Genomic DNA, 72,089 nt, shown 5'->3' on the forward strand with positions numbered 1-72,089 from the left:
TACTGATTATCCAAGCGTGAAGACATACCGCATAAATATGGTACCAAATTATTTTGGAGAAGATGCTCTTTCCATCCGTATGTAAAGATTTTGCATTCACGACATGTTTTGTTCTTCAGAGATCGGGGATTCGTGAGGTGTCGATTTTTTTTACTTATACGGTATAGATATATAGATAGAGAGAGGGAGGGGTGGGGGGGGGGGGAGAGACCCGAGATGGAGGGGGGGGGAAGTGCATGGGGGTGATCAGAAAGGAAAAGAAGGGGGTAGGACGTAATGTCATAGTCGAAATGTAGAATATCCAATGGCAAGATTTATATGCCTATCGATCCAGAGTTCATATTGAACTGTATACCAAGTCTACTATGCCGGCTCTAAAATCCAAAATTATTATTATTTTTTTTTTTGAAGGACTAAACCTTCTTCAATTAGATTGAAATCAATAAATATTGCTATATACGTGAATGAAAGGAAAATAATCAATGAATCAAAATAAAAATAATAAACCCTGAATCTACCCTTACAATTGTAAGGGTGATGATATTCTCCCATTACAAATTACATGCAATCATGATGACCATTGATAATAGCATACAGTGTACCTGGTACAGGCCTACGATAAAATACACACTTAAAATGTTGGGCAACATACTGTCCACTGTGTTGTTGGGTAATGCACGTTGGTAAAATACATATACATATTTTGGACAATTGTTATCCAATTAAGCAAATTTATTGCCCAATTACTAGTTTTTATCACCCATGTTAACCAATACTTGTGTGGACAGTGTGCTGTCCAGGGTTGGTAAACAGTTGGGCATCTTTTGCCTAACTATTTTAAGAGTGTACATCGCCGCATCACTGCAGTGTAAAAACGGTGTTTAACATTATACATGCTGTTTACGATATATGAACCTTACAGTAGTTGTTTAAACAGTTTAATACAACCATGCTTAATTTATTGAGAATTAAATATTAAATAATAAACTTAGTTGTGTAAGATCCTAGACACTTATTTAAATTGTTTAAACAACTACCGTAAAGTTCATGTAATAAAAAGCATTGTACAAAAGTTTTTATCATCGTTTTTAATATGATAAGAGCCTACACTTTATATAAATATATCGATGTTATATCAGACCTCCAGTTGACATAATAGGATGAAATTTAGTAGTCTCTTCTTAAACTATCGCCGACAAATGATGGGTTGTGGAAAGTTGCATGGCCATTCTGTAAAAAGTGATGAAATACAATCATAAAGGTTTTTAGTCCAGTCATGACTGTGATCTGAAGAGGAAGAACAATAACCCAAAATAGAATTTTTGACAGATTCGACAGCTATATGGGTTGTAAAGGACCTTCCATCCCGAAATGATTAGATATAAAGATACAAGAATCTGCAACATTTTCTTCAAAGCGGCTAGGTCATTTAACCAAAATTAGAAGGGTGATTTAATCATTATCATTGCCAATATCATTCACAGTAGTGTTTCTGTCTGTTTTGTTATAATCATTATCATCACCATAGTTATTAGTTTCAACTTCATTATCACAATTATTATTTTTTCATTATCATTATCATTGTAAATTCTAATTGTGTTTTCTAGAGTTTTTTTTAATCACATTGACGCTTAAATTTAAATTGCATAATATTGCAATGCAATTTTAGGGCAATCATGAACTGCATTAAAATAAATATAACCGAAAGAATCACTAAAGAAATTATATATAACTAATTTTTCCATTCCAAAGCACAACCAAAAAGTCTTTGTCGAAAATTGGAGAATCAAAACACCAGATTAGTCCTTGATTCTGGACAAACGACAAACTTTAAAATTTTCGTGTTGCTGAAACCTAGGACGAAACATCTGTTCCGGTTTATCACTTTCGACAAAGACCTCCCAGCTCTTCTTTATCATTTGACTAACATTTTCAATACATTAACTGTGTTCTTAAATCCTTTCCAGTTGTAGTTGCGAAAACTTCCTCTTATATCCCATCCAAGAACCCACTTACTTGTGCAGGATGTTGACCATTACACGCCCTTAGTCTCGGCAGTCTGATCAGGGAAAGAGGTGACGATCGCTTCGGACTTGGGGATTTCTTTGGCAGGTGGTTTGGGTCATCTTGAGGGCGCTCTTCAAAACATGCGAGAACTGCAAATACCTGACAGGCAAGAGTGCAATATGGATCATAATCCAATTAAGAAATACACTATAAAGCACCTAGATGAAAAAAAATTTATTAATACAATATATATAAGTATTTACATATGAAAACAAAAGTACAACAGTTGGGGCCTGTTAGATCAAACAGATTTTGAGAAGAGATATTATCTAACATTAAGTATTTTTTAGGGATATTTTGTTACTATCCTCATAAAAGATAACATAGTATCACCAAAAACTGTTCAATATGTCACCGATATGAAGAAACCATAGGTAATAAATTTCTTGCAAAATCAATTCTCTTCCTTCGAATATTTCATATTAAAAAAAAATCGTTGTATGTAAAAAAAATGTAAAAAGAAAATAAGTGATGTAAAAAGAAAAAAGTGATCGTGTAAAATGAATGAATGTAAAAAGAAAAAAAAAGAAAAAAAGAAAACAGACGGATAGGTGTTATTATTCCATAAATATGAAATGGTCCTAATTACTTCAAAAGACATACTCAATATCGTAATGTCACCCCGACTCCAGACGAACAAAATCTAATATAGCATTTCCAATGAAAATCCATCTGTCGGTTTGAAGTAGATTTTGTTGGTGTCCCAACTGGAGTAGTATGGTCGAATTTCTATGTTGCTTACCAGATAGAGCGCCACCGCCATGCCCAACAGGAAACCAACGGCCACATCACTCCAGTGATGCCGGTACCTTGATGCCCTGGTGACACCCCAGAGAAACCCTCCGGACAGGAGACCTAGGCTAGCCAGTGGGATTGGCAGTCTGGTACAGGGAATACTGACTTGACTTGTCATGTAGGCCTGCATTACAACAGGTAATAACATAAAAATGTCAACAGCTGCATCTGGAACAACAATAACAACATCAACTTACTAAGCCAGTGGGATCATTTGAAATCTAAGGAAAAACAATAACATACGTGCACGTCTATGATTTTTAATGAATAACATAGGATTTGCATAGCGCACGTATCCACATTGCTAGGTGCTCAAGGCGCTCCTATATTACCCCGGCTAAGCTAGTCTACCGATTCTGGTGCGCACAGCTTTTGAGGAATAACTTCCTGCCGGTACCCATTTACCTCACCAAGATCGAGTGCAGCACAGTGTGGATGAATTTCTTGCTAAAGGAAAACACGCCATGGCTAGGATTCGAACTCACGACTCTCTGTTTGAAAGGCGAGAGTCAGAACCACTAGATCACGGCGCGCCCACATTTCGGTTAAAGACTACTTTCCATATTTTCTTAAAAAGAATGGAGGGTAAAACATCAGTGACAAACCATCATTTTTTCCCCTATAATCTTCTATGTAAAATAAGGTAATAATAATAGATAAAAATAGATATTTGTCATATAATTGGTTATTACAATTGTTCATTTATTGTTAACGATGGCGATTGTAATAAAAAAAACCTAATCAGATAAGTATTGATACGAATAAATCCCTCTGAGAGAGGCAAACATAAAACACTAAAGTTGTTCAAATAAATGTATTTTGTCATTATATCAAATGTAAATATGCATTTTCTGTAAAATATGGTTAAATATGCATTGCCTTTCATCTTGCTTCATTTTCAATGGAGGCGGCGTTCTCTTTTTAATAAGATCGCTAGAACATGGACCTTTTCCTACCGTAGTGAATACTGCAGCATAAGAGCCCAGAGACGCATGGAGAGATGGGAATGACAACCTGAGGAGAAAAACAGATGAGACGACGAATAACTTAATAACATCATAACGAGGACTGTTATCAAGGACTATATCCCTGCAGGTACAATTATCTTATGTTGGGGTATAGGGCTGACGAGTACTTTGTTTGCTGATGGATGGCCCGTCTTTCTTTTTTTAGTTTCATACTTCAAAGCAAGTATCGTACAAGCGATATCGAATTGATTATCATTTCCTCATCATCCCATAAGCTACGATATCAGTATACCTCTAATAATAATGCACATTTGCAAAGAATTGAAATTACAATTAAGGGGGAAAATAATTCTCTTTACTTTACTTTCTTCTTTATTTTAATGTGCATGGTGTGTCATTTATTCAGCAACACCAATAATACTAAAAACACACATTAGATTTTAAGAAAAGAGATACGAGATCTACTTCTCATTAAAAACACACATGAATATGACTTGAGGCGCCATGCATGACATGGCGCCTCAAGCAGTAGCGTACCTATGATTTTCCACAGGGGGGGGGGGGCAAAATCGTCCGCAAAAATTGACAAAAAAGGTATTCAACCACAAATAAAGGACTTCGTGCTTGAAACAAATTGACAAGCAAAAAAAAAGTTCCTCAACAGGATCTAAGGGACATTTCACAGCAGATAAAAAATAACAAGCAAAAAAAGGTCTTCAACCTCTTAGGTCCCTTGCATGGGTTGTGACTCGTCAGGGGGGAGGGGCAGTATGCCCCCTGCCCTCCGCCCGTAGGTACGCTAGTGGCCTAAAGTCATATTCAGCATCATCGACAAGACACAAAAACACAATTAAGAGTAACTATTAGATCTATAGAGCTTGATAGAGTACACTCGAACAGAGATGTCATTTCTATACCAAAGTTATAGCATTTATGTTCCCCAAAGAAGAAGAAGAATGAGGAGATCAGAAGAAGAATGAGAGGAAGAAGCAGAAGTTAGTAGAAGAAGATTATGAACACCTTCCCAACACACACCCTCACACACATACAGTACAACCCTCGTTACCGAGCTTGGTTCAAGAGATCATCATTCCGTTTTGTACACTCATAATCAGTGATGAACCTTCGACAGTCCAGTGCTGTATAGTTTGGTCTACAGATTGTCAAGAAGTACGGTGTTTGTATTCCAGTGACCCTTTGAGCTGCATCAGTAACGATCCATGTGGCGAAGGCCCCACAGGCGAAGACACCTAGAACATGTAGAATGATTCAGGGAGTTGGCCATTGAAAGGGGGCATAGAATACATTGAACTCTTTATTACAACCATGTTCCATCAAACAGTGCTTATGTTTTTTAAAGATATCCCATCTCTCTGCATTGTGTAAAAGACGCTGCAAACATCATCAAGCAATCTCTCTGATCTAAAGCATTATGGTTGTGTGTATGAACAATTAAAGTAACAGTTCAGTTCAGATCAGTTTGTACTTTCATTTTCAACAAAACACAATAAGAAATCAGATGACTAAATCTTTGGTCAAATTTAACCATTGAAATACGATGCCATCAGTATAATCTGATTTGTAGCAGGAAACAAGTTAATGAGGTGTTTTCAGTCCTTACCCGTAAATCTGAACATTCTTCTGATGACGGGGTAGAGCTTTAGCGAGCAACTCTTGACAACCTTCCTTCTACCAACTTTCATCTCCGGTGGAGTCTTCTTACACGAACAGAGGGCCAGCATACACTCACCGTAGAGGATCTGAGATTTTCATTGAAAGAGGTAACATGCATGGTGAAGAATGATGTCAAGGTTACCTGCTTCAGAATGTGAAGAACAAGCCTTACATCGCTAGCATAAAATATGACAAAGATGCTCTCCAGATTAGTGAAAACATCCACCCTTCATCGTGTGAAATGTAGGAAAGCGAACACTTTTGGGAACTCTAAAAGTGGGTAAATATTCGTATTCCCATTCCCTCTTTATTAATCATTTCACTATTTAAAGAGGAGCAGATTTCGCGTATTCTTTTTTAAGAATCAAATGTCCAATGGAAACAGTGTGGCTTGGTCTCTATGAGATAGCCCCAAGCTTTGGAAACAAATCTGCCAAATCTCCGCATCATTAATAGATTATGATCACATAGACTATCCACCAATCTACAAGATTCCACTAGAATGTAGGACCAATCATTTTAGTTTTCCATCAAAATAAAAATCTTGGATACCATCATCAATCAAAATGACTGTGTTGTGCGCCACACTGGAAACCCGAGACTAGACTGTCCAACGTCAAGGGCAAGGATTTAGCATCAAGGACACATAGTGTCCTCGCGCTCGGACTTCACGCCAAGGTCGACGTGGAGGAACAGTAAATAATGAGCTCACCATAATGGGCGGAGCAGCAAAACAGGTTACATACAGTACTTCCTCGGTGAAGACATCATCTTCCAAGTAGGGCATCATCAGGCTCCGATCGTGGCACCAGAAACCACGATGGAACGGACCAGGAAGGTTCTCTGTGAAGAGTAGGACGAACCAGAGGACGACCACGCCAGCCATGCAGAGGTAGTCGACGGCGAGGAAACAAGGGATGAGCATCGGGTTCCGGGTCACCATCCGTGGCTCGTCGTCCACTTCGTAAGGGTCCATGGTGTCGATGGGGGTAGCTGACTGCTCTTAGGTGAGATGTGTCTTTATTCACTGTAAATGAGGGTCAAGTCATGGTAATTGGTGTAGAGAAGGCATAATAATATTGATGTTATCGGGCTTTGCAAAAACTCTGGTGTTGATTTAACACCAGCCCGGAATCTATCATGCCCACACCAGAGAAGTGTTAAACGACACCAGGTTAGTTTTGGTCTTACACCAGATAGGTGTTTATACAACACCAATTAGTATTAAAACAGCTTCGGTTTGATTCCAAACTGGGGGCCGTTTCATAAAGCTGTTCGTAAGTTAAGAGCGACTTTAAGAACGACTGGTGATCCTTTCTTACGCGCTAAACCATCGCCAATGAATATACCATTTGCCACAAGAAAGGATCACCAGTCGTTCTTAAAGTCGCTCTTAACTTACGAACAGCTTTATGAAACACCCACCAGGTGTTGTTTCAATAATTCTCTGGTGTGGAATAGATTTCGCGATGGTGCTAAATCAACACCGGAGTTTTTGCAGTGTAAATATGCCAGCAGATAGTACCAACCTATGATATTCACAATTTTATAGGGACCGTTTCTTTAACACGTTTGATATAATATAGTTTGCATCTATTCTCACTTTACATCGTGAAGACACATCGAGAAAATGGAGTGAATATGAGTGAGGTAGACATATGTATGAATACTCATGTAAAATAAAAATAGAAAATATAAAAATGATTTCCATCGAACTTGCCGAATGCAAAATGAATTAAAGCAATTTTATATAAAATCTAAACCTATACTTCTCTCGAAAAAAATCAATATGCACACCCTTAATCTGAACTCAAGGAATGTGAATATTTAATGCCTTACATACTTACTTAATACCTTTAATGTCCTTTCTTTCTATATATTTTTTTCCATTCAGGATAAAACATTTCTGTCAACATGGTCAAGAAACCAGTTTTGCTCTCATGTGAGATTCTGTATTGACGCTCATGACCAAGACTTTTGCGTGATGTATATACATATTGACTTTCAGTGATGTGGATATATGTATGTCAGTGATTTGCACTTAATTTTGCTCAGATCAGAATCAGATGCAGGAGTAACCATGATAACAGGTGCTTGCAATATTTTTCTGTTTGACAAATCACTGACAGAAAGCTTTAAAAAAGCTAAAAGGAAATTAGCATAAGACGATACAGGCAATACCGACGTCATAACACTTCAATAGCACACGCGACTCGATCCCCGTTGTCATAGAGACTTGCTATTATCGACGGTTGGGGGTAATTTTAAAGAACTATTGTTATTTTGTAGTACTGCTTGAAGGGCTTGGACATCTTGGCAATATGTCTTTGCAAGTATACGAGTAATGTATCGGCTGCATAGCGTTTGTAAGAACGATTTAGTACTAAGAATAATTATATACTGTGCATCGGGTACGTGTAAAATTAGTATATTCCACAATTAGGATGCACCTTATGCCTGTGTGTTATCACAATGAGTTGGAAAACATGTAAATCCTGATTTCATCATTTTTTTCGAATGAATAAATTTTTCTTCCATAATAAAGATGATGAAAAAAAAACCCCAAAGCAAATAAGGTTTGCGTTTAAGAATAGGGAGTTACTGGAATTACCATTTTATATATTTTCATATGTAGGCTAACGGTTATAGACTGTATAGTATTATATTAATCCCCGACTGTTTAGAATACACATTAGAAACAAAATGACTGACGAATGTAGATCTATAAGCCCGTCCAACCCCCTTCTTTTCTCCTGCTCCATTATTTCTCTTACCATACATGCCAACTGCTACTAGCTTACATTTTTTAAAACCTTCCTTTGTGTGGTGGTGGTAGGGGCGGAGGGAAGGGGGTGGGGGTGCTGACTAATTTCTCCGAAGTTCTCCCAATACCGTTTATTTGGGGAAATCATATAACATTTATTAAAAATTATAACTTCAACTAAATGATGATTTCGTTGAATATCCGTTCCATTTTAACTAGCCAAAATAATTGAAAAATAAATTTATTTTTTCAAAGATGTCAATGTTTGAACTCGATTGCTTTGCTTGCTCACAAAATAAAGACGATATAGCACTGTATAAAACCCAAGCCCTTTCATTGTTTGACTTGGTTATGCCACTGCCCGCCATTGCCCACTGTATAAAATAGATCCATTCTGTTCATTTACATCTAGGTGATTTCTCCTTGATGAACATGGATAGGCCCATATTATATTTCCCCAGTGGACGCGAATTCCTTCTTTACTTCCTCGTTTTATAACGATCAATCTCTCGAACGACCGGGGAAAACACCTCGTTAAAAACACCCGCGCTTAATGAGAGTAATTCGACAAGTTGGCAATTTTTAATATGCCCCATTGCAACCACGATAAAGCCCTAAGGATTGAATAATCAGGATAATTACTCGTTCAAAATACGCTGACTGATTGCTAGGCACTATAAGATTAATATCAACCGGTAAATTGCCAATTCGTCTATTGCCAACTCGTCCACTCATCACATTGTCTATAGTCTAATGCCATTCCGTCCATCAACATGTCGTCTAACAACCATTTGGTCTAATAACCATTTGGTCCAATAGTCACTTTGTCTAATCACCAGTTCGTCTATTACCATTCCGTCTCATAACCAGTTGGTCCAATACTTATTTTCTTTTCATCCATTTCGCCCAATTAACGCTAAGGGAAATCAAACCAAACGGTATATGGACTAAATGGCTATTGGACCAACTGGTTATTAGACGAAATCATGAGTGGACAAAATGGCAATTAGACCATGTGGATAGTGGATGAATTGATGGTAGTGTTACGATACTGCAACAAATAACAATGAAAATTTAGTTTTAAGTTTGATTTTCCCTTTTTTATTACAGGAAATAGATCATGTACTTAAACAAAATAAAACAAAGCAATGATCTTACATCTATCTCTTGAAGTGCCAGATGTACAATTCAAAGTTAAATCCAAGTTGGCTGGCAAAAATTCATTAAATTGAAGTTCACAATGATGGCAATGATGAAATTGTTGTTGAAGCACGATGAATAACAAGAGTCACTGTAACGAGTTGAAATGTCCATGTTGATGATGACTAACAGTCAATTTTATCTATCCATGTGTTGAAAAGCTTCATTAAAACAGGTTGATGATCTCGATGAGAACTGAGAATTTCCTCTCTCAAAATAACTGCAAACAGTTCATTGATGGCGTGCAAATAATTCCACAGAAGATAAATGTTGTGTTCCAGGTGGAAATAAACTACTCTCTTGACATAAAGTCTGGTGTGAAACTCTGGGTTCGGATCTGATATGATGTGTTGATGTCCTTGAAGAAACTGCCAGCTTATATATAAATCATTCACTATTCTGGAGGCTTCTAGTATTGTCTAAAAAAAACATTCTGCCAATTTCTAAAGCAGTCCAATTTTAGAAGACTCTTGAATGACCTCAGTGAAATTAACAATGTAAACAAAATAGCTAATCCTATTGCCCTTTTCACTGCCATAGGAATCTCTTTTGTGTTGCAGTCTCTATTCAGAAATAACAAAATTCCTTAGCCTGATAAAGAACATGCCTAACAAAGCTTTAGAGAGACAGTCTGGAATATTCTTAATCATTATATGTCATGAATATCCTTAAAGAGAAAATTACTAAAAAAAATGAATGCAATTGCCCTTACGATTCTTATATATAACAGTAGACCAAATGATAGTAGACGTGAGGGTACTTAGACGAATTGGCATCAGACAAATTGGAAATAAACCTATATATTAACCGACCTTTCTTGTTTAACAACGCAGTTGAATAATGTTGCAGCAAACAATATTGAATGCTTTGACGTGCGATATTATTTTCCAATGTGCGTCAAATTAATTGCGAAGGAATGTGTTTGTTCGGGCAGCTATATCGTTGCAATTATCTTGATTAATTTCGTACAGCTCATTGCTATCACCCGTTCTGGAAAATCAATTTCTGATATTTTGAGAGATGGTGACATTTAGTAACATTTGGGGCAAACATTGGAATAGAAGGCAATGCTTTGTAATAATAAATCGTAGGTTATTTGATATGTAGGAACTCTCAATCATACTGCTAAACCCATGGGCACTAGAATGATCGTTAACAATTATTCCCACTTATATATATTGCTGACAAGAACAAGGAAAACATGCAATGCTTTAATTTAAGAAAAAAATAGGGAGACCAAGACGGGGGGGGGGGGCGGATAAAGAGTGCAAGAGAATAATGGAGAGAGAGGCGGGGGGGGGGGGTAGGAATAGTGAGGGGGAGACTATATCGATCTTTTATCAATAAACAACTTAATTGATACAAGCAGAGATACACAGAATAATCAAATAAGACTTTAATCAACATTAATTAAAACGAGCGAAAATTCAATTATGGGATAGATGATGAAGATGAAGTAAAGGCAGCCTCTTATTGACCGAGTGGTTACGACTATAAAATTATTAACTTGACCGTATATTAATTTATTGATATCAATATATGGTCAAGTTGGTCTTCACCGTACAGCCATGCGCCTGACAAACAATTTTCATAATGAAAATGAAATTCGATTTGCTGTTGACCCGTTGGCCTTAAAATACTTGTCACACACAGTCCAGCTGCAGGCGTACAGAATTTTAATTGACGAAGTATTTTTTTTTTCACATAGGCTTAAGCCTTTATCAAAATGGTCATTCTGGAATGACCAAAAAAAAAAGATGGTTATTCATTAAACATCAAGTGTGTTGTTTTTCCATCACGTGTTTCCGTGATAAATAAGCTTACGCACCTTCATAACAGGCACATTAGGTTCTTCTGAATATACCGTAAAAACTCTGTTTAAAATTGTATACAACTAAGGGCGTAGGCCGGGGAAGGGGGTGCACCTTTCCGCCCAGGCCGAGGAGCTCCGACACCTGCAAGCAAAACGAAAATTGTACCCTTTCTTCTGCTATCAACAGCTGATTTTCTAAACATTAGTTCCACCTTCCAAAGATGTGCACCCCATACCACTTTAGTTCCACCTCCTCAGGATTTGCACCTTCCCTTGCTCAAACCAGCCCAAGTCCTTGACAATGTTGTTTAGTATATGAACTTAACTGGTGTATAACAGTTGAAAAAATAAACCATGCATAATTCATAGAAGATAAAAATTAAGCTTAAAATTTTGCTGTTTTTAAAAAACTTGTTTGAATAATTGAACAACTGCGGTGAAGTTCATTATGAATTTTAGTAACCAAGAAGCCTAACATTATCTTAGTTTGATTACACAGAAAAAAAAATTACAAGACACTTTTCTCCCCTATATTACTAATTTTTACCTTAATACATGTAGATATAGTTAAAACTACACTTGTTGCTATTTATAACCAATGTTATAAATTATACAGCCTAAAATGTGTCGGTGATTTTCCACGTTTTTTTTTAAATGCGTTACTTCAGTTTGTTCATCCTTCATCGAAACCAAACCTTAAACAAATTGCTGAACATCACCATAAAGGAAATCGCAACCAACAGTTTATTCTTACAAATGGAATCACACATGAACACTTTAACATTCAAACCAGGGGGGCGTTTCATGAAAGGACTTGTCGGACGTTTTAACCGACAAGTCCCATTTTATCCGACAGTTACCATAGTAACAGTACCTCTCAGCCAATCAACATCAGAGAAAGATGTCAAATCTGACAACGGATGAAAATGTTGATGAAACACTCCCCAGGACATCTGCTTATGATGCAGTCATATTTCACCTATGACGGCGATTCGAAAACATCAGTTTTTATAATTTTGTACCAGCTTCCTGTATGTGGTTTGTATAAAATTCCTAAAATGGCTGTTCTCGATTGACCGTGGGGGATATGTGACTGCAGCATAACCCTTGTCTTCACTTGGACATCAGCGGTTAACTACCACCCCCCCCCTGAAAAGAAGAAGAAGGAGAAAGAAGAAGAAGGAGAAGAAGGAGAAGATGAAGAAGAATGGAGGAGAAGAAGAAGAAGAAGAAGGAGAAGAAGAAGATGAAGAAGAAGGAGGAGAAGAAGAAGAAGATGAAGAAGAAAATGAAGAAGAAGAGGAAGAATAAGAAGATGATGAAGAAGAAGAAGGATGAGGAGGAGAAGAAGATGAAGAAGAAGAAGAAGAAGAAGAAGATGAAGAAGAAGAAAATCACACTGTGGATACCTCTACAGTGTGAGAATTTAGTGTGTCTAAACAGTGGAATATTTGAAGTTGTGATTGACACTGTTTAAAATACTCCAATCTAACAGTTTAAAGATAATTTCACACCGTGGACACCTCTGTAAAGTGTGAGTGTTCACAATGAGTTTACAAAGCAGACTCTGTGAATACGGGATCCACACTATTAAAATACTAAAATCCAACAGTGTGAAGACAACTTCTCTCTGTGAATACATGTGGGACGCACTATGGGTCTTGGTGTTCTTTTCAACAAGGATTTTTGACACTCTCGACCCATGGCGAGATAAAAAATTATTGTAATTTAATTGCAAGCCTTGTGTGAAAGAAAAAAAGGCCTTTAATTTCAAGGAGGGGGGGGGGGGGTAAACCTCTGCTTTAATGGGATTTTTACATTACAAATTTTAATTGTGCCTCTCACGGGTCGGCTTTGCCCCCCCACGATCCGCTAGTGGCACAATGTGACTGATCGGAAACCTCCCCAGGGAGTAGATAACGCTGATACGTGTAATGTTTGCTGGAAATACTGATTACGTTATCGGAAGGCAAAACAATTTATGAATAGCTATCATGAATTGTATCTTAAGCGCCATATAACAAGGGGACTATCAAATTGTATGTGATATCTACGGTAGATGGTAACATAGCGCGAAATAAAGAAAAGAATAACAATTAGGTATCGAAATAAATTTGTGACTTTGCCGCTAAGCTACGTATTATAAATATAAATCACATTGAAACTTACCACACGCAATTGATGATTAGCTATTCAGGGCCAAATAATTTCAGCTATGTAGTGGAATGGAACATCATTCCGCCGAAATGGATTTCCCCTTGACTGCCGGGCAGGTAAGGCAAACGACAATGTTCGGTGCTGCAATCCGGAATCGTCTGCTGTGCCAATACAAAATGCAAACACATATATCCCTTCTTCTTAATATAGCTCGCCTTTTGAACTCCGCTGCAATATCGAGAATGGCGTTGGGTGCGCATGTTGTTTGTATATTGCGACATGCATTTTGTGCATTTTGCTTTCATTGCAGTATCGCGATCGCAAACAGGCTATCGTTGACTGCAGTACTGTCCAGTTGGCCAAACAAACACGTCCAAGTGCTTTGATTTTTTTTTTCATTTTTAATCAGGCGTGTCACATCATTTCAACAATGAATTCATTAATTTTTCGTTATTGTAATTCACAATGATGACACTGATGATAATGAGTAATTGATAATGATAGTTGTACAATTATTATCGTTTTAATTATCATTATCATTTATGTAATTAGCATTATCATCAATCTCATGCAGTGATGTGATTTTTTTAGAATTATAATTACTTCTTTTGATATCAATTAAGAGGGTTATGTGGTGTAGTAGTTAGATAATTGAACCCATAATCATGAGGTTGTGAGTTCGAATCCCTGCTCTGCCTTGTCTCCACATGGAGAAAAGGAACCGAGGGTAGTTTATGTCGTCAATAAGATCAGCCACGATACTTGATAAACTCGGACGTAAAATGTTTCCTATGTACTTGGTTATTTACCAACTTGGCGTTGTACAAGCACAAAGCTGCGCTGCCGAGTTCCTACGGGAGTAACCATAACAGAAACGGAAATGCTATTATTAAGAAAAAGTGGTACTAGTAATAGAGGTAATAGTGATAGAATTGATAGAACTGTATAGTCGTAGACTAGTAGAAGGAGAAATATAATTGTAGTAGTATAAGTTAAACAGTAGTAGTAGTATTCGTCGTCGTACTGTTATAGAAGTGGAAGTGGTAGACGTAATAGCACTTATAGTAGCAATTCCGATAATACATTGAATATAATTGATTAACGTTTATTCGTAAACAGATGAAATGCACACATAAAAGGCCTACATGGATACTGTATATTTAATTATTTATTATACTTATTCGTGATGTTTTTTCATGAGAGATGGCGCACTGTATTACAGACAGAAACATACACATGTACACTACATCTAAACATCAATAAGACCCTTCCCTACTTTCACGACTTTACAAATATGACTAGCGAAAGACGTTTTGGCTATATAAGCTTACGTTTTAAAAACAATACCTAATATAGGCCTAATTAAATTCAAATACGTACCTTTCCAGGGGTACACAGATGAAAACACACAATTTCAAACAATCTATTCGAAAATGAAGAGATTCTACTTTAGAAATGATAATATTTAATAAAATGGTAAGTATAAAATAACGGAAACATACCAGCGAAATACACAAAACCACTTTCGATATCTTAAACCATTTTGCTTGTAGTAATTGGCATCATTTTTAATTGAATTAATTTCACGCTAATAGGAGTATTTTCATTCGATGCAACAAACCACAACTGAAGAACACCACAGTCATTACATGTAACCATAAACATACAACACATTTGCGAAACAATACAAATATACCACGACACTCGGGGGTCTTGCTGAAACTATTTATATCGAAGATACAGCTAAAAGTACTCTCCTTCCAACATGTCCAAGGGCCATTAACTGCAGGGAGCAGAATCATGGTACTATTGATGCTCTTGAGTGGGAATGGTTTTTACCTTGTTCCGAGGATGATTCATTGTGTGAATGATAGATAGATTTGTAATCATCCACGTTTCCAGAATGGCACTACTGATGTTCTTGAGTTAGAATGGTTTTCAGCTTGTTGCGAGAATGGGCTATTGTATGGATGATAAAAGATGTTGACTCATGCTTGTTTCCTGTAGCGTAGGATCTTCAGGACAGTCTTCCGAATTAGAGGTTGCGTCATACGCAAGCGCTGACTATGAGGCTGACTATATACAAACCAACGGGAAATCTCCGAGAAGTTGAAGACACTGTTGATAAGGGTAAAATATGGCTAAACATGTTTCTGTTTGTGGTAGAACTCGGCAGGACAGCATTTTGCTGGTAAACGCCAAGCCGGTATATAACCAATTAGCTATGAAACATTTTACGTCTAGGTTAATCAGTCATAGTGGGTGACATTATAGACGACAAATATCACTCTCGGGTCTTTTTATCAAAGTGGAGACAATGGCAGAGTTGGATTCGAACTCTCAACCTTGCGATTATGAGTCCAATGCTCTAACCACTGGATCGCACCACCCACTTGGGAGAGTGGGTGTATCATGATGCTAACCATGTTAGGTAACCAGGGGGCGTTTCATGAAAGGACTTGTCGGACATTTTATCCGACAAGTACCAGTTTATACGACAGTTACCATAGGAACAGTGCTTCTCAGCCAATCAGAATCAAGGAAAGATGTCAGATCTGACAACTTGTCGGATGAAAATATTGATGAAATGCTCCTCAGGTCACAAGGAAAACGAGAACTATGAAGGTCATGGTTTGCATTGCATTTGAAACCCTTTGATTTCCAGTTGGCCGGGCCCTAATATAATTATGAAATATTGCATCTACGTGCACTCAATATGTCACTTCCGCTGGTTCGTGTTTGCCAGGTAGGCTTATTCTTGTCTTAACTGTCACTGACAGTTGTCAGAGAGATGTCCATGCCAACTTTTTACTTTTTTCTGGTTTTCTGAGAATCTCTTGAAATTTCAAATGAAATATTAGAAATATTAACAACGTTAACATAAAACTTGTAAGAACAGAATTTCCCTTTTTACATCGAGCTTTCTTAGCCTCATCGACGCCACCGCCACTCTCTAAATGAGGTGAAACTGCGTTTCTTTTCTTTATCTGAAGATACACACGGATATAGAATCTGGCTATATTGAGAAAAAGGCCCCGACAAATCTAAGGATTAAAACCAGAATGGTTAGTTTTATTAAAAGTATTATTCAGTCTTGAAAACCCAGATGCTGACTTTCTATAAGCTGGTTTTGCAAAGTCCGAACAGAAGTAATCGCCATCCAAAAACTAAAGGGCAGTATCCATGTTCCAATGGTAACAACGGTAGCCTTGCGGATATACTCTTCTTTTGGAAGTGCTTGATTGGATGTAGTATGGCAGCAATGTAACAGTCTATGCAAATTACGATCGTATCGAATACTGAAACGCTCAGGATAGAGTACTGAAATCTTAAAACCAAGATACTTGCCACCCTACCGAAGCGCCACCTGTCATAGAGGTGAACAGTTGAGATGAGTCCAACAAGGATGTCTGCAACGGTGATATTGAAGAGTTGTGATAAGTCCGCAGTTTCTTCTCAACGCACAGTGCTATCAGAATGAGTGTGTTGGTGATGACAGTTAAAATAGACAGAATTACCAAGATTAAGAATGTAACACAGAATGTGGGTTTCTGCATTTCTCGTATGATCCTCTCTTCTGACATATTGTCAAAAGCTTCAGAGGGACAATTTTTAAGGACTAATGTATTCTCACATTCCATAATGTAAATCAATCTGTAAAGACCTTTTTTCAAAAAAAAGAACAATCTAATAATTGAGCAAACGAGTTTATCCGAAAATGAATAATCCTTATAAAATTAACAGTAGGTATGATCAACTTGCATTTCATTAAGGAGGTTTATTATTCAACATGTAGTTCATGCATTTAACCAATTAATTCTCCCAACAGGGAAAATTCTATTCTTCGTCGTCACGATCGTTTTATGAATATCGAAAGGGTCAGTATTTTAACCTCATGATGAAGAGATAAGCTGTCAGGTATAATGTTTAATCAACTCTTAGATTATGGCAGTAATCACGGAAATGTTTTGAGGAATAGCTTTCAGCCCAATTTAAAAAAAGCCAGATTTCTTACCAACAAGCATCAAATGCCAACTTTTGTTCAACCTCATTTCCTATCAAGCAAATTTGTGTCTGGAAGTAATATTGGGTTTTATGTAGTTTACTTATAATTGTTTTTCATTTTGATATGTAAATGTATCATTTATATGTGTTACTGAAATACTTTTAAATATTTTGTATTGTCTCAATTGTACATGTTTTTAGATAATGTTCACGGATTTGCTGAAAAGCAATCGTTTATGATTGAATGATTAGATAAATACAATACAATAAAAAACGACAGCTATCAAAAATTGACAGATACGATTATCTGAAGGGTTCATGAATAGAAGATAACTAAGCCAAGGAATGGACACACCGTAACGTGTTACTTGATCACATGGGCGGTGAATGCATGAAAATACATCATATTTTTATCTAATTTTTTTTTTGAGCAAACATGCATTTTATGTGTTGACTTTGCTGGCTTTCCATAGTTGCGATTGATCGAATCAATCGCAAGATTAGCTCTTACGTATTTAGAGAGAAGAGGCGTAAAAAATTAAATGGGTTGTCACAATATTTCACATTTTTGATTAGGGGTACCAGTTATTTGCTCTGCACTACAAACATCAATTCAATTACAACACTGTAAAAACCGCGGTGTTAAAACAGACACCAATTGGTGTTGATAGAGGACCACACCCAGAGGTGGTAAAATTACACCCTAGAGATTAAACATAACACCAAAGAGTGTAAATGTAACAACAAAAGGGCGTTGTAATAACACCTATAGGTGTAAAACTAACACCACCAATTTAACACCGGTGTGAAATAACTAGTGTGGTCCTCTATGTACACCGGTTAACACCACAAATTTTGCTGTGAAGCAGAGTAGCTTATCAGAAAGAAATATGGCGGTGTCTAATAAAGAGTGTTCAGTCCGCTTTTTTCGAAAAGCCGTTTGCAAATATAAAGTTGCCATCAAGCTCTAAATCATCAACAAACGTATTTTCAACAAATCAGAATCAGATAATTGGATACATTCATTTTATTGTTATTTTTTATTTGAAGGCAACATCTGTATCGGACCTATAGGCGATTACAATATACTTAGTCATATACAGGTGGGCGTCATGAAGAAGGGAGATCTATTTGATTTAAAAACTGCATTATAGAGCTTAAATGAATAGCACAAAAACATGAAAATACAACGGAATTGAATTGAAAAGAACGTACCTAATGTCATGATCAAATTTTCTACGCACATACATAACTATACATAACCATTCTCTGTTTAAGAATACAAAGGAAAATGAAACCTTTATAAAAGATAACTTGTGCACATACAGCAAATCAAAGAAACAGATAGACGAAAGTTTGCCTTTTTTAAATGAATAATAAGACAGTTATGAGCATTTGAAATCATTATTCTAATGTTGATCCTCCCATTGGCAATACGAAAAAGATGTGTGATCACCAGCGTACCTAAGGGGGGCAGACTGCCCCCCCTGAGGAGTCACAACTCATGCAGGGGACGTGCCTCTCCCCCCTTTTGAGAAGCCAAATTAAAAAAAATATTGTGATATAAAAAAGCAATGAAAATAGAGGTTCGCCCCCTCTTTTGAACCCAAAGACCTTTTTTTGCTTGCCAGATTTTTTCACGGACGAAATATCCTCCAAAGAATTTGCCCCCTTTTGGAAAATCCTAGGTACGCCATTAATATATCACGTATACTATCTAAAGGAGTTCATGTAATACAAATTTCCAAGGAAAAATATTGTGGATAAAGAGTTGGTATCACCCTAAGACAGAACAAAAATGTACATTTTGGTGGTACTTTGTAGTCCATCAAATGGAAAGTTGTTCCCAATCATGGGACATCACAAATATTTTTCGCATTGCCTATGGGCGGATGTTCATAGCATTAGTGATCACGATATTCAAATGCTCATAACTTTCTCATTATTTGTTTGATTTTCCTCAAACTTGCTTTGATATTATTATTTTATTTTTCTGTTTCCACAAAAGCCAGCATGTTCCATATGTTTCTTTCCCCTTCAAGCAAACAATTTTTTATGGTCAGTGGAGACGGAATACTTAGACGAAGCACACAGTGCAAAAAAACATGTTTAAAATTTTATACAGCGCTGTTTACTGCGTGAATTTTACAGCTTAAAAGCCTAAACAGCGATGCTTGATTAATTGAAGAACAATTTTTTAAAAAAACTTGTTTTTCTCTTATGCAATTACTAAAAAGTTTGAAGTATATATATATACAGCATTGCATGAAACTTTGAACAAAGCTTTTACTATGCATGGGTCGTCAAGCCATTCTTCATAAAGAATGGCTAAGAATAAAAACTAAGGAATGAAGAGGGACAAATGTACCTGATGGTAACATCTCAAATCATTATCATAAGCATGATAAGTTACTAAGAACTCACAAATTTACATAATATTTTACCATCGACAATCATAGGCCCTATAAGGCCTACAGAGTTCTAAAGAGTTAATTTTTTATTTTCGATGTTATTTCCGACAGCAGATAAACATGATGATGATGATCCACAGCAGAAGGGAGGGAGTTTCAAAGGCGTGGTGCGATAGATGAAAATCCACGGTCTCAATTATTTGATTATCTACATGACACGATTACAACATTGTACTCAGTCATCAGACCATGGCATGCCCGCACACAATGTAGATCTGTTCTCCACTCCCGCGGGAACATTTAATCACTAGTATCCAAACTCAATTGCTAGCCTACATAGGCTATCGCATCTTACCAGGCACCCTTAGAACACCTGGGTGGAGAGTGGCAAATTAGGATTGAAACCTTGTCACAGGACGTTCCATGGTGGGATAACAAGAAGAAAGTCAGAACCACTACACCACAACACTTCTACATAAAAAGTTTGTGCAGAGCAATGATAATATTCCATGTCTATAATATAAGCAATTCAAATCTAAACAGTTATTTGCTTTACAAGTAAAGAGATCAGATCAGAAATGCATGATATAACCTTAATTCCCGGCCCAAACAAGGAATGTCAAGTTTATCAAATTTTCGCTGACCAAGGGCCTTGGAGAGCAGCACACCTGCCTCATTGTCCTAAGTCTGTTTGCTTTTTTTCATTTTTAAAAACTTTTTCTGCCAACTCCCACCTAACTTTGCCTCCAATTAATCTTAATTTAACCTATTTTTTAAAATTTACGCCCAAATTATAGGTCATAGATGGAAGATAATATTGCGCAAGTAGATTTTTGTTTTAATTTGAGTTCAGTTAGCTTTAAGACTTGCGTCATTTTCCCGGTCAAAGGAGGAACATGAGATTAAAAGTGGAACTTTAAAGGAAGGAGAAACACCACGAATGTAACATATTTTCACTATCTTTTATCATTTATCATCGCTTAGGACCGTTGCACGGTTTGTATGCCTTTGAACTGAGAGTGAAAGGGAGATTTAATGTGATATTTTACGCTCATCTTTTACAACGGAGTATCATTAAGACAGTCTGTCGAATCAGGGGCTGAGCCATTGCGTATGCGACTGGATTGGTCAGGCTGTTGCAGAAGGTTACCCAACGAAATAGCTCCGAGAAAGGAAATAACTCATTCATGATGTCGTAATAATCTTCAGATGCTGTATGTACCATGAGGTCGACAGCATTTGGTAACCATGTCACGACGAAAGCCAGAACTATCAACGTCAAGGTCCTCATTACTTTTTGGCCCTTCATCGAAGCTACATCGGTTTTTGTTGATTTCCCGATGATTCTTGGAGGAGATGAGGCATTTTCCATGCTTGGACGATAATTCCTCGATCTATCATTAGATAGGGAATATTCTGTGCTTTTATCTGCTACGTTGTCGGTAGGGATAGAACGCATACCTGAAATAGCTTGGCCTAATGATATTACTTTCCCTTCGGGGTTCTTGAAGACATCTTCGATATCTTTGTTCTTATCTTGTTCGCTACTCACATAAGCCAAATCGGCATTTTCCAGCTGTCTCACAAGTGCAACGCTATTAGGGCTTTCATTCGTCTTTAGACCGGTCGAGATGGGCCTTTTTCCAATCGACCTGACACGAAGGTAAATACGAGTGTAAAGGCCACATATCAAAAGAAACGGCCCAAGTGCTCTAATAAAGGATACCAATATGAGAGTTGGTTTTCTGAGCGAGTAGTTTGGTTTGAACAAGCCACTTGGTGTGAGATTATCATTAGGATCAACGAGATCCCATACAGAAAACACCAGAAACCACACGGCAAAGGATATCACCCAGGTACCTATATTCACCAAGGTAGCCTTGCGGATACTCTTCCGTTGGAAATGCTCGATGGGATAGAAGGTGGCTATATACCGATCCAGGCAAATAGCGATGACACCAAATACAGATACACTCAGTAAAGTATTCTGGAATCCTAAAATGAAGACAGTTCTAGTGTGCCCGAAGATCCATGTCCCGTAAAGAAAGGTCAGCGAACGGAGTGGCATTATGATCAGGCCTACAAGAAGGTCTGCGATGGCAATGTTCATGATATAGTAGTTGGTGTAATTTCTTAGTTTCCTCTGGACGTAGAAGCCCGCCAGAATAAGGGCATTCGTCAATACCGTAAGACCAGAGATAATAAGCATAATTAGGAATGTAACATCAAACTTTGGTTCGGGAGGGCCACTCTGTCGTGTCATATTGTCAGAGAAGAGGCAAATACTTTTCAGCATTCTATTACCATCTTGAAGATCGATCTTGTCATTTATCTCCATTGGTCGGAATCACAAGATATGCTGATGCTGTATTTAGAAAAAAAATAATGATAACCTCTCAAAGCGATTCAGAGATTGTGAAATCGGTCTTTAAATTATGCCCTTCAACGATGAAATGCGGTTATAAATAAAATGCTGGTATCTAAAGTACCGATATAGGACTTCACATTCGGTCGTCAATGGCTGTCGAGCTGAAATGACTATCAGTCAAAACAATAAAGGCTACCGATGCTATGAGAAAATCCCATTAAGAAATGAAAGAACTGTTAAAAGTCATGAATGATTATTCATTTTAAACTTAAATCTTATTTTTGTCGAAATTATAATTCTTGCCAGCCGAAAATCTTATCTCCGTGCACAGTATTTCATACACGTAGTTGAAATGGAACGAAACACAGTCAACGGTATAACAATGAAAATATAATATCACATTATAGCTGGTGCCATTACGATGATACAAAATAATGATTGAAAGGCAAACATCTCTATCCGCCCTTTCACATGATTATAAATCGTAATTTGAATGATAATTCCAGAGTGAAAAATAAGGCTAATGACAAATTTTTAGCACGTGTGAAACGAAACTAAACATGATTAAAATCGCGAACGCCAATCACAGTCACGAATTCAAATTCTATACTCTGGAGGTGAGTTTCAGTTCCATTCCATTCAAATCACAGTTTCGGGTAAGTTGTGAAAGGTCCGATGATTCTAAAGACGATTTACAATCATCATTACAATGATGATTCAAGATTCACATGTGAAAAGGCCCTATGACGCCACGAGCACGATACTTCATTGTTCGTCTTTTCATCTTTAATACTCCAGCAATCAATAGAAAATAATGATAAACGCCCGGGGAGGGGGGGGGGGCTAATTACAGGTCACAGCTTAAGTTTTTCACTGTCATGTTTAAATGTGACATTCTTAGGGGGTTTTCACACGTGAATCTTGAATCATTATTATAATTATGTATATTGTCATCGTGACTGTGATTAGCGTTCGTGATACTAATCATGTTCTAGTTGGGTTTCCCACGTGCTATAAAAATTCGTCATTAGCCTTATTTTTCACTGGAATCATCATTCAAATTACGATTATTTTACCGTGTGAAAGGGTGGTTAATATTTTGTCTAGTCTTCAGGATGTGAAATCCTAACATTATTCGTCCATTAAAAGTATAAGACATGTGTGACTATTCATTAAAACGAAAAGAATTATTGCTTATTCATACCTGTCAAAAGTTTCATTTATGAATATGTATCTCATTGAAATCGGGATTGCATGTAACGGCCACGTCATTAAACAATGACTGTCAAACAAAGTAGCGCGCATAATGTAGCGTGATAAGACCATATTTATAAATGGGCTATTACTTAGTGATTGACATGTTTGCTCCTCTTGTTCATCCAGATAGACGACGATAAACATTATACACGTCATTATTATAGACTCGATTTATCCCCTTGTCAGAGCATGTCCGTGTTCATAATCATGCTGCAGCAATTATTTAGTTCATTATTTAGTTTATTGTGTCTTTTCTCTCCCATGTGTACGACATGTTGGGCAGTGACTGGACAGAGTTATGGATTCTTAATTGCTTGCGAAAGGTGGGGTGGTGGTAGCAGATCGTTTTCACATTACTAGTTTGATCTGAATTTAATTTATATTAGTGTCTTAACATCATTATTTACAGTATTTAATTCTAATACTTAATAAGATATACCTGCAACCCTCCCCCTTTTTTTAAATACTTTTCTCGTGATACACTCTGGAGGAAGGGGTACCGGTTTGCCGCTTTGGATGCTTGTGGAGTGGTTGCCAAAGGTGCCGTCGCTGTTTAGGTTATTAAAATGTGTGATATTCTAACCTAAAATTTGGACATTAGAGTAATCATTTTTGATAATCATGAACAGGATGAGTATCTTACAAAACATATTATGGGATAGCGAAGTACGAGCTGAATTTTGTTAATTTTTTCGACCCAAATATGAACTTATTTAAGCATGAACAGGATCGTCACCTTATTAAACATTAGATGCGAGCGCGAAGAGCGAGATATTTTTTTTAAATATTCTGACCTATAAGCACTTTTGGCATGTTTGGTAATCCTAAACAGGATAATCCTCTAATTTGATGCGAGCAAGCATGAATTTGACGGCCCCGGTCAAACATCAAATCGGCGCCTCAAAGGTCGAGTCTAAATTTGTCGCCCCTCCCTAGGTTGAACATGAATTTGGCACCCCGGCCAGTACAAATATCAAATTAGGGCCCCAAAGGTCGAATATGAATTTGGCGCTCCTCCCAGCCTATGCTGAACATCAATTCGGCGCCCGTAGTTAAAATAGCAATTCCGTGCCCCTAGGTCGGACATCTATTCAGCGCTATGTCGAACATCAATTCGGCGCCCCCCTACATCGAACTTCAATTCAGTGCGCCCCTAGGTAGCACATCAATTCAGTGCCCCATATTGGTTGAACATCAATTCCGCACCCCTAGGTCGGACATCTTTATTCAGCGCCCACTACCCCAGTTGAACATAACATCTCGAACATCAATTCGGCATCCCCTTCGTCGAACATCAATTCAGCGCCCCCTATATCGAACTTCAATTCGGCGCCCCTAGGTAGAACATGAATTCAGCACCCCCTTTGTCAAACATCAATTCCGCGCCCCCAGGTCGGACACCTATTCGGCCACCTCCCTAGGTTGAACAGCTATTTGGCACCCCTGTGTCGAACATCGATTGGGCGCTCTCTAGGTTGAAGATCAATTCGGCGCCCCTATGTCGAACTCCAATTCCGCGCCTGAAGTCGGACATCATTCTATTCAGCGTCTCCTCCTACGGAACCTCAATTCTGCACCCTTATGCCGAACATCAATCCGGACTCCTTATATGTCGCACACATCAATTCGGCACCCCTGTGTCGAAAATCGATTCGGCGCCCCTAAATCTGAAATAAATTCGGCGCTCCCAATGTCGGACATCGAATCGGCCCCTTTCCCTCTTCTGTTTTTTCCTTCTCTCTTTCTTCCCCCTTTTTCTCTTGCTCTTTTTTTCTCCCCTCTTTTCCTTTCCTCTCTTTTCTTCCTCTTTTTGGCATCCTCTTTTTTGCCTGGGGGGGGGGGGGGGGCGAGGGTCCCCAGAATACGCGAATGCTTGCCCCCACCCCCTGGCCACCGACCCCTGTTACAATGCTTGGCAAGTATCAAGTATTGAGTAAACATGTCCTGCTAGCACGAAGCGCGAGCAAAATTTTTGATACGTTTTTATCTGATCAAAAGTATGGAAGCTTAAAAGTGCCACCGAGATGTTGAGATAATTATCTCGGGAAGTCGACATCGTGATAGCAAAAGATAAGATGACGAGATCCTGGATCTCATCATGTTGACATCTTTTAGAAGAGATGATGAGATGACAAGATCCTGGATCTCATCATGTCAACATCTTTTAGAAGAGATGTTGAGATGACGAGATCCTGGATCTCATCATGTCGACATCTTTTAGAAGAGATGATGAGATGACAAGATCCTGGATCTCATCATGTCAACATCTTTTAGAAGAGATGATGAGATGACAAGATCCCGGATCTCATCATGTCAACATCTTTTAGAAGAGATGTTGAGATGACAAGATCCCGGATCTCATCATGTTGACATCGTTTAGAAGAGATGATGAGATGACAAGATCCTGGATCTCATCATGTTGACATCTTGTAGAAGAGATGATGAGATGACAAGATCCCGGATCTCATCATGTTGACATCTTGTAGAAGAGATGATGAGATGATGAGATGATCTTGTCATCTCAACATCTCTTCTTAAGATGTTGACATGATGAGATCCAGGATCTTGTCATCTCATCATCTCTTCTTAAGATGTTGACATGATGAGATCCAGGATCTTGTCATCTCATCATCTCTTCTACAAGATGTCAACATGATGAGATCCAGGATCTTGTCATCTCATCATCTCTTCTACAAGATGTCAACATGATGAGATCCGGGATCTTGTCATCTCATCATCTCTTCCAAAAGATGTCAACATGATGAGATCCGGGATCTTGTCATCTCAACATCTCTTCTAAAAGATGTTGACATGATGAGATCCGGGATCTTGTCATCTCATCATCTCTTCTAAAAGATGTTGACATGATGAGATCCAGGATCTTGTCATCTCATCATCTCTTCTAAAAGATGTTGACATGATGAGATCCAGGATCTCGTCATCTTATCTTTTGCTATCAAGATGTCGACTTCCCGAGATAATTATCTCAACATCTCGGTGGCACTTTTAAGCTTCCATACAAAAGGGATTTGTTAGCCGGTGCTTGGAGTTAGCCATGAAGACGTTACATATTTCAACAGTCAAATAATGCGAGCGCGAGCTGACATTAATTTTTGACATTTCTGCCTGAAAAATGGAAATTCTATCCTATCTGAAAAAGGGTCAATTTAATTTCTGTATTTCAAGCACTTTGTATAGGAAAATTGTGAGGTGGATATGGATCACAGTTAAGAAAAGAGCTGATATATTCCATTATTATTACTTTGAGTATTGAAATAGGACCGGGACATTGTTAGAACATATATCATCACATACAAATGATGACTAACCCTATTTCTCTTCCTAGGCGCGAGATGAAACGTGTCGATAAAAAAATAAAAAAAGCGATTTGATTATTAAATTGATATCTTATTTATCAATCTAATAAGCCTAATGAGAGCGCGAAATCAATTAATATTTATATGGCCTGAAAACTGGACATTTAAAGCACCTTGTTATTATAAATGAGATGCATGAGTTAATATATTTTCAACTATCAATTTTTGATAAAATGTCATGAAATGGGGATTTTTAAGTAGTTTGTTATAGAATTAATATTGAGATAATAACTCACCAATCAAAATCTGAGCATGCAGCGCTAGCTAATACGTTTTGAAAATCTGACCCTGATATGGATGTTTTGAGAACTTTATGGAATACAGTAAAATAATATAGGTGCCTGACAAATCAAATTAAATTTGATTTGTCAGGTACCTATTATCTTACTGTATTCCATAAAGTTTTTTGCCAGCGCGCAGCACGAACAGAAAATGTTCATATTCAGACCATAAAATATGATTTTTACAGAGCACTTTTTGAAAATCAATTTGTAAATCAAACAAAATAATAATAAAGTTCGATTTCCGAGTTGAAATATGTTTTGTATATTGACTTTAATTTTTTGATCTTTTAATCTTTATATTGAGCAAGATATGTAAATCACCTAAAAGGCAATGCAAACGCGAAGCGCGATTGAAAGTCGTATATATATTGACTTGAAAGGTTAAAAAAAATCATTTTCGAAGTCTTTTCCTCATCTGATTTTATTCACTCGTCTTCCTCCTCTCATGTTTTTCTTTCTTTTTTCCCCCTCTCTTTCCCTCCTTTTTTTATTTCTTTCCCCCCTTTTCCGGGCTTTTTCCCTTTTTTGCTCCGCCATTCATAAGGGGGGCCCGGGAGGGGGGGGGGGCTGGATCAGCCCTATACCGTTCACAGACCATTTTGACACCCGTGAGTAGGATATAACACATTTTTCTAAAATTTTGTCATTAGTTGAAACGTTGCACTATGATGTGTACGTTGTCATTATATATACAGTGCGTATCAAAAAAAGTTTATACTTAGAAAAAATCCTGTGAAATTATATATTTGTAATATCCTGACGATTTTTCCACATTTTAGCATTGGTACAGATCCGTTTAAGCAAGTGACGATATAACTGTCGAAAAATATTTCCGCTTGAGTGAGCACCACTTACTTTTGAAAAGTTGGTGAAAAATGATTTGCGCAGAACTTTGAAATAGTTATGCGAATAAAAGTAGACCTTAATCATGAAGAACACGTGAAAAATTAGCTAGTAAAATTGATTTGAAGATATCTTTTACCTTTTTAAACTTGTTTCCTTGCCCAAAACAGTTCGAAGAGTGCATTGCGCCCCACCCCACTCCCCCACACACCGAGTCCATCGTGATGATATTTGCTTTACACTGAGCTGTGATTTACATGAAATGGCTTAGGCTTGATTTTCATTTTGTTAATCATTGCCAAGCTTGGGAAAAGTGTGGAGAAACAAGTATTAAATGAAAAATGAAATGTAAACCAACTTTAAATGATAAAAACTTAGTAAAAAATGCTGGAGATGTCTGATATAAAATTTTGTTCAGATTCAGTTATGTCCTCAGATCTAGCTGGCACAAAAGGGGTAAAGGTTGTGCTTACTAAGTGTTGAAATTTCAAATTTGGGCGGCAAAATTGTTACAAAATGCTTGAATGTATCCATTTTATTTCAATTGGCTAAAAGTGCTAGGGAAATTTATGAGAAATGCTTCGCAGGGTTAGTTTGATTTCGCCCTTTCCCCTTGACACAGCGTGAAAACAAGCATTTCTGCGCAAACAGATTTCTGCGAGCTTTACAAAAATGGACAGTGCTCACTCAAGTGTAACATTCTGTCAAAACTTTTACTTTCATTGGATAGATGAGACCCAAACCCATAATTATATGTGAAAAAAATACCCACATGTTGTATATTTTTTAATTCCCAGGGCTTTTTCAAAGTGTAAACTTTTTTTTGATACGCACTGTATATATATATATTGGCAAATGAAATGAGAGAGAAATATATGTTGTCAGATTTTGCACGTTTTCAGTGAAGTACTGCGTGCATGCGACCCGGGGCAAAGTGTAAATAATCGTTGAGATGTTTAATTGGTAATTTGTCAAATTTCTTTTGTCGTGGCAATGTTAAGCGCAGATCGAGCAGGCGTTTTTCATTATTTACCAGGAGTTCATAGGCCTATATGTTTCATCATGGACCAAACTAGCAAGTATAGGTCCATGTTGGTTTCATTCACCTTTCCTGTATGCCTCGTCTAACCAACCAGAGGACATCACCTACAATTCAAACAGCAGCATTGTAGAATCCTCTTCTACCAAAACAGCTTTTCCCCAAGTATACTATCTGCTTGTGGAATGTCCTGCCTACAACAGTGGTTTTGGCTCCTTCAACTGAGTCTTTTTAGGAGCCACCTGGAACCATGCACTCCCCTCCGTTAGCCAGTCTCCAGTTGAGATGCATCTTTTTACCGTGCAGTATAGTTTAGTTTTGTTCAACTGCACCAAATGTCATGTATTTTCCTGATTGCGGCCTTTTTTCGACTAAAGATAGGACTGTACTTAACCGAAGAAGAAGAAGAAGAAAAAGAAGAAGAAGAAGAAGGAGAAGGAGAAGTAGAAAGAGAAGAGAAGAAGAAGGAGAAGGAGAAGGAGAAGTAGAAAGAGAAGAGAAGAAGAAGGAGAAGGAGAAGAAGAAGAAGAAGAAGGAGAAGGAGATCAAGAAGAAGAAGGAGAATTAAGGAGAAGGAGAAGGAGAAGACGAAGAAGAAGAAGAAGGAGAAGAAGAAGAAGAAGAAAAAGAAGAAGACGAAGGAAAAGCCAATAAAAGGGGATTGTGTTCGTGTGCCACAGTTTCCGATTTTATTGGTTAAGAGTTAGCTGTTTCATTGGTGTTTTTGTTATATTTATATGATTATGTTTTTACTAAATCCGGGATCAAATGGATTTAAATGTTGTAAGAGAGAGAAATTAATGCAAATTGTGGATTTGAAGTGCATTCCATATGCATGTACTGTGCGTTGCCGATACCATATGAAGAATTAAGAGGATGCGAGAGGAAGACCTGTGTATATGTGGCATACGGTAGTATGGTAATATGGGAACCGTATGTTTTGTATCCTTGTTTCTTACTATTTTACTTGTTTTATAATATTTTTAAGATAGATAGAGAGAGAGGAAGAGTAGGAAAGTTATTGCTGTTGAAAGGTGATTGTTTATGTTCTGTTAGACTGGCACGCTGTTGTGACTTTAGTTATCTCGACTAACGAATTTGCAAAGTGGTCCCATATGTTCATATTTGTGTACTGTTAGCATATTGTAGATTCTACACGGGTGTAATCGCACTCCGTTGACGGCCAAATTTCCCATTTTAGTAAAATAATTTTAGCTCAGTTTTGACCAAGATTTATTCTTCATTATGTAATATGGAGGCCTCTCGGGTCGGGTGGTCCAGTGCCTAGAGCGTTGGACACATAATCGCAAGGTTGTGACTGTGAGTTTGAATCCCAACTCTGCCATTGTCTCCACGATAACAAGGCCCAAGACTGGCGAGAGTGATAGTCTTGAAGACTCCATGATGATGTCTTTCAAAAAAAATTTACATATACTTCTTCATCATGGAGTCTTGAATCCCCGTCCATATAGCCATAAGAGAACCAAGTAAACAAAGATGGATTCCCAGGCATAGGAAATCCATCTTTTTTATTATTATACGTAATTGGTTGTGATTTTGTTTATCTCTAGTTTCCTACACCTAATGTGTAGGAAGGTTTAAAAAAAAGGCAAATAAAAAGTTGAAAAATAAAGGTTTTTTACCAGACCGATGTCGCGTAGACCCCTCGATCCACATGTAAACAACGCAAATACAATGACGACCCTTGAACCACTTACGTATGACGCACATCCGGTTAGCGATGTTGTTTTGAAGAACAAATTATAGATAAAATTATTTCACAAATAAAATATAATTCTTGATAATAAATAATTGGCAGTATCATGTCGATTATTTATAATTACGAAAGAAATTTTAATATTTGTGAAATATGTTAATCTATAAATTGTTCTTCAAGACGGCATTGCATATCGAAAGTATGTAATAGTAATACATAAGCGGTTCAATGGTCGTCGCCATTGTATTTGCGTTGTTTACATGTGGATCGAGGGGTCTACGCGACATTGGTCTGGGAAGAAACCTTTATTTTTCAACTTTTTATTTGCCTGTTTTTTAAACCTTCCTACGCATTAGGTGTAGGAAGGTGTAGAGATAAATAAAATCACGACCAATTACATGATTTTTAGTAAAAAAGATGGATTTCCTAGGGGAATCCATCTTTGTTTATCTGGTTCTCTTATGGCTATATGGACAGGGATTCAAGACTCCATGATGAATGTCAAATTTTGTTAAAAAGATATCATCATGGAGTCCTCAAGACTACGAGAGTGATATCTATAACGTCAGCCACTATGACTGATTAACCTAGACGTAAAATGTTTCCAAGGTAATTGGTTATATACCAGCTTGGCGTTTACCAGCAAAATGTTGTCCAGCCGAGTTCCTACGGGAGTTACCATAAACAGAAACAGAACAGATATGGAGGCCTCTAATCATTTCCAACAATCGATCATCTAAATTTCAGCCATGTTTTTGTACAAAAATGTTCAAAATCAAATGAAATTCTGATTTTGATTTTTTTGTTTTGCACAAGTAACAGACTAGGTCTACTCTAGACCATAGTCAGCCTAGCCAGGAGGCTTCTAGTGATTAACAGTCATTCTCTAACATGTGTTTACTCTCCTTATTCTTCACAGTTGAGCAAGGGATTGTGCCTATATCATGTTATATCATAACCATGTTCAAAGAATGAGAGTATCATGTGTGCACAGGAAGGGCAGAATTCAAATTTTTGCCATGCAAAATTCTACTTTCCCTGTGAAATTTCTAAACGTGAAGTTAGCAATCAGCATTCAGGCAAATATATGCATATATTTTGGTGGAAGAGCTCCATTATTAGCATGTTATAAAAAAAAAGTATTTGTGCCCACATTTGCATTTGTATTTCCCTTGCATTGATTAGTTAAGGTATTGTGACAGTTGGTAAATAGAATAGTATGCTTGTTATGATATTTGGATCAAATTTGGTCTTTTAACATGATGTGATCTTACCATGAGAGTTCAACCTAGATGATACTCATGAGTCATTGGTCTTTTATTGATACTATTGATATGTTGTGATCTTGTGGATGATATCAATAATATTTATGCAATTGTGCCAGAACCTGCTCTTGTTATTACTTAAAGAAAAATAATTAATTCTCCTTAACTTTTTATATATGTTCTTTTTGCAGAGTTTACTTTTCATCTAGTACCAACGAATTGGTTGGCCTGTTTTATCCGCCATGCCTGGTGACAGTAAGGCCCAGCTGCCAAGTAGCTTGACTGAGCAGATTGATGCTTTTATTGCTGATCTAAAGCAGGGGTAAGATGATCCACCTGTAAAGGGGAGGCTCGTTATAAAAAACTGAAATTAATAAAAGTTTGGTTAAAATCTATAAAGAAACAATTATATTTTGGAAGTTTCTTTTTAATCAGGGACATCATCTGAAAACTGCTCCCTCATACTGTGTTTTGTGAATTCCGTAAATTTCCTTTCATTGTGGGCTGACAATGAATGTATAGATTTTCATACGAGCATGGTGAAAGTACATTGAAATCTTTGTTTTTTTTTTAATTAAAGGCAGTTTAGAGGAAGGAGCAGCTTGCTTGTGGTGATGCAAAATTCAAAGTGTCAACAAAATCATAGCTATGAGATTTTTTGATGTCCAGAATACTATTAAACTTTCATTGATTTCTTTTCTATTGTACTGTTTTTATTAAAACTATCTTTACATTGTGGTTATATCGAATGTGATACTCCATTGAGCAATGGTCAGAACTCGAGCATCATATTAAGTAATAATGACTACTGGTACATGTAAGGTTTTTTCAGGAATAGACAAGAACAGAGTAAATAGTGGCAAAATAAGTCAAGACAAGTAAAATAACCCAATGAAATGTGGAGGCTAATTCTATATTATCTCTATCTCAATACCCTGTTTTTGGACACTTGGATGATTTCAATATATTGTTTTCTAGTTTAATGTTGGATTCATTCTCTACTGGACGTATGAAGGAGTGCGAAACAGTTTATTTTACTCCGTTTTGTGTACAATAGGATGCCTGCACTATTTAGCTCAAAGCTAACCATTTGTTTAATGTCTTATCCTGGATCTACATGTATGTAGGAGTGTGAAGGGGTCCTATGATGTAGCCCATAGCACCCTCTCCCTGATCAGGAAGATCATATCCGGTAGCCGATGGGCGCACGCCGGGGAGCTGATGGGGCTGATCAGGCAGGAGGGTAAGAGGATAACCAGTGCTCAACCTGCTGAGTCCTCCGTGGGTAACATGGTGAGAAGGGTACTCAAGATCATCAGGGAGGAGTATGCAAGGTGAGTCTGGGGGTAATGATCTAGGGGCCTGTAGCACAATGGTTAGTGATTAATTGTGTACTTGATTTTTAAGATTGATTGTACATTGTAGTCAATGCAATCAATTGTATAAAAATGTTGTATGATCATTGCTACGCTTTGTGTTACAGGCCCTAGGATAGAACTTTAATGATTTAATATATCTGGTAGCCGATTGGCACATACCTGGTAGCTCTCCATAGGTACCATGATTTTAGGAGCATTGTAGGGAAAAACATGAGGGTGACCGGCGATTTCGCTCTCACAACCGAATTTGCCCTGAAATTTGCAAAATGGATTGTTTGGGCAAGCTTCTCTTCTTAAATTGCCCCAAGATCTGCCGAAAACAATATCCAAGAACATTTAGAAAATCCATATTCTACATTCAGCAGAATAATGAGATGTGCATGTGCAACATAATTATTCATTGAGAAAACAAAGCCCTTGAAAGAAAGAGCCCCCAAAATTCAGGGGTGGTATTCTGGAACACTGTCATAACTTTTGTAATAGATTTTGTCATTTCTCTCAGAGATGTGACACCGCTATGATTGTCACAAATTGGTATTCTGAACATTGTCTTTTCCCTGTCATATCTCTATAAGTTCCCGCCCATCTTTTCAGAAGCAAACCAATCAAAATCATCATTAGTTCCCAGTGGGAGCCATTCTAGTCAATAGGAAGGGCGTATCCCTAATACAATTGCTGGCATCGCACAACTACGCGAATATCGATGCGCTTAATTACAAAGAGAGACAGGGAGCTGTGAAGGATTTCAGAGAAGTAGAAAAAGAAGGAAAACAGAGAAAAAAAGGAGGAATTAATATGTAGGGCCTAAACTAATTGTAGCATGAAAATATAATATTGAAAATTGTCATGGATGATGAGTGAAACTAATACCACAATCTAATCTAAATAATATCATTATATGCTTTGTTATTCAGTCGGCAGGGTATCGAGATATTTGGTACTAAAAGATATGACAAAATTTATGGCTGCTACCCCCCTGTCATAACTTTTGTCATATCTTTTGCTTGTATGAAATGATTACACGCATTTAAAGCTGCATATTTTTGGTGCGCCCCCCCCAAAAAAAAAATAATGACAAGTTTTGTGACAAAAGTTATGACATCCACCAGAATACCAATTTTGTCATATCTCTGAGAAAAGATAAAATATGGAGAAAAGACAATGTTCAGAATACCACCCAAGGTGTCCCTCAATGTGCCCCCCAAAGTAGGGCCTAAAAGATAAAAATGATTTCCTACCCTTTTTTAGGAGGGATCAATATGGAACAGTATACAAGTTGGGAAGAAATTTAATTATTCGAATATACTGTTACTGCAGACAAGATTTCCATCGTAACCAATCACTCACTAGTGATGCTGCAAAACCAGAGCAAAACTCATGTAGTGTGGGTACTGAAATAAGAATTAAAGAATAAAAATTCATGCTAATACATAACTTCATTAAAGAATTACATTTTAATAACTGATTTGTATGTGATCACTTAAAAGCAGTTGGTTAACATGGCATCAAGTGTAAAGTCACTGTCTGTATTTAATAGAAGGTAAATATAAACTAATGATCAATATACCTGTACAAAAGATAACATAGACTAATAGAAAAATATCAACGTTAGCATAATCTTTGTGTTATTTAAGTAATTATTCTCTGTTAGTCAATTAACTGACAAATTGAACTTAATACTATGAGAAATACCTGTCTCAATTGGCTATCCATAGTGAAACCTCAACTTTAGACCACAGTTTAAATTAAACCCAAGTTCAGAATTAAGACCAAGACTATTGTTTTGTTTGTATTTTCTGACAGTATCATCAAAGGCCAGGGTGTAGATTCTTCTAGTGATCCTCAAGAGTCTCTTCATGTAAGTACGATAAGAAAACTAAAAACAGGAACCCTTTTTAAAAAACTGATATCCATTATAAGCAATACAGTCATCAATATCGAAAAGCTGGATAGAGCTTCAATTCACTCTTATGAGGCCAATTTAATGTACCGTAAGGGCACTAGTATTCAACCCGGCATAATTCAAAGATTTTGAAATATTTCCAAAAATATTTAGAAATATGGAAACTATCTTAATTTCATACCTTTGTTATTTCCAGGGTAATCTGTTGTCGGTATTTTCTTTATCAATCTGTCGACTGTATGCGCGTAGGATCGAATTATGCGCCGATGGCCTTTTGCACTGAATTGCACTAGTATTCAACCTAGTGAGGATAGATAGCAAATCTCAAAAGGGTTTATATTGGTAAATTAGATCTAGATCTTTGTAAGTCTCTGGCTTTGATTAATTCCCTGTTTGGTCTCATCTCAAATGGTCTAGTCCATAGTCGGATGGGACAAGGGCAGATTGAGAGACAGGACCATCTTTCATCGCTAGGTTGAATACTAGTGCAGACGGGTTGAATACTAGTGCAAAAAACCGTCGCCGTATAATTCGATCGCCCGCGCACACAGTCGACTGGTTGAAGAAAAAAATAACGGAAAAAGAATAACCAGCATTTGCTCTTAGAAATAAGACAGGTCTGAAATTCAGGTAAATTCTATGTTTCTATATATTTGAGGAAACTCTCCAAACGGGTTGAATACTAGTGCCCTTACGGTACTCCTAGGTCGGGTGTGTACAAAATTCCACTGTTTTTTTCTCTTGCTTGTGCGTATTGTTTCTAAAGCCCGGCTCACATTATGCGATTCGTTGCGATACGATTTTCATAGAAATCATAATTGGACATGAACATTCAAACCAATAAAATCTTACCGATCCGAGGTCAGAATACTGAAATCAAAATTCAATGTACTGTAGTTCAAACCTCAATGTAGGAATAAAAGCAAATTCAATTCTAAATTGTAATGACATCATCATTGGCTGCGACTTGATAATGTATAATTTAATTTTAGCTGAAATGTCTTGTCTTCCTATTTATTTTCCTTAAGCGCTTAGAGACATTCTTTGTGATAAGCGCTATATAAATGATCTTAATTATCATTATTATTATTGAAGTCGATTTGGACTGTATTCCAACAACGGGGCCTTGCCGCAAAGCAAAATTATGATTTCATCCCGGGGGGGCCACTTACATTGACGAGTGGATACCATGCGCGACCAAAAAAACACGTAAAAAGGATGTCCTTTTCACGATAGGGCACGTTACGTACGTAACGTGATAAGGGTGTCAAAAACACAAAAATAATGAAAAAAGGGTATCTATTTCGCTAGGAAAATTACGTGTTTAGGGTTGAATTTGCAGGGATGGTAAAACAAAATTAAAATGTTTTATAAAGGATGTCCTTTTGCCCCAATTACGTGTTTAGAGTCTTATTTGTGCGAGGTGTAGAAGGTGAGGTCGTACCAAGGAGATATCACCTCTTGGTCGTACTAAACCAAATAAGGTAAAGCCAACGACCGAAGGACCCGTAACAATAAAACATTCCTGTACTTGTTTAGGGGTTCATTTCAGGGAATATTTGCCAAGAGTATCGTTTTGTTTCCAATACTTGTTAAGGGTAGTGTTTCACACGCCAATACTTGTTAAGGGGTGCATTTTCAGAATATGGAAATTACGTGTTTAGGGTGCTTTTCGAGACCCCATGGTCGCGCATGGTATCCACTCGTGAATGGAAGTGGCCCCCCGGGGATTTCATTATTTTGAACATTGTGCCAAACTTTAAATAAAGTACTTTTTCTCTTTGGAACTTTCATATTCCATAAAAAATGTGATTTAGTAAAAATTGCACATTGTGAGATGGGCTTTACGTGTTGGTATGGTCCCATATACTATTAGTAGTGTGATGGGGTACTTTCCCTGTAGCTTCAAGGTTGCATGTGTGGCGGCCAATATAAACAAATTCCATCCAGCTTTTTTTTAATCAATGATTACTGTCTGGTGCGTCTGTTCAATCAACGGGTTCTGGGTTCAAATCCTGGCCATGGGATTTGCTTTGGGAGGCAGTCATAAAGCAGCCTTACATGTTGTTAAAGCAATCCTTTTAGTAATGACAAACAAGTTTATCCGCATCTCTTTTGAAGTTAAACATTCTGTTCTTCTAAATCTGTCATAGATAGATTGCTGTGCTCGTCAAAATTTAAGTATTCATGTTCGTAATTAAAAAAAGTTCTATTTCTCCCCTCTTTTTTTTTTACAGAAAAAGCTTCTTGCTGAAGGTCAAGTAGAGGATTTCAGCAAACCTTGTACAAATTTAAAGGTAAGTATACTTTGTAAGAAGTTTGGAAGCTGAGTAAAGAAGAGTGATTGCTGTCTAACAACATTGCAATGCTTCTGATGCTTTATTAGTAAAAAAATAATTTAAAATTACAATTATATATGAGAGGTAGTGACCCTTCTGAATGAGGGGGGCGGGGCTAAGAAGACCCACACCTAGGCCCCATCTTACAAAGATGGGGTGATTGATCCAATCAATCGTAACTCTATGGAAATCCATCAGTGTTATAATTTTTTCGACAGGAAATTTGCAAAATGTCCTTTGTAAACCAAGGAGAATGCACCAAATTGTCAAGAAATCAACAAATTCATGGATATACGTTCATGTCTAGACAATATTTTTAACAAACATGCATTTTATATGTTGACTTTGCTGGCTTTCCATAGTTGCGATTGATCGGATCAATTGCAATTCTTTGTAAGATGGGGCCCTGATGTACTTTGCTGTGCAATCTGCAATCGCAACTATAAAAATCATGTGCAACTTGATTTTCAACCAATCAACAGTGCGCATTTGGGACTTGCGATTGATTTTTTGGCTTGCATTTAAACGCAAACTCTTTCTGCCCCAGGGGCCCGTTGCAGAAAGAGTTTGCGTTTAAACGCAAGCCAAAAAATCAGTCGCAAGTCCCAAATGCGCACTGTTGATTGGTTGAAAATCAAGTTGCACATGAATTTTAGAGTTGCGATTGATTGCAACTCTAAAAATCATGTGCCCCATTGTCTTTTTCTATCATTACGAGAAGTATCTGGAAGGAATATTTATTCCTTGAAATGCTTGTGAAACTGGGTGGTGTCTGCTCTCAAGCCATGTTGATTATGACAATTACATGTAACACCTGAGCACTTTCCAGAGTGGATGAGCACCTAAAAAGTTGCATTAGTGTGACAGTCAATTACTTTAGAATAATGTATTTTTACAGAACAGAGTTTTACATTCTGTCTCTTCCTTTCTCTTCATCTTCCTTGTTTTTTTGTCTTTCTCCATTATGCTCCATTCTCTCTCTCTGTTTCCGACTGTCTCCCTTTCATTTTCTCTCTCTCTCTTTTTGCTCCCTTGTCTCCCTCATTGCCCCTCTCTACCTCTCCTTCACTCTTTCGCAATTCTTGAAACCAATATAGGGTCGAGTAATAGAGAGTATTAATGAGTTGTTATCAGAACTAGAGGGAAGTGCAGAAGCTATTGCTAGTCAATCATTGGAACATATCCATTCTAATGAGGTCATCATGACACTGGGAAAATCAAGAACATTAGAGGCATTCCTTCTTGTAAGTATATTCACATTTTGATTTCCAGACATACGTTGACAGATTAATAATAACGATATACATGTAATAATGTCTTTCCTTTTTAGAGTGTGTAATACAAAATGTTTCAAAGTGCTTTACAAATGTGAAACAACATAATTTCAGATTTCCTTTTAAAGTAGATGTGAAGTATACATCATGAATTTTTTTGTTGTTCTCATATTTAATAGATAGAGAAAAGGCATATTTGACCTTAGTATTGACTTAGTCCCTAAGTCCCAAATAACTCTCCATTTACATATACCTTCACCCCTGTGAGCCATTTTCTGCAGGAATTGGTTGTCCTCTCCTACATCTTGTTTGTCAATCTTTTCATGCTAGGTATCAGATTGTTCATGTTTTGTAAATTCTGAGGATGTTATTGGTATTTAGGAATACTGGAAATTGTATTTTGTCCTTTGTGATATTTTTTGAAGAAAACTTTTAAGAAATCATGATTGATTTATGTGCTTATTAAGTGTAATTCATTATTTATCTTTTATTTGTTTCTGACAGAATGCAGCTAGAAAAAGGAAATTCCATGTAATAGTTGCAGAGTGTTCTCCTTTGTATAAGGTAAGACTTGGCATTCCCCCTATTTGTGATATTGCATGGAGTGATTTACTTTTTATGATTTGAGTTAATTAGTTGATAATGTTAAATGATATAGCTTGTTGTATTCAGTGATCATAGTCTCTTTACGCATGGTTGTTTTACTTCAATGAAAACCATAACCAAGAATTACCAGTTTTCCTTTTTTTTTTGTAAAAAATCTGTTTCATCCTGTTTCTTCAAAACGATAATGGATGTCACACATGCATAGAATGTGTTGATTGCAAGTAAATGAAATAGAATTGGGAGTTTGAATGATTAATCCTTTATCACTTTCATGCTATTTGTATTAATCTAAAAGATGACAAGATATTTATGAATGTATAGCAACTTTGGTTTTCCCCGAAATACAGATTTTTTTTTCTACCAATAATGAGATCAGTTTGAAAGTTCATTCTTGAAAGAAGGGGCAATTTTATTAATGAATAATGTAGTTGTATATTTAAGTTTTGTGAATGCCTCATCATTGTAAGATTTCAGAATTTTAGAGAAGTTATATTCCCCACTTTTTCTGCTTTTCTAATCTTCATTTTCTTCGCTCATTTTCAAAAATTTTATTCAAACTTTTTCTTTGATTCAAGAATTTAACAAACTGCGCACGTTACATCAGTACATGGTTATCCAGATGTTTAACTAATTTTTTTTTTTTTTTTTAATTTTCCATTTATTATAGGGACACGAGTTAGCCACTACACTAGCCAAGCACGAAATCGAGACGACGGTCATCACTGACTCGGCCGTCTTTGCTATGATGTCGCGGGTGAACAAGGTCATCATTGGAACACACACAGTCATGGCAAATGGAGGGTATGCTAGTTGATTTTAATCATCTGGAAATAATAATAATAGTAATAATGATAAGTATTTCTTATGTGCACTTTCTAATGAAAGGTGCTACATATTAAATAAACAAAAACATTGTAAATATTCACAATTAAAATCATCAAACATAACATTCATGTGAGGAAAAGATTTGGACTTCACTAATGTGGTTGTGAAAATAAGTAATATTTGACACTTGATTGGAATGTCTTAAGTGTTCATTGGAATGTTGATTTGGCATGTCTTAAGAGTGTTCATATTACTTGGCTGTCTATTCCTCATATCTATATGTATGTGTATATTTGGATTAAAAAAAAGTTTTCTAGGGAAGATTGGGTACTTAATTGCTTGTTAAATAATGTTTTGAGGATGAGCATTGAAAGAAAGTTTAATATTGCGTAGAAAATCAGTTTGCTTAATAAGGGATCAGAGAGGCATGATCTGACACTGTAAGCCTTGTATGCATTCAGATCTTTCTGGATGAATAATGAATAATGTGCATTAACTTTGGGTGGGCAGTAACCATGTTCAACGGAGCCAGGAATGGGTTAAGAGTAGCTAAAACTAGAATTGTGTTTCTTTTTCAAAGGGAAGATACAAAAAAAAAAAAACATGTATGCCTGGCTTTTATTTGAAAATAAGACTAGAGTGGAAATGGTGAATGTATTTTTTTTATCATTGGATGGATCAACTATACAAAAATGTAATGATTGCCAGTCCATCCGCAAGTAAAAATTCTCTACTATGCTTTCTCAGCGTGGTATATTTGATTAATATATTGAAGGTCTGCGTTAATACTTGTCATTTCCTATGATATATTATCATTTCAGATTGAAGGCTATTGGAGGCACTCATGCCTTAGCATTAGCAGCTAAGCATCATTCAGTACCGGTAAGTTTTGAAAGATTTTAATACTTTTCTCATTTGCAGTATCACTCTGAGTAAAGTTCTGAAAAGATAAGGAAAAGAAGCTAAATCTTCTCTGTGCACTTGGTTTAGAAAATAATGACAGTTATCAAGAAACTTTCTCCATACTATGGAAAATAACAGAGATAGTAATTTTTCATTTGATGTTATTGCTCACTCTGTTTAGATTCATTGATACACTACTTGCATATTTTTCCCTCGATTTTGTTTAATTTTTCCTTGGTTTTCATTTTGTTTCCTTTCCATTTCTATGCCTATCACAAATTACAAACAAGCTCTCAGCAGTTATAATTAGTGACATACATGTACATTTGAAGCAAAATGGAAAATCACTCCGTCAATTTGTTGTGTATAAGTAAAAATGTGTGACACCCTGCGTTGAAGTAAGAGTTGTGCATGTATTCTAATGTACTACATGTATTTTATTTGTTTTATCAGTTGATAGTATGCACACCGATGTTCAAGCTGTCACCAGAATACCTCTGTAGTATTGATCAGGTAAGTCGCAATCTCTTTTGTTATTCCTGCCTTTCATAATTTTTTTTTTTATCATGTGTTTTATTGAACCAACATAATAAAAAACATCTAAAAAATCAATGATTCTAACAATAATGATCAATTTCCAAATGCTCTTTTGGCAAAACTATTGGAAATAAAAACCTTTCTACTTTTTTTTCAGGATGCATTCAATAAGTTCGAGTCACCACAAGAGATCTTAGATTATTCCGATGGGGAGTTACTCTCCAAGGTTCATATCTACAATCCTGTTTTTGACTATGTACCTCCAGAGCTAGTCACACTCTTCATATCAAACATGTAAGTAGATTCCATAATATTCTGATGAGGATATTGGGAATTTTCTTCCAATGAAACATTAAACTATTCATCACTTTCTTGCATTTTTATTCTGTATATCTACTCAAGAAAAAAAATTGTTCTAAAGTCCTTCCCCTGTACAATATATAAAAGGTGGATTACAAAATCCAAATCTGATTTTTGCACGTGCATGCAATCAGCAATCCATACATATATGTGTTCTAATGTAGAGTGAATATTGATCCTGATATTGCATGTGCAAGAATGCAAATACTCAGTGGAAGGAGAGGGGAAGAGAGGGTAAATTCCCCTGTCAAGAAATTAAATAGAGCAAAATAACACAGTTGTACTTGACCTTGTCTGGGTGTGGGATTGATAGGAATATTTAATAAAAATTGCAATGAAAAGAAAAAGGAAGGTGCCTTTACAAATGCTATTTTATTATAATGGTTGATGTACTTTGAATATCCTTTGCCTTTTGTATCAATTTCTTCTTTTTTTTTTAATTTGTGTTTTCAGTGGGGGCAATGCCCCATCATACGTCTACAGACTTCTGAGCGAGCTATACCACCCTGATGATCAAGACCTATGACCTCTGACCTTTAGAGCATCTCAAAAATGAGAACTGTACAAATTGGGACAATTTTGTGATCAGCATTTCAACCCAAACTATTGAGAATGCGATTCAGTGTTGCTCTCTACCTGCATAAACATCATGTCACCATAGTTACAACCAGAGATGACTACTTCTCACTGGTTCAAAACCAAGAGCAAGTTGTCATCCGATGACGTGGTGGTCAAATCCGACAGCTTGTCCGATGAAATATGGCTGACATTTCAAGTATTGTTACTGTAGATGTGATGTGGCCCAGTAAACTCTCGGGACTATGAACCACAAGGTCCGGGATTTGAATCCCACCATGGCACTCGCATCACTTGGCAAGGCATTTATCTACATTTGCTACTCTCCACCCTGGTGTAGTAACTGGGAACCTGGTAGGAAGGAATTCCTTGAATGCTCACCTGATCATGATATCCTTGCTGAAGCCAGGGTAATAGTATGCATTGCTTTAGCACTATATTAATGTTTCATATTATTATTATCTTTAAAATGTGTAGTAAGTGGTCACCATATTTGTAGTTGCAGCCAATCAATTACGACTCTTTAGACATGTTTTTTTACAGGAGTGTTTCTTTAATTCTCTTTCTTTCTCTGACTCAGTGAAAACTGTGATAGATAAAAAATACATAAATGGAAATCATTTATATCCAGAAGCTTGACTGAACTGTTCAAATTTAGATCATGTCATCAATTACAGCTTCCTCACGTCCATTTTATCATGAATATATTATAAAATCTTCATAATTGTTAAAAATTTGGGTGTGACTCATCAGCATTTCAACACAGTTGTCCCTTTATCTGCCTTTATATATACCCTTCAAATTACCTTCTTCTTTGTATTTTGTGAATTAACGTGAACACTTCTGAAATAGCTAAATGTTTAGAGATTGACTCACTTAAATACTTGTCTCATACAGGTGAATACCATATTCAATATTAAGTCCATCCATGTATCAAAGAAACAATGTATAATGAATTTGACCTTCGTAATGACTTCAATAAACAACATAAATTCTTGTAGATGGGTCATGTACATGTAATATTACTCGTACAGTATGTATTAGTGCAGTCTACTGATAATAGTTTAACATGTAAATATTGTAGCACACACTTTTCTCACAAATTAGTCAAATTTGAGTGTAAACACTGACCTTGCCTCTTTTTGGTAATAAAGGTTGACTGCAACAAAAGGAATACTAATATTTTGTTCCATTTTCTTAAGGGGAAGAAAATATGTTGCGTTGAGCTAGAGCAAGAGTGCAGTCATATTTTATAATTTTGTAGTGGTAACAGTTCCTCTGCAATTTCAGTCAGGTGAGGGAAAGAGGCTGCTACTTCAGGTACAGGAATATGCTCCCTGTTGGTAGGGATAATGTCTCGGGTATACGCTGCAGGAAGATTGATTACCTTGATGCTGTTGTGGGCATGAACTGTTAGTCCTTGAATCTTCTCGCTAGGTATCCTTTCATCTTTCTTAGACTTGGTAGGAAGGAGAAGATTTTACTTTTGAACCATGTAGGATCATGGCTTCCTTTTTAGATTCCAGCAAGATTGTTGTTGCCAGACTGTGTGTCTAACAGTGCATATATCAGTCTCTCATCAACGATGTCCTCCTGAGATATCCAGACTGGAAGGACTGATGAAAACCTTACAGCCTGCATGTATTTAGTCATATGACTAACTGTTGTATGAGAACTTGATGTTCTGAGTTGCTCTATTGGCCCAAAGCTGTCAATGGCTGGCTGGGCCTCCATCTGCTCGCTGGTTCTCTCTTGGTTACTTCTATTCCAGTATTCATGATGAGCTGTGGGATGTTGTTTTTTGCGGACACTACCTGCGTGTCTCCTCTTGATACATTCCCTTGAAGTGTGCCCTCGTTTGAGACAGTCATAACACAGTCCATTTTCTCGAACATAGCTCTTCCTTTCAAAGCCATCGATGGGGACTTCTGTCAAATTCCTAGCTTGTGGTGTTCCTTACGAAGCGAACAGACATGCTCCTGCTTCCTTCCCTTTCTTGGAAACTGGGCATTGATCTCTTGAGGCGTACATGGATGTTGCACCCAACGCTGCTTCTTCTCTACCCTCAGCTCCTTTACATTATTCAGTGAGGTAAGAGGGTCACATGCGATGTTGGCTTCTTCCTCGATAAAATTGCTAAATTCTTGACATGAACGGAAGGCATTTCTATGAGTTTCTTTCCCTGTAGCAACTCATTTACTCCAGCTTATGACCATGTGGTCTGGAAGTTTGGCCATGATCTTTCTATGTTCCCTCTCATTACCCAATTGTGCCAGATTTCATATTGTTAGCATTGCTGTACAGGACAGTTTTAGGTAATCAGATGGCATTCGTAGGCCTTGGCTATCTCTTTTGTTGATTCTTGGCCAGGATCCCAACTTGTCTCTGTAGACGTTGGACCAGATGACGGGATCACTGTACCTACTTTGTAAGGCCTGCTTAGCTGTAGCATAGGATTAGGTATCGTCTAATAATAAATAGCCTTGAACCAGTTGTAAGGGTTGGCCCTTCAAGTACTTCAGAAGATAGATAGAACTTATCTTCTTTATATTCCTTCTTTCTATCAGCAGGTCGTAGCTTCTTTTTTCCATGTGTTGATATTGCAGAGAACTTCCAAACACAGGTGGTTCTGGAGGGAGCAGGTTATTAGACTTATCCAGTCCATTATGGTTGCTGCTAATTGATCCCCAGTTCCAAAAACTTGATCTCTTGGAGCACTATGCGAGGATCATCTTGGTTCTGAGCATTACCCCACCATTTGCATTCAATCTCCTTTTATGAAGAACGTTTGGAGGAATGTCTGGATGTTGTTGACTTTATGGAGCCTATTTGAAGAACCTTCATTCGGTCATGAGCTTCCTTCATGAGCTCGATGTGTTACTCCTCTCTTCGATTTTAGTGATGCTGTCATCATCCAGATTTAATGCGTCTTTGGTCTCGCTAAGACTCCTGCAGCATCGATGCATTATCTATAGCTATACTTCCTCTCTCTTTTGTTTGATTATTGACTAATTATGATATGTACTTTGTCAATACGGGCATTTATAAGTTTGTTGGCAGCCTGCTGCCAACTCCTTCGAGACCTTGTAAAGTTTATGATGATGAAATTACACATGACTGCACTATGACATGAAAAAAATGACAGATGATATACACAACATAAACAATGAGCGAAACTGCCATTCCAACTGCTGGTACTGCAGGCCCCTTTCTGAATTGTCATCTGACATCTTGTCATCTTTGAAGAATAACATCCAGAAGGTTTCACTGTAGCTGCAGCCAATCAATTAAGACTCTTTAGACATCTTTTGTTACGGGAGTGTTTCTTTATTTGTCTTTATTCCTTTTCTTTGGGAAATCAGGCATTTTACCTGTCATGAAAACTCAAGATGTCTTGCTGAAGATGGCGTTCTAACCTTTTTGTTATTAACTCGGCCACAAAAGGTTACATAGAAGTCACACTGTTACAGTATTCAACTGGGTGGAGGGCACTCCTAGTATCTAATAAGATGTCGAAATAATTATACACAATACAGAGATGCAAAAAAAATGCAAATGTATATATACATGCCAATGTATTTATATTAACCTGGTGCCATTCTTGGCACAGAAATGTACAAGAGTGAAAGTAGTTCGTCATCTGTAAGATATAATTTTTTTGCAAATCTTCCCTCTAATCACCGATTTTGGAGAACGATATCTCTTGTATTTCAATTATCTGTGTAATTAGCTATTTTTATTTGATCATGTAAGTCAATTTTTTTCCTGTAAATTGTTTTCTTTTTGGAATACTCATCTTGGGCAAGTATGAATGCTTTATGAACCATTTTCTCATTTAGTCGTAGAGGTTTGCTCTCTTGTGTATTTGTCTGGCTGACCTTTCAAAGAGGAAACTGAAAGATCACATTGTAATATGATATACTAAATGTCCTCATTCGAGTAAGATTATATATGTGATTGCATTGTATTTATTGAGCATTCCTTTAGATATTTCACTTTGTTCCAGACTAGGCCTTTTAAGTAATAGGAAGTCAATTTGCTCATGATATCACTTAGCTCAATAATTTTAATCAAACGTTAGACTGGAAAACCCTCTTCCTCAACAGATTTCAGGTAATGCAATGGGTTTTAGTATATGAATTATGATTCATGTTTGGCATTTGCTCTCTCTTGGAGGCTTGGTTACAAACCAAACATAACTTCAGGGGAGTGTTTCATCAACATTTTTGTCTGACAAGTTGTCAGATCTGACAACTTTGCTTGATTCTGATTGGCTGAGAGACACTGTTACTATGGTAATTGTCGGATAAAACAGGACTTGTCGGATAAAACATCTGACAAGTCCTTTCATGAAACGCTCCCCAGAGCTACATGTGATGCAAGGATTGTGATCTTTTAGTTTTAACCTTTATTTGAAATAACATTTTCTTTATTGAATGTATGCACTGTTCAAGAATAATATGACAGTGGAAAGTGGAAACAAATCAGTTACTATTTGCACATTTGAAGAGAAAGTCATTGATATTAAATTGGTAATGATAAAAGGAGGAAAACAACAGGAACATATTGATGACGCTTTGATAACATTCTATCGAATAAGAGTTGTGAATTTGTATAGGTTATGCTGTCATCTAATATCATTTCAATAAATTTCCAATACTTAATGTCCCGTGATATTAAACCTCGATAGAGACTTCATTATAAAGGCCTTTCCTTCGGTAGGATCTTCTTCTCCAGAGGAAAACCAATTGGCTTTCATTGATACTAATGTACCTGGACATCAGGGTGATCTTGTTTAACATATCCTTACTTTTTTCTCGTCGGTGAATATATATCACATTGAAAGTCGTTTTGTGAATTGAATTTGCTATTAGGAGTGGAAACAGCAAAGGCAAAAATTGATTTTGCAATATAAAAGGAAACTTGTGTTTCATTGGATACTGATTACATTTATTATCTTTTATCACTCACACTCATACTGAGATGTTGACCCACCCCATATACACCACAATTGCCAATTACCACAATCACTACCAAAATATTAGGGTACTGTGAACATATCTGGGAAATTCTGTAAAAAAATAGTGAGTAATAAAAAATTCAGAAAAGTTTGAGAGAACTAAAAGAAAGGGCTGAGAGAGGGAGGAGAGAGGGAAAGAAAAAGAGAAAGGAGAGAAAAAGCGAGAGGGGGGTGGGGGTGGAGAGTGTGAGGGAGAGAGATGAGACAGAGAGGAGTATCTCAATATGAAGTGAAAGGTCTTAGTAAATGTAAAAAAATATCATCTACATGTATAAATACACCTTTTGGTTTCTGAAATAAAATCTACACATATTATTTACCTCCATATTAAAATAAGGCTTACATTGGATAATGGTAATCGAAAGAGAAGTACTTCAAGTTTGTTCATTCTTGGTTTAGTGCTGCAGAAAGGAGATGGTGGAATTAAATGACCTCCTTATTTTGTATGCATGCCCCCCCCCCCCTCATCATTGAGAAGGTCTACAAAATATGTAAATCAATGTGTATGAGGGCTATTCTCATGAAATGAACCTGCGAAAATAATCAAACACAGTACATATTTTTGGTTCATCACTAATCACGAGGTTTTTTTCAATACCCAAATACTTTATTACTCCTTTGCCTCATTTTTATTCCAACGACTATTCATTTTCAATAGATCTGAGCCCATCTTCCAAGAGTTACGATTGATCCAATCAACCCGAACTATGGAAAGCCAGCAATACCAACATCTAAACTACATGTTTGTTCAAAATGTTTTCTAGATATAGTGTGTATTCATAGATTCATAGCTTTCTTGAAGATTTAGTGTGCTTCTCTTTGTTTACAAAGATGCAAATTTCATGAAGAAAAATTATGACATTGATGGATTTCCACGAGGTTGATTGGATCACTTGTAACTGTTTGTAAGACGGGGCCCTGGACAGCGCGCAGGTACGATTGATTCTATTTCATTCATTTATTCAATTACAATTATACATGTAATTCAGTCCAGATATGACTGTTCAGAGGATTCTTGATGGTAAACACAGGGGAAATATTATTTTAGTTAACGCCCTACTGGTTATGGAGGGATGCTTCCCTTGAAACCTTGAGTATGAATTAAAGTGAATTATGTTTCCTTTAATGTTCGTTTAACAATATGATCCGATTGTCCTAGTTCTATGTATACGATAAGGCCTATGATTCATGCAAGCAACCTATTTCCCCTTAAATATTCTAAAGGGGGTAATATTAGACCTTTCGGGAGACTGGGGCGGAGTTGTCTGACGCGACCAATAAAAAGACGTTCATCATCATGACGTGAAATTAGGTCATCCCAGGCACCTCGTCCCGCCGAGAATTCGTCTTCCCAAGACCAGGTCCTGCTTCGTATCTGTCTCGGGACAGTCCATCTATTTCACCTGTTCGTCATTTTAAGTGTCCTTGGGTTGTTGAAGTTAATGTTCCACATGCTTTTCCTGTGAATCACGGTGATGAGGACGGTGTGTGTCCAAATAATAGTTATTAGTGTAAGGGATATGGGTGGGGTAACCAGCGGATCGAATTATTAGGCGGTCGAATCGTCAAGGGGGCTGTATATTAGACAGCAAAGTCCAATTTGAGAAAACATCGAATTGCATCAAATTTAATTGGATCAAGTACCATCATTGAAACCCTGAGGACACACATCAACTGGCTTTTATTATTTTCCCATTTAACTGATAATGCTGTCCTCTTGCTAATAAGACCCATGGCATTAAAATTTTGTTTAAGAAAACTATTATTATTGAAAGCAGGTTTTGTGTCTCCATTACCTCATCTTGTCTCTGTAAATCAAATGAATTATTTTCGATTAGTCACTTGAAATCGAGGGGGCAGGAGATAGCGTATTTGGTACATTTACTACAAAGACGTCGCAAGAGAGCGACTATTTTTTTAAAATCTTTGTTTTTTAAATGAAATATATAATTTCGTGATAGATTTTGACATAACACAAGAAAATTTTGTCATAGTTTATCCCCTTTCCTTCATTTCATTTTTTCAGTTTTTCTTGATCTTGGAACTTCTGTTTTATTTATTTATTATTATTATTTATTTGACCAATATAAAAAATACATACACATTACATAAGAAAATTTACAGTACATTAACATGCAAAGAAATGCGGGAACGGCATGTGGGTCAGGGAGCACAAAAGCGAAATTCATCACTGTTGCCCGAAGGCATGAGCCCCCACACATGCCGCTCCCAAGACATAAATAAAGATATATAAATACTATTACACAAAATATTGAAAATTTTGAAAATTCGATAGATCTTGTTTTTGGATCTTATACTCTTTTCGTTAGTTATTATACAAAAAGGGAATACTGAAAAGGGTGCCAAAATAATTAATTAGATAGTCTTGAGATGCATTAAAAAAATACCACTGCAAAATTGGAAAAATATAACATAGTAAAAAATAACACCTCGGTGCTGAACAGTAATGAAAGGGGTATTTTTAAATAAACTTGCAATAGAAATTGGAAATTCAAATATATATGATTATCAGATCTGGTGTAACTGGAGTTCTGAAAAAATAAGGGGGGGGGGGGTAAAAGTCCAAAGTAAAATGTAATTAATATCGAAAACTTTTTCAGGATATAATCACTTGATTTATCATAACGATACATGTACAGTGAAAAAACATGATAACATGATAAAACTCATCAGGATAGGAAATTGGGATAAGAAAGCATTGGATTAACGAATCGAGAAGATAAAGAGAAAGGATAAGAATATCACTGTACTAGCCTTAAAATAATTAAGGTAATTTACAAGATAAAATCTAGAGAAAAACATGCATTAAGTGCATAATGTATAATTGCATAATTTTGATAGGAGAGAAAGAGATAATTTATACAAAGTAAAATGGAGAAAAGAGAGAGATAGGAACTCGGCAGGACAGCATTTTGCTGGTAAACGCCAAGCTGGCATATAACCAATTACCTAGGATACACAGGTTAATCAGCCACAGTGGCTGACCTTCTAGACGACAGATATTACTCTCGGGCCTTTTTATCAAATTGGAGACAATGGCAGAGTGGGGATTCGAACTCACAACCTTGCGATTATGAGTCCAATGCTCTAACCACTGGACCACAAGACTCATCTATCTATCATGAGCCAGCTATTTTTCTTTTGGGGGGGATGGGAAGGGCCAAACTCCCCTTCTCCATCCATACGCCAGTGGCCGCTTGAGAAGAATGACATCCACAGGTGGGTCAAGCCATGCTTCGGATTACTCAACATATCTTTGCGGAACTCGTCCCCTCCTTCTGTCCTGTCATATCATGGTTGACATGCCAAGTCTCTTTGACCACTGCCCAACCATTATCAATATCACATCAAATTGTGATTTCGTCCTGGAAAGAGGAACGTCTTAATTTCCGGTTAGTCCTACCAGTCACTTCCCCGCCTTTGGCATTGCGCATGTCCAGAAAAATACTTTACCTTCACTTTCGAATGATATCGTCTGCTGAATGTATACAACTATCAATATTCAAGGATTTCCTTGCTAATTTCCATGCATACACATAAGGTGTGTCTATTATGGTCGTCTCATTATCAGCCTCATTAATGTCACTTTTACTTTCCTCACGCCCTAAGGAGGTCCTATGTCAATGAATATTGGTTGTGATCCGGAAGGAATCACTCTGATCAATTACTAAAGAGTTTAACCAGCCCTTTGACTGTTTGAGAAAGTAGGTCCATGGAGAAACGCAATGTCCTATAGTTAAAAAACAAAACAAAAAGGCAACAGAACGGGAAATGACAGCTTAAAATGGAGTATTAAGTGATCAGATAACATGACTATCGAACGCATAGATAGATAACCATTTAACATGATTAAGTTTTAAAGATAAGTTTACCTCGTAATTTCTTTCAACAAATATAAAAGATTCATTCATCTTTCTCCTGACAATAAAATATCACTGCATCGCGTGGGTGCTCTTGATAAAAATTATATGGTCTCTAAATCAATGATTTTTTAACATATATTAAATTCGGCATTCTTTATGACTATCTATTTTTTTTTGTCTCGCCTGCGTAGCGGAGCGAGACATAGGTATTACTTTTTCCGGCGTCGTCGGCGGCTTCGTCGTCGTTGTCAACAATTGTGTTGTACACCCAATAACTTTCTATAGCTTCGAGGTGGGATCACCAAATTCATACCAGAGGTCCATCTCCTGAAGGCACAGGTCAAGTTCGAATATGAGTCGAATTGGAATAAGGTCAAAGGTCAATGAACTTTCCATGACTGGCACTGTGCTATGTTGTACACCCAATAACTTTCTATATCTTCGAGGTGGGATCACCAAATTCATACCAGAGGTCCATCTCCTGAAGGCACAGGTCAAGTTCGGATATGAGTCGAATTTGAATAAGGTCAAAGGTCAATGAACTTTCCATGACTGGCACTGTGCTGTGTTGTACACACAATAACTTTCTATAGCTTCGAGGTGAGATCGCCATATTCATAACAGAGGTCCATCCTTTGAAGGTGCAGGTCAAGTTCAAATGTGAGCCGAATTTGAATAAGGTCAAAGGTCAATGAACTTTCCATGACTGGCACTGTGCTGTACACACAACAACTTTCTATATCTTCGAGGTAGGATTGCCAAATTCATACAAGAGGTCCATCTTTTGAAGGTGCAGGTCAAGTTCGAATGTGAGTTGAATTTGATTAAGATCAAAGGTCAATGAACTTTCCATGACTGGCACTGTGCTGTTTTGTACACATAATAACTTTTTATATCTTCGAGGTAGGATTGCCAAATTCATACAAGAGGTCCATCTCTTGAAGGTGCAGGTCAAGTTCGAATGTGAGTTGAATTTGATTAAGGTCAAAGGTCAGTGAACTTTCCATGACTGGCACTGTGCTGTGTTGTACACCCAATAACTTTCTATAGCTTCGAGGTGGGATCACCAAATTCATACCAGAGGTCCATCTCCTGAAGGCACAGGTCAAGTTCGAATATGAGTCGAATTTGAATAAGGTCCAAGGTCAATGAACTTTCCATGACTGGCACTGTGCTGTGTTGTACACACAATAACTTTCTGTAGCTTGTAGTACTTCACTCTTGCATCATTTACTTATATGCACACAGATAAATTTAGAAAACCCTACTGCTAAAGTGAAGGCAAGATGGCTAAAAATCACACACAATAAGTTTTTATATTTATCTTTCATGAACAACCTTTCCTCCATTTTTTCAAACAATAAGTTTGCCATAACACCTTAATAATTTAATTTTACAATTTTACTCACATTATTATAAATTCATTTCCTTACTTGCATGGAAATAATTATAGCTTCATAGTATTAACAGCATTCTTAGTTTTATCTGATTTTCTAGGGATAAAGTAGGCCTATACCATTAATGCATATGTAAACTGTCAGAACCACAATTCACCCCCTAAACTGCTGACAGCCTCAGAAGTCATATAGCATAGTTCTGACATGCAGTCTCTTCATGACTGCAATATGCAGGCGAGACAACGCTTGGCGTTTGCCTTGTTTATTTCTCCGCCCGTATGTTGTCACAAGATGACTGATTAATCGTTCTATTAAAAATTTGATTGCTCGAAATCAAAGTTACGATACTATCTGTGACGTTGAAAATTTTGAAAATTCTATAGAGCTTGTTTTTGGATCTTATACTCTTTTCGTTAGTTAGTAGACCGGCCAAACGTCAAAAAGTGCTCTAGATAAGGATTCTACGGCAAAATTTGTTAATGCTTGACATCCCAGCTAAAAGTTTTGGAAAAATACCCAGGAATAGCGTACGGCCGGATGCCAAGCGCAATTTTGCGTGAAAGTGTCATTTTTAGCGTAAAATCTGAAAGAATGTCGAAAATCACGCATTTTGATATTTTGACGGATTATTTTACTATTTTTGATTATCTTTGATATGCAATTATTTTCATTCAGAGTTTCAAATTATAAGTCTCATAAATATGCATATCAAATTTGAATATTACACACACACATGTGGCACAGGGAAACATAAAACCGCGATTTCCTCAAAATAAAAGTTTGTGAAAACTATCGATAGTTTAGTTTTTTACGCAACTTAAATTCTTCGATTTAAATGCATTTCTCAATCGAATGTATAGTAAATATCCCAATGCCACAAATATTAAAAGAATGTTCAAGAAATATGGAATATATCTCATTTTATATTATCCGAAAGGAGACATGTGCATTTTACCAGGTGCGCATTTTGAAAGAAAAAATGAAAATACCGTACATTATGTATTTAATTACATGTATAACAGCGAGTTTTTAATTACATGTATAAGTACACACTAAAGCGAGTTTTTAATTGATAGCACAATTTGTAAATTCTTTGCATCCCAGCTCAATTTCTTGCGGAAATACTGAGGGATAACTTACGTGCGGATGCCAAGTGCACTTTTGCGTGAAAGTATCATTTTTAGCGTGAAATCTGAAAGAATCTCGAAAATCACGCATTTTGATATTTTGACGGATTATTCTACTATTTTTGATTATCTTTGATATGCAATTATTTTTATTCAGAGTTTCAAATTATAAGTCTCATAAATATGCATATCAAATTTGAATATTACACACACACATGTGGCACAGGGAAACATAAAACCGCGATTTCCTCAAAATAAAAGTTTGTGAAAACTATCGATAGTTTAAAGTTTTTTTACGCAACTTAAATTCTTCGATTTAAATGCATTTCTCAATCGAATGTATAGTAAATATCCCAATGCCACAAATATTAAAAGAATGTTCAAGAAATATGGAATATATCTCATTTTATATTATCCGAAAGGAGACATGTGCATTTTACCAGGTGCGCCTTTTGAAAGAAAAATTGAAACTACAGTACATTATGTATTTAATTACATGTATAACAGCGAGTTTTTAATTACATGTATAAGTACACACTAAAGCGAGTTTTTAATTGATAGCACAATTTGTAAATTCTTTGCATCCCAGCTCAATTTCTTGCGGAAATACTGAGGGATAACTTACGTGCGGATGCCAAGTGCACTTTTGCGTGAAAGTATCATTTTTAGCGTGAAATCTGAAAGACTGTCGAAAATCACGCATTTTGATATTTTGACGCATTATCATCATATTTTTTATTATCTTTGATATGCAATTATTTTTATTCAGAGTTTCAAATTATAAGTCTACAAAATATGCATTTCAATTTGGAATAATACACACACATATATGGCAATATGACATAAACAATCGTGATTTACTCAAAATAAAAGTTTGTGACCACTATCAATAATTCAAATTTTTTTATCGTTTCTAACGTCACAAATATTAAAAGAATTTTCAAGTAAGATGGAAGGAATATTTTCCGAAAGGGGACATGCAAAATTTATCGGGGAGGAGGGGGGGCATTTTTAATTTAAAATTGAAGATACTGTAAATTATTAACATAATTACATGAATAAGTACATACTTAAAACGAGTTACAAAATTTCTGGCCGCAACTGCCTCTCCCCCCTCCCTCGCCGCGTCAGGTCATGTGTAGTGTCCGAAAGGATAACATAGAGCTAAAAGTATCCCGTTTTCAAAATAATATACCACTAGCGTAAAGGGGGGGGGGACAGACTGCCCCCTGATGAGTCACAACTCTTGCAGGGGACGTATACCCTTCCCCCCTGACGATTTTTTTTGTACAAAATTCTTTATTTGTGGTTGAAAAACTTTTTTTTTTGCTTGTAATTTTTTTTCGCGGACGAAATATCCTCCAAAAAATTTGCCCCCCCCTGTAAAATCCTGGGTACGCCGCTGTAATATACCCAAAGTATTCTGCTCGCGATATTTTATTGCAGTTTAGCGAGATAGGCACCCTACACGTGATTACAAAAAGATGGTAAATAAATTTTCGACTCGAGCTTCGCGCTGGCATTAATATATTAGATAAACAACTTGCTATCTGTTTATACAAAAACGTGGCTTGAAGTGTCACCTTCTCAGAAAAAAAATAGCTAGCCGTTCGCGCTCACATTGTTTAGTTAAATACGCATCCAGTCCATTATTAAATAAATGTGCATACTGTATGTCCAATCTTTAGCTCTTAGTCTCTCCCAATTTTAGCTCGCGCTTTTGCGCTAACGTTTTTGTTAATTAAGATATTCATCTTTTTGTACATTAAAAACATGTTTAAAATCCTTCGTTTAACTCGACATTTTCGGTTCACGCTTCGCGCTCGCATCAAATGCTATAATTAAATACTGATTATTGTTCATGATTTGACGAATTTTGTTTTACCTCATTTGCTAAGAAAGCGTGAATGCTTCTAAGCAAGCAACCAGATGACCGATGGCTTAAGGTACTCTCCGAGGGACCTATAATGAGGATTAAAATGCCTTACTACCATTACTAGTAAGGCATTTAAATGCCTTACTTGGCACTAGCGTACCAAGTGGGAATCGAACCCAGGCCACCGGAATCCGAAACCCCCTCACTGCCGATTGAGCTATCGCGCCTTAGAATGTTTCGTTTCTAATTAAAAAAAAAGCCAGCTCGGCTTGTGCTGAATTTTTTTTAAACATATACATAACATTCTTTATTTCAAAACGTCATCAAAATGTCCAGTTTATGGATTGGAATATAAAAATCAGATTGCGTTTCGCGCTTGCATCAAAAGCCTACATATAATTTAAAAAAAATATGTATTAAATGCTCCGTTTTCACGTCAGAATATAAAAAATTTCTGAAAATTTGAACATTACAATTAAATACGAATCATGTTCATGATTACACTTACGAATTGTGTAACTTTCTAACTTTCAGCTCTAAATTTCATGGCATATTATAAATAGGCCTTATCAGATACTTAATCATGCTTGTGAGAATAAAGCTAATATGTACTTAGTAATAAATACTTGATGAATAAATCTATTTTGGTACCCCCTGCAAAATACCAAGCCCCGCCCCCGTGCTCATCTGCTGACAATTTTGGCTCTTGCCCCCCCCCCCTCCCCTGGCCACCAACCCCTGTTACGCCGCTGGGGTTTTCAATCTTAATATCATATTTATCAAGTTATAAATAATTCCGCTTGACTTCCATGGTCGAACAAGATTGGATCAGTCATATTTATTTGTAAGAAGAGCCCAGTGATATCCAACCTTTACAATGCAGGTTAAACACCCAAGTAGTCGCCTCCTTAGCAAACACGCTTATTTCGTCGATGGGGATATGCGATAGATGACGTGTGCTAAGGAAAGGTGCGGGGGAATCAGCCAAACCAATCTGGTAGAATCCGTCGTCGAAGTCAATCCAGAAGGAATGGCACGGTCGGTCCCTGCAAGGAACTTGTCCTCGGACCAGAACTCGTGGATTCTCACAGTTCTCGAGGATTTGTACTTCAGGAATGGAATAGCGGTAGAAGATGACTTTATAAAATGAGAAAAAAATACAATATTTTATTTTAGGTGTTTGAAAGATTCACGCCTCTCATAATGTGGCTCGGTGAGGCGAAAATGAACTTAATTAATGTGTAATTACACAGGAGAGGCACAAGCAAGGGCGAAGGCTGGTTTGAGCATGGGGAGGTGCGCATCGGTGGAACTTAAGTTGTATGGGGTGCACATCTTGGGGAGGTGGAACTAAGCCCAGTACACCCCCTCCCCAGCCTACGCCCTTGACAAGGTATACAAATGGAAAGGTGTTACTTGTGTTGATTTATTGATATACAGTGCGTTCCACAAAAAACGAAACCGAGATTCACCCATGATTTATCATAACTTAATCACAAATGAAATAGACAAATGACCTACCATTGTAAAACTTAGAATCTCCTCTTTAATCTGAAATCACTTATTATTTCTCACTCACGCATGAGCGAGCAAAAACAATTTGAAGAGGGGGTACCAAAAACTCATTTGGCGGGCTGTATCTGGGTTTCAAAACGAAAACCACATTTCTAAAAAGTTCAATATTTGCTCTTTAATTTGATTCCTCAATTACAGAAAATGGTCCAGAAATAACAAAGTTCTGGGGCCGATTGCACGAAAGGGTCTTTCCAAGGACCGTCTTTCGTGTCGCCCATCTTTTATGATACGCTGTAAGAGGGATGTTTCTGAAATTTATGATAAAGAATAAGATCCGTAAGCTTGCTTTTAAATCCAATTTTATACAATGTCATGATATATCACATCATTTTATAAAAAAATATTTTGTTTATTTTAACGGACGAATGAAATATGTTTGCAGATGATTTATTTAAAATGCGTTTCACATGGCGCATCATAAAAGATGGGCGACACGAAAGACGGTTTTTGCAAAGACCCTTTCGTGAAATCGGCCCCAGGTTATTTGAAATAAGGCTTGAATTTCAATAATATCATAAAATGAAGAGGTTCTACAGGCTAGCGTTCAAACTCACTTGACACTCCGTTTTGTTGACGACCCGCCATGCATTAAAGTCTTTTGTTTACCATGCAATAGCTTCTGTTGGAAACCGGTGAAAACACGTTTATTTAATGGAATTATGGAAATACAAGCATTGTTTCGAGGGAACATAACTTTTTTATTTCTAGACCATTTTTTGAGATTAAGGTATCAAATAAAAGAGCAGATATCGAACTTCTTAGGCATGTGATTTTTTTGAACTTCTGATACCACCCGCATAATGAGTTGTTGGTATCCTTTCGTCAAATTGTTTTTTGCTCATTCATGCATGAATGAGGAATAATTATCTGATGAAAGAGGAGATTCTAAGCTTTACATTGGTAGGTCATTTGTCTTTTGTATTTGTGATTAAGTTATGATAAATCATCGCATAATCTCGGTTTCGTTTTTTTCTGGGACGCACCACAAATCTACCTGCGTAGATGCTCAAAATCATGAAGGCCTTTCAAAATTGATTATCATTTTTTGTTGTTTTTTAAATCACCAATTATTTAGATCCCAAACTATCAATTATACTGCACATATAGGACTTCTCACGGCACAAAATCATTTTGATGCAATTATCATTGCAAATGTGTGCTTTTTTATTTTTCTTGAAAAAAAAAATCAAAACTCGAAGAGGAAAATATTTTCAAATATTTCCGTATTCAAAAGACAATGTGACATTATGCTTACTTCATAGGGATGAAATGACGCCCGGACAAAATGTTTCTTGAGTAACCAGGAGTGGATCCAGGGGGGCATTTCATGAAAGGACTTGTCGGACGTTTTATCCGACAAGTCCCTTTTTATCCGACAGTTACCATAGGAAGAGTGCCTCTCAGCCAATCAAAATCATGGAAAGATGTCAGATCTGACAACTTGTCGGATGAAAATATTGATGAAACGCTCCCCAGGACTTTCTTAAGGGGAGGGGGCACATTTTTCCGAACGAAATTTGACAAGCTAGAAAAAAGTTTTCACCAAAAATTGAAGGTCATTTCGTTCACGTAAAATTTGAAATGCATAAAAAAGGTCCTCACTTTTGTATGAATGACATATTCAAGAAAATATGTAATGACTTTTAAGGGAGGGGGGGGGGGGGGCGCACTTGTGTAAGAACGGCATATTTACATTAAAATTTTGATTATGGCTCTCAAAAAGGAGGCACGGACATGATGTGCCCCCCCATCGATCCGCCACTGTGAGTAATCCTAATGTCAGTAAAAATCAACTATTGCTGTTCCAAATATCTTTACCAATATTTGTCGCACTATATTGTACCAATGCAAAACACAGTTTCTTTCTTTCAATATACTCCGGTTTGGACTCTTCTAAATTCACCATGTTGTCAATTCCCAGGGGGGGGGGGGGGTGCAGTCACATATACTGCTGTACACATGCGTGACAAAAAAAAACGCGTTTAAAGGAGTGTTTTTCAGTTTTGGACGCGGGCCGCGCGTGCACTCATTAAGGGTAGAAAAAAAACACCGATTTTTCAAAAATAGGGTGGTCATGGTGGTTTTGAAAAATTGGTCAATGGTTAATCGCGGGGTAAAATGTATTAATGATCTATTTTCCAAAGTTTTTTTTTAAAGACTAGCCAAACGTGTTTAGGGTATGTTTCTTCCCTCACGTTTTTTCCCCGGAGCCTTTTCCTCCTCGTTTCTGAAAAGTGTTCGGGCCAGAGACAAAACTTGTTTAGGGGCCAAAATGTGTAAATGAAACCCGCGAAAAACTTGTTAAGGGCATCTAGGCGGATCCAGAGGGGGGGGGGGGGGAGGGGCGGGGCCCCATAGGCGGCGAAAACGGGGGGACGTCCTAAATTTTAGGTGGGGGACGACCCCCCTAAATTTTTGTTGGTAACCTTTTTTAAATTTTTTCCCCTGAGTCCCCCCTATTACATGTCCAGTTTTCAGGCCATAATATTGATTTCGTATTCTCATATTACGTATATTAGATTAATGAATAAGGTATCAATTTAATAATCAAATTATCCTTTTTTCAGGATGGAATATCGACAAGTTTCATCTCGCGCTTAGGAAGGGAAATGGGAAGACATAGTCATTTTCATTTGATGACATCATGTTCTTAGAATTTACTGGTCCTATGACAAAACTCTATGTAAACATATAAGGTCTTTTTAAAAATGTGATCCATATCCACCTAAAAATTTTCCTACAAAGTGCTTGAAATACAGAGTTTAAATTAACCCTTTTCAGATCTGTAGCTTGTTCCCTATTTAAATCATTATCCAGTTTCATATCACAATATAAAAAAAGATTTGCTCGTACTTTGCGCTCGCATTATTAATGTAGGACGATTTCCAATTACTCATCCTTTTCATGATTTACAAAACATGAATAGAATCTCGATATTTTTCCGCTCGCGTTCGCACCATTTTTTTAGTTACATACTTATCCTTTTCATGATTACAAAAAGTGCTTAGAATTTCAATTCTTCTTCGCGCTCGCATTATTTGATTGTTGAAATATGTAATATGTCTTCAGGGCTAACTGCAAGCAGCCGTTAATAGATCCATTTTTGATCAGGTCAAAACGTGCATAAAAAAATTCTGCTCGCGCTTTGCACTAGCTGTAATTATTTAGTTGGATACACATCTCGTTTAGGATCACAAACATTGCCCAGAATGTTTGAATTTTAGGACAAAATACATGAAATAAAAAATAGCTCGCGCTCGCACAATTTAAATAAGGCTTATGAGATTGTTTTATATTTATGTTGAATAACAAGAACAAAGCTTAGAAGTGGCCACTTTAAAGAAATAAACAAAAGACAGCTTCGAGCGACCAATCGGGGAAAATGTGGCTGAAACCCCCCCCCCCCCCCTATTGGCGAAGGCGGGATCCGCCCCTGTGTCTCTATATAAAATTTTCGCTCGAGCTTCGCGCTCGCACTGTTAAGTGATTTACATAGCTTGTTCAATATGGAGCTTAAATATCAAGTTTTGAAGTCAATATAAACATATTTCACCTCGGAAATTTAGCTCTCATTATATTGTGTGATTTACTAATTGATTTTGTCTCGCCTGCATAGTAGAGCGAGACTATAGGCGCCGCTTTTCCGACGGTGACGGCGACGGCGTCAACATCAAATCTTAACCTAGGATTAAGTTTTTGAAATGACATCATAACTTAGAAAGTATATGGATCTAGTTCATGAAACTTGGACATAAGATAATCAAGTATTAGTAAACATCCTGCTCGAGTTTCAAGTCACATGACTATAGTCAATGGTCATTTAAGGTCAATGAACTTTGGCCGTGTTGGGGGTATTTGTTGAATTACCATCCTAACTCTGAAAGTTTATGGATCTATTTCATAAAACTTGGGATATAAGAGTAATCAAGTATCACTGAACATTCCCTGTGAGTTTCAGGTCACAAAACCAAGGTCAAAAGTCAGTTAAGGTCAATAAACTTAGGTCATGTTGGGGTAATTGTTGATTTGCCATCAAAACTTTGAAAGTTTGGATAGAGTGAATGAAATGTGGACACGGGTATAGTTTACAAGCCTTAGGTCACCGTTCAAATGTCATCTATGGTCATAGAACGTGGTATTATGTCATTATATGAATGGTGTTTTTGTGAATGATTATTTTATAGTAGTTTTCAACGTTAGCACTGCTGCTATATTGAATCGCGTAATGCAGGCGAGACTGCCAGAGGCGTTCCACTTGTTATAAAGTGCTCTGTAAAAATGTCAGTTTTATGGTCTGAAAATCATCATTTTATGCTCGCGCTGCGCGCTTGAAAATTTGATTTATCAGGTGCTTATTATCTTCGGGTATTCAATTAAGTTTTCAAAATACCCCTTTTCAGGTCTTATTGTCAAAACATATCAGCTAGTTCTGCACGGTCGCATTTTGATTGGCGAGTTATGTATGTGTCAATATTGATTACACAACAAACTACTTAAACCTTTTTTCATGACAGTTTGTCAAAAATTTCGGCTCGCGATTTGCATTCGCATTAATTCCGCGCCCTCGACTATGCATTAACTAATAAGATATAAATTTAATAATTAAATTGTCTCTCTTGTTTCATCTCGCGCTGAGCAAGAGGAAAAGAAAGATAGTCATCATTTTCTTATGAGTACAAGTCCTAAGGATGTCCTGTCCTATGTCAAAACTCAAAGTAATAATAATGAAAAATATCAGCTCTTTATTAAGTGTGATCCAGATATTATCCACCTAACAATTTTTCTACAAATTGCTTGAAATTTAGAGCTGAAATTGACTTTCAAATTTTAGATCGGAATACCAAAAATTTTCAGCTCGCGCTTCGTGCTCGCATTACTTGATTGTTGAAATATTTAATGTCTTCATGGCTAAGTGCACTGTAAAAACCTTGGTGTTAAACTGACAACAATTGGTGTTTTTTTTTTTTTTTTTTTTTTTTTTTTCATAATCTGGAAAAGACTTTTTTTTTTTTTATTTGTATGTTCTCATTTACATCGTCACTGTACATAGAACAAAAATAAAAAATCAACATCATGATATACATTAGAATTCAACATAAAAAACATTTTATAAATATAGCAAGAAAGAATTTTAAATACATGTTCAATAGTAAGCAAACATAATGCCTAAATTGACTATTCAATTTTTGTTTTGCATTTTTTCCAAAAAATACTTCTTTTTATATTTGCTCTCCATTTTATTTCTTCTATGAATATTTCAAATATTTCTTTAAAATTTGATTTTCTTTTTTGTTGAAAAATTGTATAAGAAGCTAAATTGATTAATACATTAAAGAAAGATATAACGTTTTGTCCATTACCACCATGTCTACCAATCACAATATCTTTATAACTTATATCCACATTTTTAATTTTCAGATTGATGGTAACACAAAAGTTATTGAATTTTAACCAAAAGAGTCTAGAATAATGGCAATCATAAAATAAGTGATAATAGTTGTCAATAGTTTTACATCTAAGACAAAGTGGAGATTCTGCCAATTTAAATCGAAACAAATATTCATTTGACATCAAAGTTTATACAAAAATTTAAAGTTGAATTCAGCTAAACGAAATTCTTCAATGAAAGTAACTTTTTCTTTCCAGATATTGTTCCAAATCAGATTTTCTTTGAAATAAAGTGACCAATATTGCTCAACATTTGGGGTTATAAACTTTTTATCCACAAGATAATTGTATAATAATTTAGAAAGTTTAAAAGATAAATGTTTACTTTGTTTTATATATATGACAGGATCATGATCCTTCAATTGAAAGTAGCTAACAATTGAATGATTTAAGCAATGTTTTTCTTTAACCAAAATGTTTTTCCATTTTTCTGGTATACAACTCCAAATTAATTTCGATTCACATAAAAATTTCCTTTTTTCTTTAATTTTGCATGAATACGCAATATATCCAATAGTCCATCGCTGTTAATAATATCTCCAATAACAAGAATGTCTGAGCATACCCAATGCTTCCAAAACAAACATTTATTCTTATACAAAATGTTTTTATTACCCCATAACAATTGTTGCCTAATATCTTCACCTGTATTTTCAAAAGAGGGTTTGTTATTACACATTTTCCAAGCAATTATACATTGACGATAAAATAATGGAAGTTGTTTCATTTCAGGCATTTGACATTTTTTTTTTCAAAAGACATTTTCAGAACAAGTGAATTCGGTCCAAAGTAATTGAGGTGTAGTTCAGGAAGGAACTTCCATCTAAAATTGTGATCCTTTTTTTCAAATAGATTGTTTAGCCAAACTGTTTTTAGGGCGTTACATTGTGAGACAAAATCAGGCATATTTATTCCTCCTTTTTCAGTTCTACCAATCATTGTTTTTCTTTTTATTTTATCTCGCCCTTTCCAAATAAACTTAAATATAATTTGTTCAACTTTTTTATTAATGTGATCAAGCATGGGAAATACAGTCATGTTAAATAGGTGATATTTGAAAGAATTAAAGATTTTAATACAGTAACTTTTCCGAAAAATGTTAAATACCGGCATTTCCACAATAATACTTGGTTTTCAATTTTTGTAACTTTTTCTTTCCAAGTTTTTTCATAAGCATCAAACATATTTTTACTAAAATACACCCCTAGAGTTTTTTAAACACACTTTTCCAATCAAACTTTTGAAAAAAATTGCAATTAAAATTTCCAAAGCTAAAACCTGAGCTTTTCGAAACATTTAACGATGGTCCAGCAACTTTGCAAAAGGTTTGGACTCTTTCCATTACTTTTTTTAAAGACAGTTCATCCGCTACAAATACTGTGGTGTCATCAGCAAATTGACTTATCTTGATCTCAACTGAATTATTTACATTATTCGTCAAAGTAATACCTTTAATGTTATTATTCTTATTCAAATCAATTGACAAAAATTCTACAACTACTAAAAATAACAGGGCAGACACTGGACAACCTTGTCTCACTCCTCTAGTTAGAGGGAAATAAACTGACTGCCAATTTAAATTCATTATACAACTTTCTGCATCAGCATATAAGGCTTTTATATAACTTATGAATTTATTACCGAAATTAAATTTTTCAAGGGCTCTATAAAGAAAATTCCTATCAACTTTATCAAAGGCCTTTTCTAGGTCCAAAAATAAAATAGCCCCCGATTTTTCATGTTTTGTCATATAATTTATCACATCATCAATAAGTCTTATACTGTTTCCAATAAAACGGCCTTTTAAGTAGGCATTTTGATCGAACGAAATACATGATCTTAATACTGGTTTCAATCTCTCTGCCAAAACTGATGCCAATATTTTGTAATCAGTGTTTAAAGACTGATAGGCCTCCAGTTGGATAGTAAATCTTTTCGTCCCTTTTTATGCAAAAGTGTAATAACAGCTCTATTTTGACTAACTGATAAATTCCCAACTGATAACGAATGGTTAAATAAATTTAACAAAATAGTTTTTAAATGATCCCAAAACATTTGTAAAATTCAAACGTTAAACCATCTGGACCTGGACTTTTACCAAGTTTTGAATTTTGGATAGCTTTATTACATTCATGAATTGTCAGTGTGCTATCACACATTAATTTTTGTTTTTCGTTTAATGAATTTTCTATGTGAATATTTTCAAAATAATCATTAATATCCTTACTTTCTATATTTTCCGATTTTGAAAAAAGTTCTGAGAAATATTCCACCTCAGCAGTCAAGATATCGTTTTGACTTGTGAAAACTTTACCATTGTGTTCCACTTTAAACAAATTCTTCTGTTGATAATTTCTTTTTTCAAGACCTAGAAAAAATTTGTTATTACGTTCCCCCTCTTCATACCACTTGATTTTGGATCTTACTAAAGCTCCATGAACTTTATAATCATAAAGATTATTTAGTTCTCTTCGTATTTCTTTAATTTCTTGATTCTGTTTCGTAGATATAATTTTCTGCTTGGTAAGATAATCAAGTCTTTGTTGTAAATATACTTGTTTACATTTTATATTGTTAGATTTATCTATACAAAAATATATTGATTTTTGTTTGACATCTTTTTTGAATAAATCCCAAAGTAATCTTATATCAGCTACTTGATTATTAATATTTTCCCCAAGGTCTTTTATTAAAGCAATAATTATTTTTTTTGTATTCAGAGTCTTGTAACAAAGAGTTATTGAGTTTCCATAGACCTTTGCCCTTTCTAAATTTGTTGAATTCAATTTTTATAAGAACTGGATTATGATCTGATAAAAATCTCCCTATTATATTGCTGCTGATAGTATTATTCTTAAGTCTATCAGAAACTAAGAAAAAATCTATTCTAGTCTCAATAGGAGACTGTCGTATTAGTTGATGAGTAAATTCAATAGAGTTGGGATGTTTGAGTCTCCAGATATCAACGAAATCTCTTAACTCAGACTGTTCTCGTAGGTACTTTGCATCTGAAAAATCTTTCAAAATCCCTCCTCTTTTGTCAGATGTATAGTTTAAAACAGTATTGAAATCGCCACCAAAAATTACACAATCACTAGGAAGGATATTGTCATCTAAGAAGGCAAAACAAGACTTGAAAAAAATCCTTCTACTTGTCAAAATATTCGGAGCATAAATATTAAGTAGCCATAGCGACTCACCACCATATAATATGTTAACAGCATTTGATCGACCTTCAGTGAAGGATATATGATTAAGAACTTCAACTGAGTGACAATTTATTAGAATACTAGTACCACAACTTTTAGAAGTTCCAACAGAGTGGTAGGACTGACCTTTCCAATCAAATTTATCATGAACCTGAATGATTTCTTTTGTAAAATGAGTTTCTTGAAGAAAAAGAATTTGAATTTTATTATCTTTTGCCCATTTATAAAGTTTTAGTCTCTTTTTCCTTTCTCTTAATCCTTGACAATTAATTGTCAAGATACTTAATTCCATCGTTTTAATGTTTCTTAAGCTGTGTTATATGCATCTTCATATTCTTCGTCGGAACTCAGTCGAATAAATTCTTCTTTCTCTGGCGTGTTTTTAGAATGCCTTCTTTTTCTCTTTTTCTTCTGTTTTACTCGATGTTGATTCTCGTTACTGCGGGCCCGCGCTTGTTTGATGACTTCGTCAAGCGTTATTTGCTTGACAGTGCCTGACCTTTCACCAACGAGACTACTGGTGCGTGTGTATGGTAATTCTTCTGTCGATCTTTGCGGAGTTGCTACCTGTACATCACAAATATCTTCGCTGGCATATTTGGAAGCGGGAGCCATCTGCGCATTGCGTGCATTCACGACCACATGATCACTGTCGTCTGGTTGGGAAGAACCTTCCGTAAAGGCAGCACACCGGGGGTCGCCTCTCTTATGCCCTGGAAGGGAGCAATCGTAACATGTAATCTGATTCTCTCGACACTCGCGAGCGTAATGACCCTCTTTCAAACATTTGTTACATCTGATGTTTTCTTTCATGTTGTTTCTGTCACTCGATTCCTTTTGCTCTTTATGGTAGATTTTTGCACGAAATCCTACGATTTCAACCATATTGGGTAACGGAGCTAACGGTAATTCCATGAAGACAAACCTCCTCCCCGTTTTGAAACGAGTAAGCTTTCCGTCAGAATCTCTCGCACACTCATATTTCACTTCAGTTACTGGTTTTAGTCCTCTTTTTATGAAAGTAGACTTTATGTCACTGTTGGCAACAGACAGTGGTACATCACTAATGAATACTTTAGTGGTAGGCTTCTCACTAGTGTGAAGGTATGGGTTAGTGTCCATAAGATCTATCTGCTGACTTCTGATGGATAAACCAGTGACAAGTAATTTTTGTCTAGACTTCTTATCAAGTGGATAGATACGCCATAGATTCCTGATTCTCTGAGCTCCATCAATAGTGGAATCACCACAAACTCTCTCTGCAGCAAGACACACTTCATAAACAGAAACTTCATTCACACCATCTAATAAGTCACTGTTTTTAAAGAAAACAGGCAAAACTCTAGGTGTAGTACCCCCGGTTTTTGGTTGGTCATTCACATTAGCCATAATAAGCCGGGTAACCAGATACAGTTTCCGAAGAGTATCGCAGCCGTGAACTCCCGGGTGTATCAATCAAGAGAACCCGTTTAATTTAAAACTCACAGCAATCTCACCACTAAGTGTCTTTTCTAACGTAGAAATGGTCTAAAAAATCTGCCAAAGGCTGATATCCAGACAATCAGGATTTAAAGTTCCATATAGTTCGAAAAAAGTATCACTGATGTAAGAAAACTCACCAAACTCCAAGAAGAAATAAGACGGCTATTCGGAACCGTGGCGTCCGTCACAGTCGGCCATCTTAAAAACAATTGGTGTTAATAGAGGACCACACCCTGAGGCGTTAAAATAACACCGTAGAGAATGAACAAAACACCAAAGAGTGTAAATTTAACAACCATAGGTGTTGTAATAACACCTATACATGTAGGTGTAAAATTAACACCACCATTTTAACCCCGGTGTAAAATAACTGGTGTGGTCCTCTATGTACACCGGTTAACACCACAGTTTTTGCTGTGTGCAAGCAGTCCAGACAGGTAAGACCTGCCTTTCCGATTAGTTTAAAACGTATATAAAAATTTTCTGCTCGCGCTTTGCGCTCGCATTGTTAATGTAAGGAAGATCCCGAATTACTCATCCTTTTCATTATTTACAAATAATGAGTAGAGTGTCTCGTTTTTAGGTGTAAATCTCGAAATTTTCGGCTCGCGCTTCGCGCTCGCATCAATCGTTAAGTTATAGGCCTATAACAATTACTCATCCTTTTCATTATTTACAAAAAGTGCATAGAATTTCCAGTTTTTAGGTTAAAGTGTCAAAAATTTTCAGCTCGCGCCTGGCGCTCGCATTATTTGATTGTTGAAATATGTAACTTCTTCTTGGCCATGTTGGCTATCTGCAACCAGTAGTTAGGCCTACCTTTTCGATCAGTTCAAAAAATGTGTCAAACAATTCTGCTCGCGCTTCGCGTCCGTAGTATACAGTAGTTGCATACACATCTTTTTTCAAAACAATCATTGCGTAGAATGTCAAAATTTTAGGAAAAAATACATAAAATTTCCAAAAAATATTGCTCGCGCTTCGCACTCGCATTATATAAATAAGGATTATGATATCATATTCATGTTGATTTATAAGAATAAAGCTAAGAAGTAACCATTAGAACTACCCATTCAAAGAAACAAACAAAAATCATGTTCGAGCAGCCGATCGGGGAAAATATAGCTGAAAAAAAATCCACCCCCCTATTGGCTAACTAAGGCTGGATCCGCCCCTGGTTAAGGGGGTTATTTTGCACACAGAGAAAACCCCGTTTAAGGGGTGTTTGGAAATAATTTGGTCACGCATGTGTATAGCAATACATTTGACTGCCCCCCCCCCCCCCGAGTCAATTCATCAGCGAGTTTTCGCTCAACTCCGTGGAATGAATCCTACATCGTATAGCAAAATGCTAAAATGCCTTGAATGCGTAATTATATTTCATTTCAATAGGTTTCCGTTTTTCTCCTTTGTCGTGTTTGTTGCTGTTATGAAAACCAAGTTGAATTTGGGGTGTACTTCCACTATGACCAACCTGTTAATGAAAGATGAATACTCACCAAATACGACTCCGTTTAAAGGAAACCTTTGTTTGTTATGCAATAGGACCTGGACAATATCGGTAGTAATAACGTCGAATGAAAACCGCGTTAAGCCTTTGGGTAACAATAAGGGTTGAAGCCAGCGGTAATACCAGTACACCACCTTTAGCGTCTGGAACGAGCATTCTACAGAAAGACAATCGACCATGACTAGTTTTCATAAAGATTGACGTAAACCACATATAATTTGAAAGATAAATATTGGGTAGCTAGAAAGATAGATGGCCGGCTAGTTATGATTTGCCAAAGGATAAATGTGAATGCTACCTATTATAAACTGTGTTTTGATCACGAAACGATATGTGCCTATATAAACATAAATCCAGTTCCAAGGTGAAATAACGATCTAACAAGTGGAATGCCTCTGGCCGTCTCACCTGCATCACGCGATTCAAAATAGCAGCAGTGCTGACTTTGAAAAGTACTGTAACTCGCACAAGATGTTCAGTGATACTTGGTTACTCATATTTCTACGTTTTATGAACTAGACCAATACACTTACAGAGATAGGAAGGTGATTCAACAAATACCCCCAATGTGGCCAAAGTTCATTGACCTCACATGACCTTTGATCTTGATCATGTGACCTGAAACTTTCACAAGATATTCAGTGATACTTGATCACTCTTATATCCAAGTTTCAAAAGTCAGCTCAATAAACTTGCAAAGTTATGATGGTAATTTAACAGATACCCCCATTATGACCAAAGTTCATTGACCTTTGACCTTGGTCATGTGACCTAAAATGCGCACAGGATGTTCAGTGATACCTGATTACTCTTACGTCCAAGTTTTATGAACTAGACCAACATACTTGCAAAGTTATGATTTCAATTCAACAAATACCCCCAATTCGGCCAAAGTTCATTGACCCTAAATGAACTTTGACCTTTGTCATGTGGCGTGAAACTCATGCAGGATGTTTGGTGATACTTGATTAACCTTAAGTACAAGTTTTATAATGAACTAGCTTCGTATATTTTCAAAGTTATAATGACATTTCAAAAACTTAACCTCAGGTTAAGATTTTGATGTTGATTCCCCAAACCTGATCTAAGTTTATTGACCCTATATGACCTTTGACCTTGGTCATGTGACATGGAATTCTAATAGGATGTCCAGTAATACTTGATTAACCTTATGGCCAGGTTTCATGAACTAGGTGTATATACTTTCTAAGTTATGATGTCATTTCAAAAACTTAACCTTAGGTTAAGATTTGATGTTGACGCCACCGCCGTCGGAAAAGCGGCGCCTATATAGTCTCACTCTGCTATGCAGGTGAGACAAAAACGAGATCGAACAGAATCAAATAAAATACACCTGTAGAAAGTTAAATTTGTATAGGTATGAATAAAAATGTGTGCCAAATAATAAGTGCAGAAAATGGCCCGGTAATTGCTGGAAAATTGACAAAATAAAAAATTCAGTATTAAGTCTTCTCTACCCACCACCCCCCTTTTACTCGCACACAACCTATCATAATTTACTGACAATGCCGAATCTTCGCAAGAAGAAAAATGACTTTTTGTATTTTGTATCTTGTCCGCCAGTCTCTTAAATAGCGCTGTTTTTGGTACATAAGAGACCGGTGTGTGCTTGGGTGTCGTCAACTTCGAAACACATCATGAAAAGGATCATTATGTTCAGCAGTTCAGGGATAATCAAAATCACATTGATACTGCTTGAACTGATCACCTGTCTGTACACGTGTGCATCACTTTGCACCCTCTAACTCCAGATTAGGGGCTCCGTTTTGGTGCACAGTTGGACCGTTAAATGTTTTTTGTACCTTTAAGAGGGCAGTTGTTATAGCGACAGGGTGCATAATTCATCTTTTAGGGAAGGTGCTCAATCACGCTTATTTATGCTTTGAACAGTCTGGCCGGCAAAACGTAGTACAGGGGCCCGTAACACAAAGCTTAGCAATGATCGTAGAACATTATACGATTGATTGCATTGGCTACAATGTACAATCGATCGTAAAAATCAAGCGTAGGAGGTGCCGTGGCCGAGTGGTCTAAGGCGCCTGGCTATACATGTAATGTCCGGGTTTCGATCCCCGGCCGCGGCGCTTATGCCCGTGAGCAAGGCATTTAATCTACAGTGCGTCCCCCCAAAAAACTACACACTTTTGAAATGGCTGCCGAATAAAAAATATATCACTTTAGGGTGAAAGATTTATATACATAGAAAGCTAATAAAGTCAACTTTCAATTGACACCAAAAAGTTGGAAAACTTTTCATGCTTGAGCGAGTACTGCCCACTGAAACAAAGGGTATGAAAATTAGGCTGGGCTGGAATTAGCCTTCCAAATTCTCTCAGGGTTTCGTTTGAAACTTGCAAAGTTGAGAGTTTTGTGATAAATTAATGATTATTGTGATCAGTTTGTGGTTTGATAAAATTTCATGCGTTATTGAATTGAAATTTAATGCATGAGTGATCATAAATTGCAATTTTTAGTGCAGCATTTTGACTTTATCAAGTGGATCTCAGCAATGTGTTCATGAGAGTCAGGAGAATAGGGGGGTAAGATAGGACTTTAGTAGGTGAAGTACGTTGATGAGATAAAGGTCAACAGAACATTAGTAACCCTCCCTCCATCTCTACCCCCCCCCCTTCTCTCCTCTTGAGAGACTAAACTCGGTTAGGCTGGGCAGGAATTAGCCTTACAGTTTGGGGGATAACAATAATAATAATTATTATTATCATAATTACACTGTAAAAACTGTGGTGTTAAAACTGACACCAGTTAGTGTTAATAGAGGACCCACCCCGATGTGTTAAAATTACACCCTAGAGATTGAACATAACATCAAATAG

At 36.6% G+C, this 72,089-nt stretch overlaps 3 protein-coding genes across 3 annotated transcripts; 1 reads left to right on the plus strand and 2 right to left on the minus strand.

Annotated features, from left to right (window-relative positions):
• Positions 1 to 227: 227 nt before the first annotated feature.
• LOC121423442 (phospholipid phosphatase-related protein type 1-like) lies at positions 228 to 13,773 on the minus strand. The gene is made up of 8 exons (XM_041618780.1): positions 13,451 to 13,773; positions 6,217 to 6,531; positions 5,452 to 5,590; positions 4,897 to 5,080; positions 3,819 to 3,876; positions 2,810 to 2,986; positions 2,017 to 2,166; positions 228 to 1,230 (listed from the first exon to the last, which is right to left on the minus strand). Exons 2-8 carry the CDS (start codon positions 6,478 to 6,480, stop codon positions 1,168 to 1,170), a joined length of 1,035 nt encoding a protein of 344 aa, XP_041474714.1. The 5' UTR covers positions 6,481 to 6,531; positions 13,451 to 13,773; the 3' UTR covers positions 228 to 1,167.
• Positions 13,774 to 20,905: 7,132 nt separating this feature from the next.
• Positions 20,906 to 22,117, minus strand: LOC121423488 (muscarinic acetylcholine receptor M5-like). Its single transcript, XM_041618837.1, has one exon. It carries the CDS (start codon positions 22,115 to 22,117, stop codon positions 20,906 to 20,908), a length of 1,212 nt encoding a protein of 403 aa, XP_041474771.1.
• Positions 22,118 to 32,178: 10,061 nt separating this feature from the next.
• On the plus strand, positions 32,179 to 47,639 carry LOC121423711 (translation initiation factor eIF-2B subunit beta-like). The gene is made up of 11 exons (XM_041619143.1): positions 32,179 to 32,326; positions 33,132 to 33,338; positions 35,187 to 35,241; positions 37,524 to 37,583; positions 38,723 to 38,869; positions 39,404 to 39,463; positions 40,173 to 40,306; positions 41,152 to 41,212; positions 41,687 to 41,746; positions 41,928 to 42,064; positions 42,584 to 47,639. Exons 1-11 carry the CDS (start codon positions 32,247 to 32,249, stop codon positions 42,654 to 42,656), a joined length of 1,074 nt encoding a protein of 357 aa, XP_041475077.1. The 5' UTR covers positions 32,179 to 32,246; the 3' UTR covers positions 42,657 to 47,639.
• Positions 47,640 to 72,089: the final 24,450 nt, after the last annotated feature.

This window comes from Lytechinus variegatus, chromosome 11 (genome assembly GCF_018143015.1).
Source record: "Lytechinus variegatus isolate NC3 chromosome 11, Lvar_3.0, whole genome shotgun sequence".
Classification (NCBI taxonomy): Eukaryota; Metazoa; Echinodermata; class Echinoidea; order Temnopleuroida; family Toxopneustidae; genus Lytechinus; species Lytechinus variegatus.

Bases quoted from the DNA above. Each gene is read 5' to 3' on its own strand.
- LOC121423488 (XM_041618837.1), bottom strand. From the start codon at position 22,117: ATGACACGACAGAGTGGCCCTCCCGAACCAAAGTTTGATGTTACATTC.
- LOC121423442 (XM_041618780.1), bottom strand. From the start codon at position 6,480: ATGGACCCTTACGAAGTGGACGACGAGCCACGGATGGTGACCCGGAAC. The intron at 5,081-5,451 runs GTAAGGACTGAA...TACATGTTCTAG, and splicing joins AAGAATGTTCAGATTTACGG to GTGTCTTCGCCTGTGGGGCC. The intron at 2,987-3,818 runs GTAGGAAAAGGT...GTTGTAATGCAG, and splicing joins ATGCTGCAGTATTCACTACG to GCCTACATGACAAGTCAAGT.
- LOC121423711 (XM_041619143.1), top strand. From the start codon at position 32,247: ATGCCTGGTGACAGTAAGGCCCAGCTGCCAAGTAGCTTGACTGAGCAG. The intron at 32,327-33,131 runs GTAAGATGATCC...ACATGTATGTAG, and splicing joins ATTGCTGATCTAAAGCAGGG to GAGTGTGAAGGGGTCCTATG. The intron at 39,464-40,172 runs GTAAGACTTGGC...CATTTATTATAG, and splicing joins AGTGTTCTCCTTTGTATAAG to GGACACGAGTTAGCCACTAC.